The 71,672-nt window shown below is 45.8% G+C and overlaps 3 protein-coding genes and 1 long non-coding RNA gene across 6 annotated transcripts; 1 reads left to right on the top strand and 3 right to left on the bottom strand.

Annotated features, from left to right (window-relative positions):
- Nucleotides 1-14,674: 14,674 nt before the first annotated feature.
- Nucleotides 14,675-20,815, bottom strand: LOC109772563 (receptor like protein kinase S.2). Of its 3 annotated transcripts, none has more exons than XR_012203616.1 (12): nucleotides 20,666-20,815; nucleotides 20,115-20,244; nucleotides 19,733-19,994; nucleotides 19,398-19,629; nucleotides 19,129-19,279; nucleotides 18,832-19,046; nucleotides 16,687-16,861; nucleotides 16,261-16,522; nucleotides 15,951-16,179; nucleotides 15,711-15,766; nucleotides 15,412-15,600; nucleotides 14,675-15,152 (listed from the first exon to the last, which is right to left on the bottom strand). XR_012203616.1 is itself a non-coding variant. In XM_020331239.3 (12 exons), exons 1-12 carry the CDS (start codon nucleotides 20,749-20,751, stop codon nucleotides 15,138-15,140), a joined length of 2,097 nt encoding a protein of 698 aa, XP_020186828.1. In that variant the 5' UTR covers nucleotides 20,752-20,815; the 3' UTR covers nucleotides 14,675-15,137. The 3 variants fall into 3 exon arrangements, 2 of the variants coding, with proteins under 2 accessions (XP_020186828.1, XP_073365467.1); XM_020331239.3 differs by having other exon boundaries at nucleotides 15,711-15,861; XM_073509366.1 differs by lacking the exon at nucleotides 14,675-15,152 and having other exon boundaries at nucleotides 15,412-15,620; nucleotides 15,711-15,861.
- Nucleotides 20,816-31,475: 10,660 nt separating this feature from the next.
- LOC120973873 (uncharacterized) lies at nucleotides 31,476-33,160 on the top strand. The gene is made up of 2 exons (XR_005769457.1): nucleotides 31,476-32,594; nucleotides 32,678-33,160. It is a non-coding gene; the product is annotated as an uncharacterized lncRNA (long non-coding RNA).
- A 5,708-nt stretch (nucleotides 33,161-38,868) lies between these two features.
- On the bottom strand, nucleotides 38,869-40,275 carry LOC109772564 (isocitrate dehydrogenase [NAD] catalytic subunit 5, mitochondrial-like). Its single transcript, XM_020331244.3, has one exon. It carries the CDS (start codon nucleotides 40,273-40,275, stop codon nucleotides 39,187-39,189), a length of 1,089 nt encoding a protein of 362 aa, XP_020186833.1. The 3' UTR covers nucleotides 38,869-39,186.
- Nucleotides 40,276-51,593: 11,318 nt separating this feature from the next.
- LOC109772560 (uncharacterized) lies at nucleotides 51,594-54,033 on the bottom strand. The gene is made up of 3 exons (XM_020331237.4): nucleotides 53,679-54,033; nucleotides 53,358-53,563; nucleotides 51,594-52,070 (listed from the first exon to the last, which is right to left on the bottom strand). Exons 1-3 carry the CDS (start codon nucleotides 53,766-53,768, stop codon nucleotides 51,812-51,814), a joined length of 555 nt encoding a protein of 184 aa, XP_020186826.1. The 5' UTR covers nucleotides 53,769-54,033; the 3' UTR covers nucleotides 51,594-51,811.
- Nucleotides 54,034-71,672: the final 17,639 nt, after the last annotated feature.

Here is a 71,672-nt window from a genome sequence, read left to right as displayed (position 1 = left end):
TTTATGCTTAACCCAAACACCAAATAACAATTATTTAGGTTTCACACCAATCTCGATGGTAGAGGGAGCATGCGATGCTTGATCACATCAACCTTGGAAACACTTCCAACACACATCGTCATCTCATCTTTAGCTAGTCTCCATTTATTCCGTAGCTTTTATTTCGAGTTACTAACACTTAGCAACCGAACCGGTATCTAATACCCTGGTGCTGCTAGGAGTACTAGTAAAGTACACATTCATATAATGTATATCAAATATACTTCCGTCGGCCTTGCCTGCCTTCTCATCTACCAAGTATCTAGGGTAGTCCCGCTTCAGTGACCGTTCCCCTCATTACAGGAGCACTTAGTCTCGGGTTTGGGTTTAACTTTGGGATTCTTCGCTAGAGCAGCAAATGATTTGCTGTTTCATGAAGTATCCCTTCTTGCCCTTGCCCTTCTAGAAACTAGTGGTTTTACTAACCATCAACAATTGATGCTCCTTCTTGATTTCTACTTTCGCGGTGTCAAACATCGCGAGTTGCTCAAGGATCATCATCTATCCCTGATATGTTATAGTTCATCACGAAGCTCTAATAGCTTGGTGGCAGTGACTATGGAGAACCATCACTATCTCATCTGGAAGATTAACTCCCACTCGATTCAAGCGATTGCAGTACTCAGACAATCTGAGCACATGCTCAACGATTGAGCTTTTCTCCCTTAGTTTGTAGGCTTAAGAAACTTGTCAGAGGTCTCATACCTCTTGACGTGGGCACTAGTCTGAAATCCCAATTTCAGTCTTCAGAACATCTCATATGTTCTGCGACGTTTCAAAACCGTCTTTGTTGCCACAATTCTAAACCGTTAGCATTACGCACTGAACTATCACGTAGTCATCAAAACGTGTATGTCAGATGTTTCGCAACATCTACAGACGACGCTGAGGTTCAGCACACCGAGCGGTGCATTAAGGACATAAGCCTTCTGTGCAGCAATGAGGACAATCCTCAGTTCACGGACCCAGTCCGCATAATTGCTACTCTCAACTTTCAACTAAATTTTCTCTAGGAACATATCTTAAACAGTAGAGCTAAAGCGTAAGCTATGACATAATTTGCAAAGACCTTTTGACTACGTTCATGATAATTAAGTTCATCTGATTAATGAACTCCCACTAAGATAGACATCCCTCTAGTCATCTAAGTGATACATGATCCGAGTCAAACTAGGCCGTGTCCGATCATCACGTGAGACAGACTAGTCATCATCGGTGAACATCTCCATGTTGATCGTATTTTCTATACGACTCATGCTCGACCTTTCGGTCCTCCGTGTTCCGAGGCCATGTCTGTACATGCTAGGCTCGTCAAGTCAACCTAAGTGTATTGCGTGTGTTCCGAGGCCATGTCTGTACATGCTAGGCTCGTCAACACCCGTCGTATGCGAACGTGGTGCTTCGAAACAACGAACCTTCGCAACGGTGCACAGTTAGGGGGAACACTTTCTTGAAATTATTATGAGGGATCATCTTACTTACTACCGTCGTTCTAAGCAAATAAGATGCATAACATGATAAACATCACATGCAATCAAATAGTGACATGATATGGCCAATATCATTCTGCTCCTTTGATCTCCATCTTCGGGGCGTCATCATCATCTTGTCACCGGCATGACACCATGATCTCCATCATTGTGTCTTCATGAAGTTGTCACGCCAACGATTACTTCTACTTCTATGGCTAATGCGTTTAGCAATAAAGTAAAGTAATTTACATGGCATTCTTCAATGACACGCAGGTCATACAAAAAATTAAAGACAACTCCTATGGCTCCTGCCGGTTGTCATACTCATGTCATCCCTAGATCTTTTGGGCAAAGCCCCAAAAGGTGGCTTTCCATAACATATCCCAAAAAGCACTTTCACTATTCACGACGACGTTTTTCAGCGTCCGTTCGAACTGAAAATATTTATGTGGGCTTAGAACATTTCCAGCACCCACCATAATAATTTTCAACGTGTTCTGGAACAATTCCAGTTTAGTGATTTTCATCTGCGAAAAGCATCTGAACCGGTTCCTGCAGCTCCGGAACATTTCCGGTTTTTATTTCTGAAAATTTCAAAAAGTTGCCAGAATGATTCTGGCACCCTCCAAGAATTATCAGGCATGTGCCGAAACCATTTTGACTTAATGGCATACCCCGAAACAACTATTTCGGTTTTACCGAAACTCATCCGGTGACTTGTCTCTGCGGAACTTTTCCGCTGTCCGAAACTTTTTCGATGATTTTTTCTTAGACTCCCTGTCTACTATTCAGCAGATAGATGACCCTTAAGCGTGTGACCCTATAGGTTCGGTGAAGTATAGACATGACCCGGAACCCCTTCCGATCAATGATCAACATCGGAGCCGTGCGCACCCATATTGACCCCTATACCCACACAAATTAATATTCGAGTGAACCTCCAGTTGCCGTTGTTGGGTAACGTAGCAATAATTCAAAAAAATTCCTACGCATCACCAAGATCCATCTATGGAGTATACTAGCAACGAGGGGAAAGGAGTGCATCTACATACCCTTGTAGATCGCGAGCGGAAGCGTTCCAATGAACGGGGTTGATGGAGTCGTACTCGCCGTGATCCAAATCACCGATGACCGAGTGCCGAACGGACGGCACCTCCGCGTTCAACACACGTACGGAGCAGCGACGTCTCCTCCTTCTTGATCCAGCAAGGGGGGAGGAGAGGTTGATGAAGATCCAGCAGCACGACGGCGTGGTGGTGGATGTAGCGGGATCTCGGCAGGGCTTCGCCAAGCTTCTGCGAGAGGGAGAGGTGTTGCATGGGAGGAGGGAGGCGCCCAAGGCTGTCATGTTGCTGCCCTCCCTCCCCCCTTTATATAGGCCCCCTGCGAGGGGGGGGCGGCCAAGGGGAAGGGGGGTGGCTTCCCCCCAAGTCAAGTGGGGCGCCCCCCACCCTAGGGTTTCCAACCCTAGGCGCAGGGGGGAGGCCCATGGGGGGCGCCCCAGCCCACTAAGGGCTGGTTCCCTTCCCACTTCAGCCCATGGGGCCCTCCGGGATAGGTGGCCCCACCCGGTGGACCCCCGGGACCCTTCCGGTGGTCCCGGTACAATACCGATAACCCCCGAAACTTCCCGGTGGCCAAAACTGGACTTCCTATATATAATTTTTCACCTCCGGACCATTCCGGAACTCCTCGTGACGTCCGGGATCTCATCCGGGACTCCGAACAACTTTCGGGTTTCCGCATACTCATATCTCTACAACCCTAGCGTCACCGAACCTTAAGTGTGTAGACCCTACGGGTTCGGGAGACATGCAGACATGACCGAGACGCCTCTCCGGTCAATAACCAACAGCGGGATCTGGATACCCATGTTGGCTCCCACATGTTCCACGATGATCTCATCGGATGAATCACAATGTCGAGGATTCAATCAATCCCGTATACAATTCCCTTTGTCAATCGGTATGTTACTTGCCCGAGATTCGATCGTCGGTATCCCAATACCTAGTTCAATCTCGTTACCGGCAAGTCTCTTTAGTCGTACCGTAATGCATGATCCCGTGGCTAACTCCTTAGTCACATTGAGCTCATTATGATGATGCATTACCGAGTGGGCCCAGAGATACCTCTCCGTCATACGGAGTGACAAATCCCAGTCTCGATCCGTGTCAACCCAACAGACACTTTCAGAGATACCCGTAGTGTACCATTATAGTCACCCAGTTACGTTGTGACGTTTGGCACACCCAAAGCACTCCTACAGTATCCGGGAGTTACACGATCTCATGGTCTAAGGAAAAGATACTTGACATTGGAAAAGCTCTAGCAAACGAACTACACGATCTTTTATGCTATGCTTAGGATTGGTTCTTGTCCATCACATCATTCTCCTAATGATGTGATCCCGTTATCAACGACATCCAATGTCCATGGTCAGGAAACCGTAACCATCTATTGATCAACGAGCTAGTCAACTAGAGGCTTACTAGGGACATGGTGTTGTCTATGTATCCACACATGTATCTGAGTTTCCTATCAATACAATTCTAGCATGGATAATAAACGATTATCATGAACAAGGAAATATAATAATAACCAATTTATTATTGCCTGTAGGGCATATTTCCAACAGCCGTGTGCTACTCTTGTTGCTTCGTGATATGTTACAAATACCTGAGGTGAGATTTACTTGCATCCCCGTGGATCAACGACTTGTCCACTATGCTAGTTACCTCGTTACCGGTTTTGTTCTCTTTTCTCGTTTCCGCGTTGCGGCATCCCTGTGATCAAATCACACTGTGTCTGGCCAGACGATGATGGATACCGTAACACCGAGAGGGCCTGAGAATATCTCTCCATCGCCGGAGGAGCAAATCCCAATCTTGAGCTATCAAGTTACTTGACACACTTTTCCATGAACCCGTAAGCCGCCGTAATAGCCACCCATTTATGGATGAAGTTTAACAAACCCCAAAGTTCATGAAGCAAGTATGAAGAAACTCGATACTCTCATGGTCTAAGGAATTATGCAAACGTTAACCATCTCTGTGTTATGTACCATTAACTTGTGACGAACGAATCTCATAGCATAACATCAATCCGGGTCGATTCAACACAAATGTTCTCTTAACATTGTGCCCTCAAAGTTGCTGGCATTGACATGCCCATGATCAGGAAAACAGAACCATCATGCAACACTTGAGCTAGTCTTAGAGGCCAGACTAAGAATACTTCTTACCGTTTATTATTCCACACGTGCATATGAGTCTTCCTCCGAGCCTCATGTTATTGCAGACTCGAGAACCATAGCAGTTATAGCATGGAACATAAACATAATTATGAACTTGGAGATAAATAATATCATTTATTATTGCCTCTAGGGCATATCTCCTACAGAAAGTGTGTCCGGCCGGAGTTAATCGAGCGTGGTGGGTAAGTTGGTGCACCCCTGCAGGGAAGAAAACATCGATCGATAGCCTGTCTTACGGTAACGGACACTTGGAGTTGTATCCCGATCGATACAACTAGAACTGGATACTTGTGATGAGTAATGGATTGTGATGATAACTGGATAGTATGGCTCTGGGATTGCTTTCTCGCAGGGAGTCGAGAAAGGATCTCTGGCCGAGGTTGATAACACTACTACTACTACTACTACTACTACTACTACTACTACTACTACTACTACTACTACTACTTTACTTTATGCTACTCTACTCCCTCCTGTTGCTGCAAGATGGTGGTTTTCAGAAGATGCTAGTCTTCGATAGGACTAGGTTCTCCCCTCTATTCTGGCATTTCTGCAGCCCAGTCCACATATACAGCCTTCCTTTGATAATGTTGCATATGTAGTGTAGATCCTTGCTTGCGAGTACTTTGGATGAGTACTCACGGTTGCTTTGCTACCCCTTTTCCCCCTTTCTTCTTCTTTCCGGTTGATGCAACCAGATGTCAGAGCCCAGGAGCCAGATGCCACCGTCGATGCCTACTACTACGTGGAGACCGCCGACGACCAGGAGTAGTTAGGAGGCTCCCAGGCAGGAGGCCTTGCCTTTTCGATCGTAGATGCTTTTGTGCTAGCCTTCTTACGGCAAACTTGTTTTAACTCATGTTTGTACTCAAATATTGTTGCTTCCGCTGACTCTTGTGTTTTCGAGCTTATGTATTCGAGCCCTCGAGGCCCCTGGCTTGTAATATAAAGCTTGTATTATTTTAATTTGTGTCTAGAGTTGTGTTGTGATATCTTCCCGTGAGTCCTTGATCTTGATCGTACACATTTGCTTGTATGATTAGTGTACGATTGAATTGAGGGCGTCACACGCACCTAAGGAAAGCCACTTTGTGGCAGTCAAGCGAATCTTTCGATATTTGGCTCATACCCCAAACTTTGGCTTATGGTACCCAACAGGAGCAAACTTCAAGCTTGTAGGGTATTCGGACTCCGATTGGGCGGGAGAGAAAGTGGATAGGAAGTCCACTTCCGGAGGGTGCCAATTTCTTGGTTGCTCTTTGGTGAATTGGTCTTCTAAGAAGCAAAGTTGTGCATCTCTCTCGTCCACCGAAGCGGAGTATGTGGCTGCCGGTAGTTGTTGTGCACAACTCTTACGGATGAGGCAAACTTTAAAGGATTACGGTGTCATTTGTGACAAAGTGCCTCTTTGGTGTGACAATGAAAGTGCCATCAAGATTTTTCTCAACCCGGTGCAACACTTCAAGACGAAGCATATCGAGATTCGGTATCACTTCATCCGGGATCACATTAGGCGAGGGGAGATCGAGCTCAACTACGTCAACACTCATGATAACCTTGCAGATATTTTCACGAAGCCATTGGATGAAGCAAGATTTCGCGAGTTAAGGCATGAGCTAAATATCATTGGTTCGAGCAATGTTGCTTGAACCCTTGCACACCTCACCATACTCAACTTGTTATCGTGTTTAGGTGTAGGCATGGACATAGGGGGAGTGTTGTTCTCTCAATGAACTCTCCCTCCCCCCATTATGCATAAATTGATCAACTCTTTCACATTAGCCATTTTTTATGGTACTTGTGCTTCAAAGACAAGTTTTGGTCATGGGCCCAAGGATAATTCTTCGCGGTGCCATACCAATTGACTCAAACATAGGTGGCTCCGGCCACCGCCCTCTCCTTGGAGAGATTGTGTCTCGTGGTTGGTCCTTTTGTCTCTTGCCTTTCTTTCTTCGTGTTGAGCGTGTTCTTGTGGTGTCTCTTTCGCTTGAAGTTTCCTTGCAAAGACCCTTTCTCTTTCGTCTGAAACATGCATCTTCTTGAGCTCACGGTACTACCGCAGCACGCCACGGTACTACCGCAAGTGGAGCGCACGGTACTTCCGCACCCAGCGCGGCAGTAATTTTTTACTGCCGCCTGGGGGAGCGGTACTAACGCTCCGGTGCGGTACTTTCGCCCGAGCGGTACTACCGCGATGAAATGCGATACTACCGCGCTGACGAGTGCGCGTGGGGGTTAAGACCCGGGCAGGGGGAGTTCCAACTCCCGCATACCCATTCGTCTGTCTCTCTCCCCGCCGCCTCTCTCTCTCCTGCTCAAGAACGACACCGGAGACCCTCGCCAGATCTCCGCCTTCGGCCGCTCTCCTCGGATTCCGACCGGTGGGATCGTTCCCCACCACTTCCTCTTGCCATGGAACAAGGTTTCTCCCCAAATCCCTCTCTCTCTTGTACGTTCTTTTGCCTCTAGGTTTTTGGGAGAAGCATGTGTTCTTGAGATTTTAGGCCAAATCTATGCAAGAGTAGGATGTAGGAGAGTAGTGTTGCGTAGAAATTGTACTTGGTATGTTGTCCCGTGGTAGATTTGATCAACCGTAGTACCGCCTCGTTTTCGCGGTTGTTTTCAGATTCAATTGGTTCAGATCTGACGCCGTGCGGTACTACCGCATCTCTGGTGCGGTACTACCGCTGGTACGATACTACCGCCCCTCCAGTGCGGTACTACCGCACGAGCCGTGGTACTAAAGTCTTACTACCGCTCCAAGCCCCGGTACTACCGTGCCGTCACGCGGTACTACCGCTACTAGGAGTGGTACTAAAATTTTAGTACCGCGCAAACTGGCAGTACTACCGTTGTTGTCCAATCTTCTTCTTGGCAATTACCACGTATTCTTTTTACATGTTTCCCTTGCTTTCCTGAGGTCTTTGCATTGATTCTTCTCGCTTTTCATGTGTGTTTTGTGTTTGGTGTCTTAGGTGGTGGCTCCGGTGCTCCTGCTCGCCGTTCCAATCCCAGTCGTGACACTAGCTCCAAGCGTCTGCGCAATCAAGACAAAGCTCCAGAGGGCTCCAATGCCCCCCAACGCAGGACCAAGACCACCGCCACCAAGCAGAAGGAGCCCACCATGGGCTTGGATGAGATTCCACAGGCAGAGTTTCTTGCTCGAAGGAGGATCAACCCTTATGTGAATCCTCGTGCCAACATCAGAGGCAATGATCTGTTCTGGACCAAGCAGCAGAACCTCATCTATCTGGATGTGATCAAGGGCAAGCAGAACATCTATGTGGACGTGCACTGGATTGATCGGAGGCATGTTGATGCTGCTGGCCGGAGCTAGGTAGCTAGTAGCTCCTATAGTCGTGTAGGCCATCGGAGGCATGTGTAAGCCGGACGCCTACCACCACCATTTCCACGCCACGCGATTCGATTCGACAGGCCCTGATCATTCACTGTACGTACGGACGGCGCACCTTGCTTGTCTTATTCTTTGACCTATACGTCTCCCTCCCGAGCCGCCCCCCGTGTGGGCGACCGGGAGGCCCCAGATCCCATCGCCGCCGAACCTCCCCCACTCCTCCTCCTCCTCCCTCGCCGCCGCCCAAGGGCGCGGCCAGGCGAAGCCTAGCCGTCGCCGGCGGCGGCGGGGACTCGGGCCCTCTCGCTCGGGTGGGGCTGGCGCGGGCCGGCGCCGCCGGGCTGGAGCGTGGGGGCGGGCCGGTCGCCACGGCGGGTGGTGGCGGCGCCTCGGCGACGTCGATTCCCTGCGGCAGGAGGCCTTGCGATCTGGTGCGTCGCGGCCGCCAGGGACGGCGGCGGCGTGACCGGATCGGTCCGCGGCGGCGCGGCCGGATTGATCGCTGGTCGGCCGTCGGCACGGTGGTGGGTGCGACTCGTCGGCAGCTGGGCAGATCCGCGGGATTCTACCCTTGTCTGGCCCTTGGCAGCGCGGGCAACTACGGGGGAAACCCTAGATCTCCTTGGGATCGAGCGATGGCGGCGCTTTTGCGTCATAGTCCCTCTTTAGGGCATTGTTTTGGAGTTTGCTCCGGTTGAAGGGACCAACGATGTCGGCAGCGCACGTCTGGTGGAGCAACTGCCGATGGAAATCGCGCTGACTACGGTCATGGCGGACGATGGTGGCGTCTTAGATGTCGTTCCCTTGTCGAGGCATCGTCGTTGCAGTCTGCGTCATCAGGCTCGGGATGCTCCGGGGGAAACCCTAGATCTGGGTCTTCCGGATCGGACGATGATGGCGTTTTATCGCTTTCCCTTCTGGGGGCATCGTTTTGGAGTAAGTGCTGGCTGTGGGGGGGGGGGGGGGTGGTGGAGCGGTGTTTCATCTCACACATCAATGGCGGATATCGGCGGCATGGCGCTGTGGAGGCTCGGCGTCCGATGCACGGAGATGGACTCGCGCAGGAGGAGGTTGCTGTCTGGCGTCATGGTGACGTCGATGGCAGAGTGGCCAGACAAGGTAGAAGCCTCAATATGATCTGAAGACAGACCTGTGGAAGATGGCGGCGACGACACACGAGTGCGTCTGACCGGATTGTGCCCCAGACCCGGTATGTGGCTCGGCTGGGGCTTCCGAATATGTTCCGGCTTCCGGCTTTTGATGTTAGGCTTAGGTGAGTAGTTTGGGTAGTGGCCCAGCTAGCACCCCTTCATCATTTTGGATAGGAGTAGCGGCATGTGTTGCCAAGATGGTGGATTCAGGCACATTGTTGTAATACTTTGTAAGGTCCTCGAGAATAATCAATAAAATGGCCGTATGCATCTCCCAGATGCAGAGGCCGGGGGTCATCCTTCTTTTTAAAAAAAAACGTTGGCGTGCTTACCTACGGCCGTGCTAACATGAGCCTTGCATGTGGATCATGCCGTCCCTGTAGCGGGAACCATTACTCGTCCCGTGCGAGACGGCTGCGAATGCGAGCCGTGAGTCGATCACGACCATGGTCGATCGAGATCCATTCATCCAAGCATCAAGATGCATGGCCTGCTGCCCCATCTCAAAAGAGAAGCAGCTGCATGATTGATGGGCTGCTGCCTGCTGGTAACGCACGCACGCACGCACCGGCAACGCGGCCCCTGACCGATCGGCAGGAGTGAATCGTGGATTAGCTGATCGATCCGAGAGACACACATCCGGCACTTGCGTCGCGCCCGAGCAGAACCGAAGGCCGACCGAGTTAACTGACTCATTTGGCGCTGGCTACCTGGAGCGGGAGAGAAGGGCAGAGCACGTACGCACGCACGCACGCACGCACGCGGGGAACCCGCCCACCACGGCGCCGCCGTTGTAACCGGCCGGCCGGCAGACGCGCATCCCTGTTGTTTCTAGAGCGTGTAGGCCTGCTGCTGTCTCGGCGTGCGCACCACGTACCAGCAGTCATGGTCATGGCGTCATGCCCTTGGTCAAATTAAGCAACGCTGTTGATTCTACAAACGGCCATTGGTGGCGCTGGACGTACGTAGAGTACGTGTCAGGCCGGCCCCTACCACCAACATTTCCACGCCGCCGCGTGATTCGTTCGATACGACAGCACTTGTTTGTTTACTGTACGGACTGCGGACGGCGCGCTCATGCTGCTTGTCTTTTTCTTGGACCTACGTTTACCTACTTTGTTTTTTCTTTTTCTTTTGCATCGAAATACGTGTCTCATTATTAAAAAAATGACGGATCACCTCCTCATCCGAGCTTGATGCGTCTCCATCACTGGTATGCAGTTTCGCGGACCTCCAAGGTGGCTCACCAGAAGTGAAGCCCTTGCCGTTCAACGAATCAGACCGGGACAACACCCCCACACGCCATCGAACTCCAGATCTGGCACCCAACCACGACCAAGACGCCGAAGAGGAAACCATACCTGCCATCCACGAACCACGAACCCAGCACACGTTCCGTCTACCAGATGTCGTCGATGTTGACCACAATCCGCATCCGCTCCTGGCTACCTCCCAAGCTCCGCGCCGACGCTGGAGCAACCGCCGTCGCAACGGCGGAGCCCGAGGATGCCGCCGTCGCCACGCCTTTCTTACTTGAACAGACCAGTTTTCAAATTTATCCTCAACCATAGGAGCGATGGCATCGTCAGGGAAGGATCCGGAAAATCACGTGCCCACGGCGACCGGGCCTATTCATACCAGAGTTTTGTAGAGCGGGAATCACGTGTCGTCCGGTTGCTGGAGCTACTCAACTACGCCGCCGTAGCAGCAGCAGCGAGTCGTACGTGACCATGACCCGTTCACCCAAACAAGACCAAGCTTCCATGCATGATTGCTTGGGCACGCGCAGCAACAAGCCGGCCAATCAAGCAAGCAGGAGCAGGACGGCGGGCGCGCCTACGCCGATCGACCAGCAGCGTACGATTAGCGGAGCCGCGGACTGACGTCGGATCGAAACCGAAAGCCGGCCGAGTTACGGTGCTGCCGCCGCCGCCGCCGCCGCCGCGGCCCTTGTCCCCGGGCCGGCAGGTGCATGCTGACTCTCCAAAGCGCGTAGATCTGCCGGGTTGTCTCCTGCGCGTACCCTGAAGCTCGATCCACACCGGCCGCCCGGCCTGCTGGTCTCTCTCTCTCTCTCTCTCTCTCTCTCTCTCAAACGCGACGAGCGGGACGCGGAATGCATCACAGCGACGGAGGGAGGCAGAGACAGGCCCGGGACAACCGTGGAGCAGACTCCTACCGCTGGGACAACCGTGGAGCCGCCACCGCTGCCCCCTGTTTTTTAAAATAAATAAATCATTTTGGTTTCTTGTGTGCCAGAGATTTTGTGTCAGTGTGGATGGAACATCATCTGAATTTAAGAGTCAAACCGCTCTATCTACGTCCCGGTCTGATGATTTGGGTGTGATTGGTTCAAGGGGTAAATATGAGTGGGTTGAGACCATCCAGATTTCGTGAATGAGATGGTTCAGTCGTGGTGTTTGGTTAAGATGAGTGGATGCCTTTCTCCCCTGACTGGCTCTTGCAAAACTTGAGCTTATGCCCAGGTGAGATGAGGGAAAAGTTTATGCTTGTTCTGTGGAGGGCCCGACACCTACGAGATGACGTCATTCATAACAAAGGCAAGGCTACTGTTTGGGATTCGGTGAGTTTCTTGAGAAGGTATTGGGAGTGTTTATCCACCCCAAATCCCATTGCAAATAATGTCAAAGGGAAGCCCAAAATGCATGAGGTTCAAATGCAGCATACTAGTCATCTTTGCCATGCTATTGAATGGACAAAGCCTTCTGAAAATCACATAAAAATTAACGTCGACGCTTCTTTCATACGAGCATCAAGGTTAGCTGCGCTGGGAGCTATTGGTAGGGACATTCCGGGTGCGGTGCTGCTGCTTTCATGTTTGCACTGAAGCTGAGGAAGCTGAAGCTCAGGCCCTGTTGTTTGGCCTTAGCCAGGCACACAGATTAGCTTTGAACCATGTGAATTTAGAAACTGATTGTTCCGCTGTACTAACCGCTGTGAATGATTGCAACACTAGTAGAGCCAACTGATGGGCTTGCTATGTGAAGGGTGAAGGAAATGTTCAGAGAGTTTGGATCATGCACTGTATCCAAAATTTACATGGAGTGCAATGTGGCCGCGCATCAGCTAGCTGACTTTGCTAGAGTGAATGGTGATTTTTTTTATTCTAGCTGATGTGCCATAGGGTTTGATGCATGTAATTGCCTCCGAATGTAACCCAGGTTAAGTGTTTTAATGAGTTTTCCTTTATCCTAAAAAAAATAGATAACCCATTTTCAAGGTTGGAGGGGCAAAGACAGCTTGGATGCGTTTCTCGTATAAAAATAATCCCAAGACATAGATAGATTATCACATATGATAAAATCATGTGAGGAGCCAAATAGGGATTGGGGGACTTTCGCTCCGGCCAATTTCCTAGGAAGGGATGGTTCATTATCTTCAGAGCATAATTCATTTTGAACCCTGATAAGTGTCACACGTGTGGCACGAACACATGACAACTCCGAACGTTTCTGATAACAAATTTAGTGACGCAAGGATGACAACTTTAGTTGTCAAGTATGACAACTTTCTTTTTGGATGATAAGCTTCAATTTACTTTTTGGGCTTGTTTTTCCTTCTCGGATGTCAACTTTAGTTGTAAAAAATGTCAGGGCCGCAATGCTTCATGTCACATATGTGGTATTTATAATTTAGATTCAACTTTTGGTTAGAACCATTCATGGCTTTCTAACCAAATAACTGCTTTTTTGTACGGTCCCAACCCATTCTGAATGAACCCTTCAACCAAACGCACATAGCTCCCACAACAACAAAGGGTTCCAAAAGTTGGACGGGGGAATTCTCGCTATGTCACATTACATGTATAGGGGTGCTTATGTATGCACGCGATATGTGGAGTTGCAGGCGAACGTGCGCTCTAGAGTGGCGTGAGAGCAACTCTAAAGGCATGTACAATGATGACATATGGATACAGATGTCTGACAAAAAGTAGCTTGAGGTATCTACATTGATTTTTTCTCCTAATGCAAGCTACCACTAGTGGGCCTCATCAAATAATAGAAAATAAAGACTCTCACTACACATGCATCTCTACTCTTCACTTCAACCTTTTCAACTTTATGCACCAGACCATATTTTTTCTCCCCAAGCACCCGCCTCCTGCAGGGGTTCCCGCTGCTTCATCCGAACCTACTTTTCCTGCCATCTGATCCTACGTGACCTACGGGGCATCACCCTGGGGCTATGCATTGGCAACGACCTAATAGGTCTTGTAAAAACCTTCTTGTAAAAGTGGTTTTGCGAATGGCAGTATAATTTAGGGGAAGTTGTCAAACAACAACCTTTCTCGGTTTAGTAAACTTTCTTCCTTATTTTTTTTCTATTTCCCATTAAATAAGCCTAAGGCCCACAAGTCAGTGAACAAACGATTTTGCCTGTCACCATTATTGCCAAGCGAGCTGGGTGACCAACAGTAAGGTCCTAGTGCCGGCACGTGAAGGCGCAACGACGTGGCTGCATTGGGAGATCGATGTTGTGGGTCGCTAGCACACGCCGATGCGCTGACTAGGAGCTCCCCTAAGGGCTCGCAGGAACCCGATTTACTGTGTTACAGATCCGATTCGATGCTTACAATGCTTGTTTTAGGCATTCCCATACGTGGGGCTCACACCACAACTCGAGCATGTAGTGACAGGCCGGTCCATTTAGAACCTACTACCTCCGTCCTGTTTTATTAGTCCTCGTAGATTGGGTCTAACTTTGACCTTTGATTTAACTTTAAAAAAGTTATATACCCTAAAAAATAGTATCATTGGAAACTTCTTCCAAATGCGAATTCAACAATATAAGTTTTGTGACACACAACTTATAATTTGTTAGTCAAATCTAGGGTCAAATTTGGGCACAAATACAAAGAGGACAAATAAACCAGGACGGAGGTAGTAGTACATGGCACACTTTCTGCTTTGTTTTGTGAAGTATTTGGGAAGCTTCACAACCAATTTTGGGAAGCTTCTGGACCGGTTTTTCCTGCTTGTTTTCTTTCTGGTTTTTATGTTTGTTTCTTCTAGTAGTTTTGTGTGTTTTTTATTTTCCCCATTTTCAAATTCGAATTAGATCATGATTTGTTACAAATTTGTGGTAATTTCCTCAAATTCATGAACTTTTTTGAAATTTATGCACATTTTTAAAATGCATGGACAATCCACAAACAATTTTTAAATTTTTTGAGCATTTTCATGTCATGATTTGTTTTCAAATTTTTGTTTTTCAGGTTCATGGGATTTAAAAAAAATCATGAGCTTTTCAAATTCGTGAAGATTTTTTCGAAATTCACAAACTTTTTCAAATTGGGAACCTTTTAAAATTCGTAAATCATTTTAAATCTAGATTAATACCGTGTCAAAAAATCATGCACGTCACGTTTTTTGACTCTAGTATAGTGTCAAAAAATGTCTTACATTATGGGACGGAGGGAGTAGCATATATAAGACCGTGCCGCATACAGCAGTGTAGCGGAATTTAGATTAAGTTTCAACGGTTATGACGATAACCTTTTCAAAAAAATTATAGGCCAAATGTGCGAAAATAATAAAGACAAAGCATAAGGCAAGCTAACCAAGCGTGCATATAAGACATTCATAGGAAGCGCCATGCCGGCGGTGAAGACGGCCGGCGTACGTAGATGATAAGCGGTGATCCGTACGTTGTTGGCAGAGCTGGCCTTTTTGTAGAAGTAGGAGCAGTGATGATCCACAAAGAGCCCGATTAGAAAGACGAAGGCGGCGCCGGCATAACACACCGGGGAGGCCGATATCCGCACATCCACAAAGTAGTAGCCGCTACACTTTCGGTTTGGTCCGCGTTCCCGAGCTCCCCCTCCAGCAGGCGGCACAGCTCCACGATCACGGACGTCTAGCCTGCAACGCCGTGGAAGATTATCAGAGCTCCATTCAGATTAATTATCAGAGCCACGCAGTTGAAGATTAAGGTGAACGTGCAATAGCTAGCCTATTCATTGACCGAAAGTTTGATCATACGCGTATAGTAACATAGTCAAACCTATAGACTGAAGTTCTAAAAAAAAAAAACCTATAGACTGAACAAAAGTTTGCGTGCGCCTTTGTGTTCGATTTAACGCGTCACTAGTTTTTTGTTGATAAAAAAGGTTAATATTACCTCCTCAATCATACTTTCAGTCGCATAGAGTATGTCAATAATGTCGACTATACTGGGCCTTTTGTCCCTGTGCTCCTCCACGCAGCTCAGTGCTATCTGAGTGCATATAATCACTTGCTCGCAGTATGCATCTAGTGTCTGCGAAGAAGTACACGTTGGTTCCAGCCTGTTCCTCCAGTTTTCATGTACCTGTGTGTCAAAGTGTAGAGCTAGAATGTTATTTTTTTCATATGTAAACCATAGCATACTATTTGAATCATTGCTCTCTTTGTTATTAAGTGGAGAGATAACGTTCTTACTTGATCAAGAAACTCTTGATAAGGCATTTCAGCACTTCTAACGCGACCCTCAGGCCCTGCAATTATCTTTGTCATTATAACACCCAAGCTGAATATGTCAAACTTCTTCGAGACGTGGCCATTGAATAAGTATTCGGGCGGCATGTATCCCCTACACATGGAAGCATAAATATAGCAGATATACACTGTTAATGTTGTAAGTATATTTTGATTCACTATAAAAGGGATGCACTCACTTACATTGTTCCCCAACGACTCTGCGTGACCCTGGTTAGTTCTTCATCAAAGATCTTGGCCGAACCAAAATCAATAAGTTTTGGAATCATATTCTCATCTAGCAGTATATTGTCGGGATTTAGGCCCAAATGGTAAAGTGATTCTTTTAATCCTTCGTGTAGGTACTTCAAACCCTCACATGTCCCCTTGATAATTTCGTAACGACTTTGCCAGTCAAGTCCACAAGATTCGTCTGCAAATAAACAAATAGAGATTGTGTGAACTGAAAATAAAGGCAACCATTTTTGTTTACACAGTAAATACAACATCATACCAGAAAGATGTCTTTGAAGGCTCCCCATGCGCATATACTCGAAACAGAGCACTCTATATGTTGTTCCACCAAAAACTGTTCTACCGTGGAACTCCAAATGTTGACGTTGTGTTTCATAACAGTAGCCAACAAACCGTACAATGTTCGGATGGTTGAGCTTCCTGAGGTTATCAAACTCATTTTGGAATAGCTCATCGTTAATTGATAGCGTGTTATCATGCAGCAACTTCACGGCAATTTCTTCTCCATTTTCAAGCTTCCCCTGTGCAAAATCTAGTATCAGGCTATCAGCCCTCCATGTATATCACCAATTGACAAATAAAAAACACGTAACTATGAGACCATCGATGCATGGTTAGTTTGTTGTCTCATATTTTAGTACGAGAAAAAAAGTTGTGCAGCATGCATGCCCTGAATGAATCTTACCAAGTAAACTTTTGCATACGCGCCTTGACCAATTGCTCGCTCCTTGGAGAAATCATTTGTGATCTCTTCTAGTACTCGGAGAGAAAAACTTCTTGGTTCCGTAACCTTCTCAATATTCTTCTCTTTCAAAGGAGTAGCTTCATTCTTTGATGTACTACCAATAGTAATGTGTTGGCTGGTACAAATAAAAATCGTCACCCGCGGAAAAATAGGAACTGTGCACGAACACGATATTATGATTTATGACATATAGGTTCACGAGGATGTTCCCATCTGCTTGTTTTGTTAACAACAGAAAATTTGCTCAACACCTATTTTTCAATATGTATTGTATTTGTAGCTCAACAGGTTTGAGGTATGGTTTCCCAGCATTTTGGTAACCAAATTGGTTCTAATTTCTAACCTGTTGGTTTTCCTTGCTTAAAAATCAAGTTTTGGCTCATGTTCTGAACATTCTTCGTCCTGCAGCCTTGGGGGATATTTGGAAATGTTAACGGGACTCATTTTCAGTAAAAGCACTGGTCAACAGCAAGGAGGTTAGGCATCTCTGCTGCAAGTCCTCGCAATCACAATCGGATAGTTGGTGGACAAGAACGTACGACTACTTGACAAGCTAAGTGCGAATTGCTGCGGATTGATCGGTGAACCTCTCATCCGACATGGCTCAGCGACAGTTTCTAGAGGAGACGCATAGAAATTAGGCCGCATGTTGCCTTCACCCTGATGAAGAAGAATGCAATTGTCTAAGTAGTTTGTGACTGTTGGTCCTTGTTCTTCTTTAAACTGGAAATCTGAAGGAGCTTCCGAGCTTTCCTCCCAGCGTTTATTACGATAGTTTGGCTTCATTTTACGAAATGGGGAAGGGGCAACTCCTATCTTTCTAAAGAAAGGTTTTCAGGGATGGCTTGCAAATTACCATGAAAATTATTACGGCACTAGCAAGCGTTGTGGTGCCCTAGCACAAAATAAGGTTTTTGTTATAAAGGAAGCAGCATTGCCACAAGATGTACTTACCATCTGATACTGTAGCAAATCCAAAAATAATATCTGTGTGAATAGGAGACAGAGGAGGTCTGTGTGGGGGATACTGTAGCAAATCCAAAAAATATATCTTTGTGAATAGGAGACAGAGGATGTGTGTGTGTGTGGGGGGGGGGGGGGGGGGGGTCAAATTACTCTAGCTTTCAACTCGTTGAGCCGGAGGTTTCAACTAGAAGAGTTCAGGATGTTGACCAACAAAAGTGCTAGTTTCAGCTTGCGAGCCACATATTTGAAACAAAAACACATATGCAAAACAGGACCACAGACTTGGCATTAATTAGATCCAAACTATCAACTTCCCACATGCCAATTTTCTAATTCAGGCAACTCAGATTTCTACCCCACAAGAAGAAAACTAGACCCTCCTACGACACCAACTCCCATTAGTTTACAGCGACAGGCAGGCATGGCGACGTGCTATGATCTGCAACCCAGTGGGGAGTACCCTTGGCGCACACAAGGATGGGAACAAGTGGAGGCGGCACATCGTCAGTGGGAGATCTTACCCCGGAACCTCCTAGAGTGGAGGAGTGCCATCATCGATTAGACATGGAAAAGAAGAAGAAAACATCGAGAAAGAAACAGAGGAATGGAGAGGATTTGGGCTGAAATCTGGGCGGATGGGAATAGATCGGGAAACAATAGGGCACACAGGCAAGATGTCGGTGGAAGCGTGTGGCTCCTGTTAGTGAGTGCTCGTGTTTCCAGTTATACGTCATATATTGGCTCTAATGATAAAAAATGATATTAGGAAAACATGATAAAAAAGCGGATTTTATCATCTTTTTTTAATCAAAAATGATAAAATTCGGATTTTGGGGAGAGCCTCCTAGCGCAATGGCGAGTGCGTTCTGTTTCCACTCAAGCCACCTGGGTTCAAATCTCCCCACCTACCTAACAACGAAAGTTAAGGGAGGGAACTTCCCCCCTTAGCCTCGTTTTTTTGATAACTAGACAAATATTGTGAAAACACGCACCTCTAGTTACAAATGAAAGCATGAATGGTCTTCCTCTAGTTTAAAAAAACACATCTAGTACTTTTTTTACAACTAAAAAAACACATCTATGTGTGTGTATTAGCGCCTCTCATTGTGTTCATATTACCTTGTCCATCGGTGATCCGGGTCCAACTCTTTGATTATGGTTTCAGTCTCGTTCAGTTTATCAATGATGTCCAGTATACTGGGTCTTTTGTTCTTATCATCAACCGTGCAGCTCAGCGCTATTGCTATGCATATGTTCACTTGTCGGCAATATGCTTCTACTGGTTCAGAATTAAGCCATGTTTCCTGCAGCCTGTTCCTCCAGTTTTTTTGTACCTATGAAATCAAAGTATAAAGCTAGACTTGTGAAAAATGATCATTAATCTTTAAATGAACTGTAAGAAATAGTGATTTGTACCTGATCAAGAAAGGCTTGGTAACCCATGTCGACACGTAAGGAGATGGCTTTGGGCCCTGCAATTATCTTTGTCATTACAACACCCAAGCTGAATATGTCAAACTTTTTCGAGACGACGCCATCAGATATGTATTCTTGGGGTATGTATCCACTGAAAATGGCAACACAAATACAGAAGATGTACAATGGTTATGTTGTAAGCACATTTTGGTTCACTAGAAAAGGAATTCGCTCCAACTGAAAAAAGGGAAACGAATTCACTAACTTACCGTGTTGCTTCAACAGGATGTGTGATAACCATGGTTAGCTCTTTGTCAAAGAGCTTCGCCGAACCAAAATCAGCAAGTTTCGGTACCATATTCTCATCTAGCAATATGTTGTCAGGTTTTAGGTCCAAATGGTAAAGTGGTTCTTTGAATTCTTCGTGGAGGTATTTCAATCCTTCGCAAGTTCCCTTGATAAGTTTGTAGCGCGCGTGCCATTCAAGTCCCTCACATTCCACTGCATATTTAATTGAAGAGTGTCAATAAAATGGTAATATATATAGACAAACTTTTTGGCTTCACATGCTAGATGCTCCAACTGGACAAGCCTCTCCCCGTACCAGAAATATGCCTTTTAAGGCTCCCATTTTGCATATACTCAAAGCAGAGCGCTCTGTATATATCTTCAGCAAAAATGGTTTCTCCCTCGTGCAGCATAGGCTTATGTTGTGTCTCGTAGCAGTAGCCAACTAACTGGACAATGTTGTGATGCTTGAGCCTCATCAGACTTTCAAACTCATGTTTGAATTCACCATTGTCAGTTCCTGTCGTATTTTTATGGAGCACCTTCACAGCAACATGTTTCCCATCGCCATTCACACCCTGTTCATGATTTGAAAAGCACAAAACATGCAAGTATCAAACTCTGTTTGGTTTGACACATCACACTCGTGTGTATGTAATAAGCCACTAAAAATCAAACATATGCCATAAATGAATTACCTTGTAGACCGTTCCGTATCCACCTCGACCAATTACTCGTTCAGGGGAGAAACTATCCGTGATGACTTCCAAATGTTGTATTGATAGTCTCTTTGCATTTTCTAACTTGGTACCCAGGGTACTGTTTATGCTGAGAGAAATTGAAACCTTAAGTGTTAGAAATTTAATACTATAATGTTGCCTCCATCAGAAACAGCATGTACCATGTAGTATTAGGGGGTGGAACATTTGGAACCGGAGCAAGTACTTCTCTAACTTGCGCAGTTAATATGCTCAATATTTAATGAAACTTCCCTAACATTCATATATACTGTGCGTATTAGGTTTGGAGGGATATATATTGATTACTGAGGAGCACGAGTCGATACACACAGAGCATAGCATGCACATATAATATAGGCAGTGAGGCACAAAAGGTAAAGCAAACAAGATCAAAGTATTCCTCGTAGAAGATGAAATAAGTGAGAAGCAGATGAGATTCAGATGTAAAAATGGTGCACCAGGATCTACAAGGTAGCCAGTCCGGGGATTGAGCAGAGCGTAGAACTAACCTGGACCTGGATCCGGAGCTGGATGTGGAGGGCTGAGGAAGGTCTTTGCCCGTGGGTGCTCCGTCGGAGCCGCCGGGAGACGCCATGTCAACCGCCCTTGTCCCTCACGGGAGGAAGGGGTGAAGTTCTGATGATGTGATCTAGCTTAGACTAGCCACAGTGGGTAATAACATAGAGTAGTAACATCGACATGTTACTAGTCTATGTTACTACCTCTATAGTGGGGAGTAACATATGTGTGGTAACATGGAGCACTTCATTTATTAGGCTATAGACACATCTTGCCTTGATATGTGTGATGTTACTACTACTACTAGTAACTAGCTATGTTACCACTTTCCACTCTTCATTTATTACTTGCCACATCATCTATTTTATCTAGATATGTGTGATGTTACTACCTATGTTACTCCCATTGTGAGTAGTCTTAGAGGCCTGACGTCGCTCACGCAGCCAGAGTCAGTAACGAAGTAAACTCAGCTGACGACCCAGTTGGCCAATTATTGGAGGGCGGAGACAGCGTGTTTCCTATACTACGCTCACTCCCTAGTTTTGTCAACCTTTCGCATAGAGCCGAAGGGGGAGAGCAAGCAGTGAATCCGGCTTTCGGAACCTTCTAGAAGATTCCTGAATCGGCTTTTTGCCGGTATTTGTTTTTTTTTTCAAGTTTATTTAGAAAATCTTCAGAAAATTTAATAAATGTTCTTGTTTTCAAAATTTGTTCACAAGTTTAAAAAATGTTTCTGATTTTTAAAATTTGTTCATGTTTAAAGAGATCGAAATCTAAAAAAAATCCCCTGTTCAAAAATTTGTTTGAAATTTCAAGAAAGGCTTAATTTTTATTTTCACAAATTTAAAAAATGCTCAGGACATTTTAAAATATTCGTGTTTTAAAAAATAAGTTTGAATTTAAAAAAAATCATGTTATTCAAAATTTGTTCACAAATATTTTTTTTTCTTGTTTTTAAAAATTTGTTCAAAGATTCAATTGTTTGTGTTTATAAAATACTGTTCATGTTTGTCAATAAAATGTTCAAAACAATCAAAACATATTCGGATAGGCCGCTGTAGATAGTTCCTAAATGTTCGTGTTACATTAGTCACTAATACTCATCAGCTCCGGTGGCTAGCTACATGCCACCAACCGGGGAAGAGGGAGGGGCGGGGGTGTCACGAGTTCCATTCCTGCTATTTGGGATTTTTCACCGCTCACTATGGTCAATGGTTTTTTTAGGGGTCAATGATGAAAGTATCCAACGGCCGATGGGATGGGGAACGGCCCAAGCATAGGAAGAGCCCACAATGGCATGTGATGATGGATGTTTTCCCTTGGGAGTAACTAACTGGGGTTTACCCTTGGCTGGGTGTTTCAGCGTGCACTTTCCTGGTGCGGGAGCATAGCACATGCATTTGTCGAATGGCTACTATTTGCCGCATAAGAATTTTACCCTGAAGTGAGTTGTGTGCTATAATGGGCCGGCCCATTCTGGGTTATCATTACGTATGTTCCCACCGGCTTATTTGATAAAATATGAAATATTTTCAAATTCATGATTTTTGTTTCTTTCACAACCTTTTGAATCAAAGAACATGTTTAAAATTCGAACATATTTTGAAGTCCAATAACTTTGTTCAAATTTGCCAATATGTTTCTTAAAAAATGAACATTTTTCAAAGTCATGTTCCCTTTTTTTGAAATACTGTTTTAAAATAGAAACCCTTTTTAAAAAAAGAAAAAAAACTAAGTGAAAGAGAACTAAATAAAATTTACAAAAACAGAGAGCGCTCCCCCCGGCCCACACAGGCTGACACAAATGCCCCCGCAAGGGTGCGTGTTACCTATCCTTGCGACACGCTATGAGCTGACTAGGAGGTCATGCTTTGATGAAGTGATATATAGACGCACCCACAAAAAAAGGATTAATGGCACACTTTGGAATTTGTATAATGGGCAAAACATCATGGCCTATAAACATCAGGGCCCAAGGGACACGACGACGAGTACACCGGGTAGTCTAGACGAAGGCGCCATCCGCAGCTCCTATGGACGCTCAATGTGTCAAATAGTAGCGCGACGCACATGGGCAACTCAACTAGGCCGGACCGTTGGCTCGCTCCTATATAGCGCGTAGGTCGTTGGGAATCGACATAGCGCGTACCTCTCCTCATGCACTGCTATTTCAATGCGCCGGCCCATTTCGGGGTTTCAGCCCAACCGGCTTTGGGAATGATCTAGGAACTTCCCTGAACCAGCTATTTCCGGTCTTTCTTTAGGTTTTTTTTTCTTCATTTTTCCCTTTCCTTTTTTTCCTTCTCTGTTTTCTTTTCTTTCTGTTCCTTCTTTCTTTTCTTTTCCTATTGGGAGCAGGGGGGGGGGGGGGGGGGGGGGGGTTCGTGCTCGCTTCGTTCACAACGCGCTATGCGCCCAATAGGAGCTCCCGAACCGTTGCACACATGCGCGCGGCACTGCAGCATGTGATACCGCATCGCTTTATTGCAATGGCACTATAGCCCACATTTCAAATTTACAAACATATGTCAAAAAGGGAGAAAAGTTTTCAAGTTTGTGAAAGTTTTCTGAAAATGCCTCTATGTTTCGAAATTGTAATAATTTTTCAAAAATAAACAGAATCTGCAGTTATATACATTTTTATTTTTTTCAACATTTATTGGAAATTATGAACATTTTTAAAAAACACAAACATTTTTTAATTGTGTTTTATTTTCTAAATTGTGACTTTTTTTCTGAAAAAATGATAACATTTTGAAACTATTAACATTTTTCAAAAATGTAAACAATTTTTTGAAAACATGAATTTTTTTTAATCTGGATATTTATTATAAAAGCTAACAATTTTGGGGAAAAAAGCGAATAATGTTTAGAAGAAATGATTTTTTATGTTCCATTTAAAAAAAACACATTCTTAAGTTTGTTTTTAAAATTTTGGACATTTTTTTGAAAAACATGAACACAACATGATTTCTTTTTTGAAAATTTTAGGAAACACAAATATATTTTTGAAATTTCAAACTAATTTGGAAATTCGGAACAATTTTTGAAGAAAATAAAAGGTGAAGAAAAAGACAGAGAAGGAAAAAGAAAACAAAAAAAGGAAAAATAGGAATGAAAACGAATGAAATAGAGAGAGAAGAATACCGATTCAGGAACCATTTTTTAGAAACACCTGTAATCTTATTCATCACCATAACAATTTTAAGTACACCGATTTGGATCTAAGATGCAAGGAAATACAAAGTAACTCCTATGACTAATAATTACAATGAAATCTCTTCTAGGAGGTCTGGGAATACTAAGCTACGCTAAACACCCATAGTGCTCACCTCCCTCTCCTGTGCGTTTGGGCGATTGGACACAGTGAGCGTACGATAGATTTTGCCAACACCGCCATCATCCTTGTTCCTCTGATAAATCAGCCTTGCCCGCCGCCCCCTCCCTTCGGTCCTCCTCCCGGGATCACAAATGTTGTAATCTACCAACTTGGGGTTATGGCAAGAGTAAGAATTTGAATGGCCAAAGTAGAATGTGGTTGGAAATGTTTAAGGCTTTCAGGTTACCAGAAGTATGTTTGAGAATTGCTAAATGACAAATCCATATGTATTTATATATTTATACATGATGGAATTTGGCATGTGAAGGGCAACAACGAACAAAGTATTATTAGAAAAATTGGTTTCAGCATTCCAACATATGGATATGTGCACAATGTGGTGCATGAGTCTTCTTGTTAGTGCAATGCATGAACGGGGAACATAAAAAAGTCGAAGTAATAGCTAGTAGTAATCGAGCCATTAATTAACTTGATCGGAAGTAAGACCACCTGGACCTTATTGGAGGTAATTATGCAGTGAGGTATATACATATACATATTTGTCTTGGCGTGATGACTAACATGCTTAAATCTCCGAGGTTCATAAGGGTAGATTAAAGGCAAAAGGCTAGTGTTCAACCATATCCTTCACTGGCTTGTTCCTTGAAAGCATTTAAGCGCACAATCATTTTTTTTGAAAAAGGAGGTTAACCCTCGGCCTCTGCATCAGAACGATACATATGGCCATATTATTAATAAGCAAAGGTTCAACAAAGTCTTCAGGTCTCAAAAGGAAAAAAAATGCTCACATAGAGAAAAACACAAAATAACATGATAGCCACAACCGGCAGGCAAAAGAGAAGATAGGAAACTCTACCCCTATCTTATTACATGACCGCCATCCAAACCGGTTGAAGATAGCCCGTGCTACCGCCTCCCACCGGATAGACCCAGTAACCATACGCTCCCCGGCATCCGTCGGAGTGAGTAGCGACCACATATGGATCAGTGAAGTGGTCCGGAAAATAACCTGCAAAAAATGAATATTTGTTGTTCTGTTAAAAACCAAATCATTCATGCGGTTCCATACTGCCCATAAGAAAGCACATGCTCCTACACGGATATGTCTCGCCGTTTCTGAATCTATTCCATCTAACCACGTCCCAAATAACGTGTTGATAGTATTCAGAGGAGTAATATTAAATGCTATGTGGACAGACTGCCATAATTTTTTTGCCATTGGGTAGTCAAGAAAGAGGTGTTTGATGGATTCATCATGAGCACAGAAGCTATATAATTGTCCTTAGTTAGAATGACTTGTTTATGGACAAACCACATAAACACTTTAATTTTTAAAGGCACTTTGACTTTTCAAACATGTTTCGAACGAGAGATAGGGCCAGTGTTTATAATATCCAAATACATGGATTTAACCGAAAACTCTCCATTCTTAGTTAGTTTCCAGTGCAACTGATCTGACTGTTGAGAGAGGTGGACATACATCAATCTCCTTACAAGATGGAGCTAAGCTTCCCAACGGTTTCCCGCTAAAGTCATCCTGAATTGAATATTGAGAGGGTTGGACTGTAATACTGTTGCAACATAAATGTCTCTTCGTTGAACAATATTATAGAGAGAAGGATATTGGAGTGCAAGGGGCGTCTCCCCTAACCATGTACCCTCCCAGAATCTCGTGGTAGTACCATTTCCAACTATGAATTTTGTCCTGTTGAAGAAGACTGATTTCACTCTCATCAGTCCCTTCCAAAATGGTGAGTCCGTCGGTCTAACCATCACCTGGGATAAGGTTTTGGAATGGAAGTACTTATTACGCATAATTTGGGCCCATGTGGCATCGGTCTCTACAGATAGCTTGTACAGCCACTTGCTGAGAAGACATTTGTTCTTCACCTCTAAATTTTCTATGCCGAGGCCCTCTTGATCTTTTGGCCTACAAATAATATCCCATTTAGCGAGTCTGTACTTTCGTTTTAACTCATCGCTCTGCCAGAAGAAGCGCGATCGATAGAAATCTAGTCTTTTCCGAACTCCAACTGGTACCTCGAAAAAGGACAACAGAAACATAGGCGTACTCGTGAGAACCAAACTAATGTGAATTAGTCGGCCTCTATATGACATAAGCTTGCCCTTCCAACAGCTTAGTTTCTTTTCAAATCAATCCTCAATGCACTTCCATTCTTTGTTGGAAAGCTTGCGATGGTGAATTGGTATACCCAAATACGTGAAGGGCAAAGACCCCAATTCGCACCCGAACAATTGTTTGTAAGCTTCTTGTTCGTCTTTAGCTCTTCCAAAGCAGAACAATTCACTTTTATGGAAGTTATTTTTTAACCCCGACAATTGTTCGAATAAGCATAACACAAGCTTCATGTTTCTTGCTTTTGCCAAATCATGCTCCATAAATATGATAGTATCATTAGGTTCAAAAAAAAAGATGATAGTATCATCAGCGTACTGTAGGATGGACAGTCCTCCGTCCACTAAATGCAGGACAAGACCGTCTATCTGGCCATTATCTTTAGCTCTTCCTATTAGGATCGTCAACATGTCTACCACTATGTTGAACAGAATCGGAGACATCGGGTCTCCTTGCCTCAGACCCTTGTGTGTCTGGAAATAATGACCTATGTCATCATTCACTTTGATTCCTACACTTCCTTTTTGTGTGAAAGAACCTACCTGGTTTCTCTACGACTGATCGAATCCTTTCATTCGCAAGGCCTGCTGAAGAAATGGCCATTTTACCTTACCGCACACTTTCTCAAAATCCACTTTAAAAAACCACCTCATCTAGTTTTTTCGTGTGGATTTCATGAAGCGTTTCATGTAGGACCACAACCCCTTCTAGGATGTTTCTGTCCGACATAAAAGCAGTTTGGGATGGTTGCACCACAGAATGCGCAATCTGCGTAAGCCTGTTAGTTCCAACCTTGGTGAAGATTTTAAAGCTGACATTAAGAAGACAGATCGGCCTGAACTGCTCAATCCGCACGACCTCTGTTTTCTTAGGAAGCAACGCAATCGTTCTGAAATTCAAGTGAAGTAGCTGCAAATGTCCATAAAACAAATCATGGAACATCGGGAGCAAGTCACCCTTAATGATGTGCCAACAATTTTTATAAAATTCAGCCGGAAAACCATCCGGCCTCGGCGCTTTATTATTTTTCATTTGTGAAATTGCCTCAAACACCTCTTTCTCCGAAAATGGGGCGGTCAAAATATCGTTCTCATCCGTTGCTAGTTGATTGATATCCTCAATCCTCGACTCATCTAAGGACACACAATTATCCTCAGGTGGCCCAAAAAGCTGCCTATAGTAATTGATGATGTATATTTTTAGGTTCTCCTGTCCTACAACCGTCCCCTCATCTTGCTCAAGCTGAAAGATTCTCTTCTTTTGATGCTTGCCATTCGCAATCATATGGAAGAATTGAGTTTTATCGTCCCCTTGGACAATTTTGTGAACTTTAGCTCTTAGTGCCCACTTCAATTCCTCCTCACGAATCAGTTCTTTCAGTCTCATTTCCGCCTCCATTTTAGTTTCCAACTCCCTAATATCTAGAATGGAGGATTCGGCTTTGAATTCGAGGGAATTAATAAGGAGAAGGAGCCTTTCCTTTTCGACCTTATATATCCCACTCAAATGTTTGGCATCTTTCTACATTCGACCTCCCTCCTGAATCTTTAGCCCATTCCCATGCTATCAAATCCAAGAACCCTTCTCTTTCAAACCAAGTTAATCGAACGAGAAGGTATTTTTGTTACCCACATGGGTTGCCTCTCCAGAGTCGACAAGCAGTGGGGTATGATCGGAGATCGCGCGTGACAACGCTTGGACCGCCACCAGAGGAATTTTCTGCTCCCATTCAATGCTGGCGAGGACAGGATCCAACTTCTCATACGTTGGATTTGGTAACGTGTTGGCCCAAGTCAATTTTCTACCGAAAAGCTCGATCTCTCTAAGATCCATGCTTTCAATGATTGTATTAAACATAAACGACCATCTTCCGTCAAAATTATCATTGTTTTTTTCCTCCCGTCTTCAAATAATATTAAAATCGCCCCCAACCAGGATTGGGAGCTGCTCACTACCACAAATACGCACTAAGTCTGCCAAAAAATATGGTTTAAGCGCACAATCATGGCCTATGATAAAAAAGAACTTCAAACATTAACTAAATCGTGTATAGATCACATGTTCAAGCACATCCATTGGGGACATATGCAGGTTGGGAGGGAAAGAGTGTTTACCCTAGTCATTGTTGTAGCACCCACGCCGAGCCTTTGAAATCAAGAACAAACCAAACACATACGAAGTATGGAGTAACTGATATTGAAACCGATGCCCGGGATTATGCATCATCAATTTCAAATACCTAGCAGGAGTGAAGTTTTACATAAGAAGAATTTGAGCACAGGAAACGCCAACAACATAGGTGGTATTGGTATTTGCCTAGTTGGCACCTCTTTAGGTAGATCATCCTGTAAGTGTAACATTATCTGGTAGCTGTCATCCGATTTCTTTGAACCCATAGGCATCTGCTTCCTTTCTCCCTCATCATCAAGTAGTAGTTGAGTAATAGGTACAATTGCTGCTTGCTAGTTTCCTCTTTCTTTCTTTTGTGTGTGTGTGTGTAAAAGATCGATTCATATGTATCAACTGTTACATCATAGAGGAAATATGCAATTCTCGAAGTTCATGATTTCTCCTCAGGGTGTCTAACCAAAAGAGATCACTCTACAAAAGTTCTCCAAAAACTACTATTAGAAGGAAATATGAAGAAAGAATCATTTCCATGATGGTATATATGTGTGTGTATAAAACTACACCTATACACTTTTTATTCTTGTATTTTACTATCTACTACCATGCAATCTGTTGTCGTTTGTTATCTCTGGTGATATATTATTGTATATACCAGTAAAAATGTGCCTTTGGAATTCAGCGAAGATTTTACAGATAGATAATTCCAAGCCCACACTAAAGGACACTATCAGTGTGATTTAGATGGATAAATATAATTTGTTAGCTCGAATAGTTGATTTATTCTTACATGACATTCTACAAATAATAATATTTTTATTACCTACAAAGGAATATATATTGTGATAGTACATAAGGGAATATCAATCCGCACACTGAGTATACCTCAGCTGATTAGGTTCATGGAAATATGTCCACCAGGGTTCAAGTTATAGCGGTATGGCATGCCCTTCAACTACGAGGTGCTTCTGATCGCTGGCGTAGCTATGGCAAGGCTCAAAGGGCCATGGCAAGGCTCAAAGGGCCATGGCCCGCCCAGGCTGGAGCAAAACAAAGTTTTACAAGAAGTTTTTCCCACAATAATGTATTGATTTTTAATTTGGTAGCACTGTTTTACTATCCGGCCTGCCCAACATATTTTTGGTAGCTCCGCCATTGCTTGTGATAACTTCGATAATGTCAAGATATGCATGCTCAATCTATCGAAGATGCTTATATGAGTAGAACGCGGGTATGCTAATCTAAATTGTCCGACGCCGGTGCCGACAATGCATGTGGGTGTGGTGACCCTCTTGAGGGTGCCGTCATGGTCCCCTCCCCTCACCAGAGCTCCGAGTGAAACTCCTTCACCATATCTTCGGTCTCGGTGGCGGTGTGTAGCGTCGACACCCTCTTGGGGACGCCGCCGTGGAGCTCAGGTACCCTCTGGCCGTGACATATCGTCATTGGCGGGCTAGCTTGGATCTGTCTCAAAGCTCCTTTGGCTCTGACGTGGGACCGTCTCGATTGCTTCTTATCTTTTACACGTGACTTCGGTGTCTCCACTCTCGGTCCTCATTATCCGCAGGCAGGAGAGGAGCTCCATGGGCTGGAGTGAGAGGGCAGCCGACCCTCTCCGGGGACAACTTGATGTGTGTTGATTCAATGTCCGATGGTTTCTCAAGGAGACGTGGTTTCTTTTCTAGTGAGCAGTCTCGATCGAGTGCCTCTTGATTGGGTGTGACTATTCTTGAACATTCATTTTACCTTTGATCTACTTTGTAAGAGCGTTCATTCATCACCTTGTATCGGTTCGGTCGTGTTGCTTTATGCAACGAAAGTATATTTCAAGATTACGTGTATGTACGTGAGCGCCTGCAACTGTACTATTTCCAAATTTTTTAATCAATCAGCTTCACGGCTGTTAAACTAGCAATCGGCGAACATACTCCTTCGATTCGTTTTCTCTTTCCGAGAGATCCTTCTTTTCCATTTTTGCTTTCGAGGGCCGTAAAATCGAGAGGGCCGAGATGCTATGCTATGCGTTGCTTGGCATGTCGAAGCCCGCGGCCCACTGGCTTAATTCACGGCGCTTGGCACGTACCCTCTTCAAAAGTCGAAACAAGCTTGTGAGTATTTTCAGCCGTGTGGTTCGTTAGGGAAGTTGAAACCCTACCCTAGCAATGGCGGCGGCGGCCAACTGGGTTCCCATGGGCGACGGCCTCCGTCTGGAGACGGCGAGGGCGGTGGCCAAGGCGCACGGCGTTCCCCTCGACGTGGTGCTCAAGGGCTGCTACGTGGACGCGGTGGACGGGCCGGACGGCTTCCCGGATCTCCACGGCGTGGAGGACCACGTCACGGTCACCAATCAGGCCGACGGGCGGCACCTCATCAAGTTCGCCAACTACGATGCCTTCGAAGCAGCCTGCGAGGCGCCGACGGCCCCGGGACAGCAGGAGGAGCAGGAGGACGCCAGGCTCACCGTCGTCATCATGCCCTACGCAGACCACGACTCGTGCGACAAGCTCCAGGATCTGGCCGCGTATCCCGAGTTTGGGTACGCCAAGATCGACATAGCCAACTACGACATGCTGCTGTGGAAGAAGAGAGACATGGCCGCCCTCAACGAGGAAGCGGACAGGTGCCGCCAACTCGGCACCGAGATGGAGATCACGGTGAGAAGGCTCCTCCCGGCGGACAAGTGGCGCAGGCTGGGGACGGGGAGCGGCGACGGCAAGATCGCCCGGGAAAGGCTGCTGAAATCGCACCTCGACGCCAAGCGGTATGGGGACGCGCACGAGCTTCTCCTGCTGCTCGACAAGGGGAAGCACGACGCCATCTTCGGACCGGCCGGGTGCTACGACCCGTGCCGCCCCGGTGACAACGCTGCTTCGGGTGATCATGCCGCCGCAGAGAAAGAGGCGACCGCCGGTCTCCTCGAGCGTTACAAAGAGGAGCTAGACGAAAGATATGGTGCTCACCCACTACACCCGTATCCCGAGCGCGCAGATATCCTCAAGATGGAGGCCCGGAACAAGCTCAGAAGGGAATTGGCCAACGCACGCAGGGAGGTTCAAGACATTGTTGAGACTGCAACACGAGAGATTGAGCGTATAGCTGACCAGCTCGAAGCCATGGGGGTCGAGCCTAGACTTCTTGGCTGCGGCATCTGAGCAGCTCACACCCCCATTGCAGTCCCAGATAGTAAGAGGAATAAAAGAAAGCTGATTGTCGGTCAGAAATGCTCTGCGTTTAGTTATATATTAAACGTTTTTCTTTTGAATTGAATGGTCATTATATACATTTGTCATCTCTATGTGGAAATTTTGATATCCTTGTATTACTTAATTGTCTCCGAGTTAGTCTGATATCATTAGTCATGTGTAAGGTGAAGATAATATTAATCACATCTATTCTAGGGCGAAGTATCAAGTGAAAACGCTGATTCAGTGAAAATCTGGAAACTCACCTCGTGAGTCATCAGATCAATAAAGAGCGGCATAGATCTTAGGTCGTATCCCACCAGCCACTTAAACACTAATTAGCAAATAACCCCTTCATTTACGCACCAGGTCCTTACGTTTCGACTACGATCGATTCGTCTTTCAATCTCGTCGGCGAGATGGAGACTTGCCCTACGCCGGCCACGACGGGCCGTCCGTCGACCGTGAACTACTCCCTCCGCCGGCCACGAAGAGCCCCACGCCAGCCACGATGCGTCCTCCGCCGGCCACGAGGGGCCCTCCGCTGGCCGTGAACTATCTCCCTCCGCCGGCCATGTTCCCTGTCGACGCATCGGTGCCGCCTCTTCAGGACCTCGCTCCTCCTCGTACTGTGCCATGCCTCAACCTCGTCTTAGCCCTGCACAGGTAAGCAACAGCTGCTTCGGTTACTGATTGTACTAATATGGCGTCGGTCTTATTGCCACAACATCGTCATATCCCTCCACCTGATGGTAGAACAAGCACTACCTGAATCATGTTAACCTGAATGTCATAGTTGTCTTTCTTCAGTTGTACTTTTGAAGTATCTGGTTTGGTCTTTCTTGTTTGCATCTTCGTCGGTGTACTGTAGCATGTACATCAGTTGCCGGCAGTAGAATATGTAAAACTGGACTTGTAAATCCTACTTGAGAGCAGTAGAGTAAATTACAAAAACAAAAAATATGGGATGAGTTCCCAAATTAAAAAGGGGATGGAGAAGGGAAGAGAAATAAGAATGGAGAGGGGAAGAAAAATGTGGGAGGACCGAAAAAGCCTCGCACCTGCAGGACATGTAACCAAGTTGGCTTCCATGACAGTCGTAGTTGCCCCCAAAAGAATCAACAATAATAAAGGTAGTTATCATACACACAAAATAGCTATATTATTTCATAATTTGTATGTTCATTCTGACTGTTTTTTTTATGTTTATCTGCAGGTTCCTTTATTTCGATTCGAGGCAACCGCATGTTTTTATTTTGGGCAGTACAAGATTGAAGTTGAAGCCTCAATATTTTCTTCTCTGAATTTTGTACTTCTGAGAATCATCTAGTTATGTAGCCTCAACCTTGTACTCCCTCCATTCCAAATTACTCGTCGTGGTTTTAGTTCAAATTTGGAACTAAAACCACGACGAGTAATTTGGAACGGAGGGAGTAGTTAATTAAGTCAATGCCGTACCTATCATATCGATTCTGGCCATACTTAGCATATCGATTCTGGATGTTACTATTGGTGATGAAACTTAAAATATTTAGTACTGATTGTACTACTATTATGTTGCCTCCAATTAATTGCTTCGGATACTCGACTAAGTTTGTTGTCTGCTGCATGATAGTAACTTGTTGTAGTCAGGTGGCATGATATCTTGCCGTCTCATTTGTTTTTGTCCTTTTGTTTAATTTCTGCCAATTGCATGAAAATTCATGCTTCTTGTCAAAAGTATTGGCAAGATGAACTTCTGTCCATAAGAGCTCTTGTCAAAAATTATTGGCAAAATGAACTGATTCACTCCATTAGTTAAGTATAAACAGTACCCAAAGTTCATATGGATAGTCAGTGATAACATTTGACAGCAACATCCATGGACAGATTACATAGACCGACTATATCAGTTCACATTCAATCAGATTACATCACAAAATTCTGTACATCAATATGGCATTCAGACAAATTCTGTATATCAGTTCACATTTTATCAGATTAGCTGCCGTGCTGTCCGCAACTAAGCTGCACACTGCTGTGACTCCTGCTCGCCCAACATACACCCTTGGACTGAATTATGTGTAAACTTTCATCCGACATACACTTGCTTGTATTCAGAAAATTTTGTCTTTACAAATTCTCAGATTACATCGTTGGAGCACCGTTCAGTCTAAATAAAGAGAATCAACAATGCTTTCACGTTGAGTGATAACACCTCACAAGATCAAAATTGCATTCAGAAATTTCATCTCTACATGACAAGCACGCACAACAAATCTGCTGTAAGGAGGCACTGTAGAATCAAGCTTCAAACGAGCAACATCACATTCCACCGCCTGCCCCGTCGGCAGCATGCCTTGCGGGAGCCTTCCTCGCACAGGAGAGCTTCGGCGAGGTGGACGCCTACATCAGCGCCGTTGGTAGCCCCGCCGGCTATCGCCGGATACCTCCGTAGCATCCGCCCGGCGGCGCCGCCATGGGGGACGGCTACGCAGTAGGTCGTCGCAGCGAGGGATGGATCCGTCGTCTGTCGTCGCGGTGGGGAACGGCTTGGTTCCGCTCTAGGTCGTCGCGGTAGGGGAGGCCCCGTCGTCGGCCGTCGCGGTGGTGGACGGCAGCAGCGCCATGGTCCTCGCGGTGGGGCGTGGGGAGGCGACAATGGATGAGGTGAGATCTAAGACTTCGTGTGTAGGACAGGGGGTTATATGAAAGATAGCCATAAGTGGCTGGTTACCAAACCCACCTCTCATCTGTGCCATCAATTAAAGATCCAACGGCTCGGGTCGCAAGTTTCCAGATTTTCACTGAATCAGCGTTTTCACTTGATACTTCGCCCTATTCTAGTCATCTGCAAGTGTCGTTATATATCTCATCATATATACTCTCACGTGCAACTAATGCATACATACATACATACATACATACATACACTCATGTATAAGTCTGTACACTCCCTCTTGTCACCGGTGCTCCTGCTTATTTGGTTTCCAAGCTACGCACACAACACAGACCCTAGATCCCACATTATCTCCAAATTTTATAGACTTAATCCTCTTGTGCCTGCGAAGCATCTTCTACGAGCACAGCTCCAGATTAACACCACACCACCTGACTGGCTCAGTTGCGACCACAAATGCCATAAACAAAGACGATGTCATGCTTCCGGGAAAACCCTTCCAATAGCATTTATAATGGCAGCACATTGATCGGTGAATATTGTCTCAGGCTGCTTAGAGCATCTCCAGCCGTTGAGCCTCCCAGGAGGCTTTTTTTCGCCGCTTGGGGGGCTGCCGGCGGAAATTTTGACCTGGGGGTGAAAATCTTTCCAGCCGTGTTCACCCCCAAGCCGTGCCCAGACCGTGCCCACCCCAGGCCACGGCCGGCCCGGCCTCGCCGCCGAGCTCGCTCCTCCGCACGAGGGTTCGCTGGCCACCTCCATCCCTGTGCGTACAAGTACTCGTGCCCAGCTAGCTAGCTAGCAAAGCAGAGCCAATCGATTCGGCTGTGTGCGCGCTTGCTAGCTAGCTAGCTTGGCTCGTTTGAGCACAGGCGGCCAGCCACACCTGCGGCGTCCACGCGAACGGCCGGTCACCTCGAGCATGCTCCGACCGCGCCTCTTCATTCCTCCATCGCTCCAGGAAAAAGGCATCGCCGGCACGCCCAGCTGCTCCCCAGGGGGCTGGGTTTGGGGTGGTACTGCCGGCGTCAAATTTCTCTAAATCCGGCGAAAAGTGGGGCTTTGGGGGCGCGAGTGGGGGGATATTTTACTGCCGGCGCCCAAAAAGTGGCCGTGGGGGCGTCTTGGGGGGCCGGCTGGAGATGTTCTTACCGGACATAGCTTGTACGAAAGTTCTAAGAATCTTCAGAAAGAAGGAATTTCCTAGGAAGAGGGCACTAGTATACTGAACTCACCATGATTGGAGATGTGGGCAGAGGATGTTTAGATGGAAGGGTTGCCGTATATGTTCCATGATCCGGTGCCTCGCTGCTGTCATCAGGCGGCGCCATCTTGCCACGCCGTCGCCGGCGAGATGAAAGAGATGGAGATGGGTTTTCCGTTTTGGAAGATGAATCAGTTTAGAAGCTTAAAGGACGGGCGTGGGACATGGGGAACGAGGTGGGCTGGAGGTCGGGCGAGGAACGGTGCACTGAGATTCGGATGGCCAGCTGGCGCACGAGGGGGTGGGTCTCACGATCGGGTCGGTACGACCCGGTCGTATAGGATCTTTTTCCCCTGCCTTGCTAGGTTGCAATCATAATATCGTAAATACATGACGATATTTTTCAAGGTCCAGAAACCCATGAGCAAACTCTCGGCCAACTCGGACATCATATAACCACTTTGGGTTTTTCTCCGATCGACCTTGCTTAAGACCAAATGGGTCGATCGTCATGGATTCGAGTGACCGTGTGTTCTCGAGAATATAGAGTGCAAGCTCAATTTGGCCATTAAAACCAACAAAACCCGTCATGCGCACGTTCAGACGGCGCTCCATCCTGCCACGTGCTCTGGCGATGCTCCGGCCAGCCGTTGCCGAGCTCCTCTGTCTGCACGCTGCTCGCACCTGGCGTCGCCAGGTCCCCGCTCCGGCGTTGACCGGTTTCAGAAAACAGATTGAATCCTCCATATAAGATGGATGGGTGCTCTAATATACGGGAACATGTAAAAAAATATGGGATATGCTATTTTACAGGATTTATTCGATGCGTTTTTTTCAACCTGTATCGTAAATACTCTAACTCGATCTGCTAAAGATGCTCTAACTCGATTGCTAGCATCTCACACACACTGGAACACGTACATGTTGTTGGCGGCGAAATGTTCCATGTAGCTTTAGTTTACCAAACTAGCAATGAATGATGTCCAAAAACCTAAGAGCAAGACAATTTGAGATCAAGTTCCCCATATCCTCCATGATACACACAGCACTAATTGTGAACTTCGTGACCTTCATGAATCCGTAAAAGTTTCGAGGTGGCTTTAAAGAAACAGACTTCATCCAGATAGACTGGATATTGTTTTCACGTTGAAAAATATGAAACGGGAATTCATAAGCATCTTCAGCTATGCGTACTGATTTAGGGTCAAGATTGAGCACAATCTCACTATGTAAGCCAAGGAATCACAATTATCCATCCAAATCAACTATGTAAGCCAATGAATCACAATTATCCATCCAAATCACACTGAAATTTTCCTTCAATGTGACCCCGCAGTTATCAATATGTGAGATCTTAATGGAATTTCAGAGGCAACAAACGACAACAGATTGCATAGTAGGTAGTAAAATATAAGAGTAAAAAGTTGTATTTTTGTAGTTTTGTACACACATAGGCAGACCATGGAGATGATTCTTTCTTGATATTTCCCTTCTAATGGCAGCTTTGAGAGAACTTTTGTAGAGTGGTCTCTTTTGGTTAGACACCTTACAGAGAAATCATGAACTTTTAGATCGCATATTTCCTCTATGATATAACAATGGATACATATGAATGGATCTTTTACACCTTACTGTTTTACTAAATACAACGGGACCTGTTGGATCCGGTGGATCTCGGGTAGGGGGTCCCAAGCTGGTGATATTAGCTAGATGGTAACAGGACAAAGAGGGACACGATGTTTTACCCAGGTTCTGGCCCTCTCGGAGAGGTAAAACCCTATGTCCTGCTTCTATTGTATTGATTGTGATGGAGTACAAAGTACATGATGATTTACCTTGAGATCATATGTGAATGTCTCTAACTTAACCCTACGGACTAAACTCCCCTGCTTATATAGGCACCGGCGGTACCTATGGTTACATGTGGGTTGGTTACGTCCAGGGATAAATATGTCGATGATTCGAACGTGTCTTGAAATGTGCGCCAAATCTTTGGAGAATTCCATCTTGAGTATGCCGAGGGGGATGGTACACATGGCCCACTCGTCGGTTGTCTAGGGGTCCTCGGCCCGGCCATGAACGGGGGGGGGGGGGGGGGGGGGGGGGGGGGGATGGTTAGTACCCCTAGCCTAGGACACTGTTAATCTGGTCACCGGCACTGGACCTCATAAGTCATAACAACAATTCCTCGCGCCGACCCTGCAGATCGCCAGTCCAAAAGTCTAATCATAGAAACATAAGAGGAAACAAGGGCAATGACACTGCAACTAATAAAAACCAAGTTAACCTTCTCATTCTCGTCGTTGTAACGGACATACATTACAGTGCAGACCCCACACACGTGGTGGAGGAAACCATGCTGCCCCGGCCAGCTCGTGGAGCTGCACGAAGTTTCTCTTCTTGTTGACACAAGCTATTTATTTGTCACAGCTTAATTTAGTGTCACCGATCCTGTTGCTGTGGTTTCACATCTATACGTGCTTGGAAGTTGGATCAAGTAAAAAGTTCAGACGGAATTATTGACAGAGAATCCTTCATTCACGACGACTTTGTTGTATTTGTTTGTTTCATGGCGAATCTAATTTCTAAAAAATGTATTTCTGTTTGTATGTCAGTTCTAAACTTCTATAATCGATAACTCACGCGATTTTGCTTCCAAATTGCGAAGTACAGAAAAACAAAAACTACTCTAAAGATGGACCTGAAAGACAGATGGAACGATCTGGCTCAGATGTGCGTGAGGCAAGCATGGTGTCTAGGTGTGTGTCGTCTCCATCCAGACGCGAGGCGGCTCCATCCACGCACGGGCGACAGATTCGTATGTACTGGGCATTAGTAGAATGTCTCGAGATACCGCCAAGATCTAAATCCATGAACATATATAATCAGTTTTCGATTTTCCACCGCACTCATCCATGAAATTCAGTGTACAATGTCTCGCTAATTGCTCGCTATAGCACCCTAATAGCATATTTTAAGGGCCACGCTATTTTTTCATTGTCAATTAGTCCTTGAGTGATGGCCAACAAGCTTCACATCCCAAACTGGAGCAATAAATTGTACTCCTGGTGCATCACATAAATTCAAGACCAAGCAGTAGAGTCCAGGCTACAAACTACAACCCACACGAATGATTAGTCCCTTCCTGAATCCTGATCTAGCTTTAGCTGTTCACTAACAATGATCTCACAGAATCACAGACGGAATCCACACACACGCGCATGCTGCAGGTTTATCAGAGGTGTTGTCGATGATACGGTCAGATGCGAGTCATGCCGATGCCGCCGCCGTTGATGATGGGCGTCGTGTAGCACAGAACGAATTTTCACTTCCCGGTTCGTTGAGTACAGACTAGAGAGTAGATTATTATTAACAATTAACTTCAAAATTCAGTACTCGACACATACGCCCGGCTAACGAGCTATTCTTTGCTTTGGAAATCTATATAAGTGGATGCAAGACGAGACGAAGGATATGGTACGGTTTGGTGATTCACTGGGAAAACGTAGGAGGGCATTAGAGAGCAGGCTTGATCTGACCGCAATGTCTGCGAGATACGACAACAATCACATGGCACCAAAACAGCAACAGAGGTAACAGAGACGGCGAGCTAGGTTTATTTTTACAGACCGAAATCCAGTTCTTCAACAACTTGACCGAACAAACTATATGCGCTGATGCTGCCAATCAATGATTATTATGGACGACCTTGACTACAAAGTTGGTAAAACTTTTCCAAGAACAAGAATGTGACGATTATTCTTCGACGGTCTTAACTAAACCGTGCCAAATATAATAGCAAACAAAATTTGGGGAATAAAAAAGAGAAAGAAAGAGCAAGGGGTGGTGCTCAATCAGATATTCAGATATGACCGCAAACTGCTTTTGTGTAGTCTGACGTCGATGACTTGCCACCAAGATCAGCGGTTCTGTACTTGCCGTCGGCGATGGTGCGGAGGATGGCATTGTGGATGCGGTCTGCCTGGTCGTTGAAACGGAGGTGGCGCAACATCATGACAGCACTCAGCATAAGAGCAGTCGGGTTTGCAAGGTTCTTGCCGGAGATATCAGGCGCAGAGCCATGAACGGCCTCCGCGAGACAAATGCCGCCTTCACCAATGTTGCAGCTGGGAGTCAAGCCCAAGCCTCCAATCAAACCAGCGGACAGATCGCTGATAATGTCGCCGTACAGGTTCGGCATGACCAGCACATCATACGTGCCAGGGTCCTTGACGAGCTCCATGCAGCAGTTGTCGATGACGACCTCCTCGTACTTGATCTCAGGGTACTTGGCGGCCACCTCGCGGCAGCACTGTAGGAAAAGCCCGTCTGTCTTCCTCATGATGTTGGCCTTGTGTATCGCCGAGACCCTCTCCCTGCCATTGGCCTTGGCGTAGTGGAAGGCGTACTCCGCGACCCTCAGGCTCGCCTGGCGGGTGATGATCTTCAGGCTTTCAACGACGCCCTTCACGACCTGATGCTCGAGGCCGCTGTACTCCCCTTCAGTGTTTTCGCGGATTGTCACCAGGTTCACATCATCGTATCTGGTCTTGTACCCCGGGAGGCTGTTGCAAGGCCTGACATTGGCGTAGAGCCCGAGCTCCTTCCTCAGCGTGAGATTCAGAGAGCGGTGGCCTTTTCCGATGGGTGTGGCCATGGGGCCTTTCAAGCCAACTTTGTTCCTCCGCACGGACTCCAGGCTTTCCCATGTCAAGAAGCTCTGTGTCCTGGGATCAACCTCCGTGCCGACGTAATGCTCTTCCCACTCTATTGGCACGCCTGCAACATTGATCACCTGCTTCACCGACTCGGCGATCTCCGGCCCGATGCCATCGCCGGGGAAGAGGGTTGCGCGGATGGCCTCCGTGGACGTGGAGAAGGAGGACGCCCCAACACACCGGCCCGTCGTCCGCGGCAGAACGACCCCCTGAAGCAGCCTCCGCATTGCCATGCCTCCTCCTCTCCACGGAACGGCTCTGAAACAAGCACGCAGGCAAAAACAACAATCAAACCTAGCTACACTCCAGATTTCTAGGCAGGCACAGACGAATTTCCACATACTCGATCGAACTGGATAGAATAAACGCGCATCATGCATGCATCGATCGATCTATCGATCGGCTAATAGGGCACGGAAGACCACGCCCGATGGTCCCCGATCGGAACCGCGAATTTTTTTCCTTCTTTTTTTGCCAAGGAAACAACGAAATTGAGAGGAGGGAGGCCGCATCGAGGGAAAGCGACGGTGAGGAACGTACCGGAAGGAGATTCGCGGCGAGTGTCAACGGCGGCAGAGGCGGATGGGATCCTGCTCCTGCGGCCGACGATGAGAGGGAGGGAGGGAAGGGATGAGAGAGACGGCTAGGGTTATTTATGGATGGCCACAGCAGATAAATCTTCTCGACTCATGTTTTTGTCCAAGTGCGTTTCATCGTGATCATGTTTTTTTTAGGCAATCCAACGTGAAAGCCTATCAAACTGGGCTTTTAGGTCTAAGACATACAGCCCAAAAAAAAACGGCCCCAAACAAATTAGGTAAATCACTAATTAAGGGAAATTGCCTAAAAAACCTAATTAAGGGAAATCACTAAAAAATTGAGAACGGGAAAATCACTAATTTTTTTTTAAGAATGAAAATCGCTAATTAAGGTATACATTTTGCAAAGATCACTCTTTCCCACTAGGTTGCGACAAGTGTCACACTGCATGTGCGCTACTTGTCGCATCCTGAAAGTTTCTTTTTTTAGATCCGTTTATTTCAAACGTTTTATCTCTCAAACCGTGCATTCAAATGTCGAATCGTTTTCACTATTGGATTCCTCGCGTAGAGATCTTCAAAACTAGATCTCATGTTAATAGATTTCGACGAACTTTTTTTCTACGAAAACCCGAACTGGAAGCATATTTTTTCCCTTTCCGAGAGGCACGACTGCAGAAGCAAATCTGTGCCTCCTGCGAAGTAAATCCATGCCTCTCACAGAAGCAAAAAAAATCTTTTTTTCTTTTAAAGAAGCACATCCATGCTTCTCGCGAAAGCAAATCCGTGCCTCCGCGAGAAGTAAATTTGTTTCTCTCGCAGAAGGAAAAAAAGTGTTTTCCCCCTTTTTGAGAGGCACGATCGTGCCTCTCATGGAAGTAAATCCGAGCCTCCACGAGAAATAAATATGTGCCTCTCGCTGAAGAAAAGAAAAAGAAAACACAATTTTCCCTTTTCGAGAGTCACGACCGTGCCTGTCACAGAACCAAGTTCGTGCCTCCACGAGAAGTGAATCTGTGCCTCTCGCGGAAGAAGAAGGAAAAGAAAAGACGTTTTGCCCTTTTCGAGAGGCGACCATGCCTCCCGCGGAAGCAAATCCGTGCCTCCATGAGATGTAAATGGGTGCTTCTCATGGAACAAAAAAAAATACATGTTTTTTTTCCTTTTCCGAGAGGCACAACGGTGCCTCTTTGCGGAAGTAAACCCATGCCTGCATAAGAAGTAAATATGTGCCTCCCACGGAAGAAAAAAAAACGTGATTTTTTTCCTTTCCGAGATGCATGGTTGTGCCCCTCGCGGAATCAAATCCGTTCCTCCACGAGAAGTAAACCGCAGAAGCAGATCCGTGCCTCCACGAGAAATAAATATGTCCCTCTCACGGAAGGAAAAAACGAAAACGCGTTTTTTTCATTTTCGAGAGACATGACCGTGCCTCTCACTGAAGCAAATATGTCCCTCCACGAGAAGTAAATTTGTGCTTCCCGCGGAAGGAAAAAGAAAAAGGAAAACATATTTTTTCCCTTCCGAGAAGCACGACCGTGCCTCTCATGGAAGCAAATCCGTGCCTCCACTAGAAGTAAATTTGTGCCTCTTGCGGATGAAAAAATAAATAAATCACATTTCTTTTCCTTTTCAAGAGGCATGACCATGCCTCTCGCGGAAGCAAATGTGTGCCTCGACGAGAACTAAATATGTGCCTCTCACGGAAGGAAAAAACACGTTTTTCACACACAAAAAATGATTTTTTTTCCAAATCCCAAGAAAAAACCGAGGGAAAACCGAAAAGCTGAAAAACCAAAAAATCATTTAAAAGAAGAAAATGCGTACAGAAAAAGAAAAAAAATTCAGAGGATGCATCCAAAGCGCGACACGTAGCGGCGGCTGAGAGCGTGCTCCCAGCCCACCCCAAGTGACTCTTGCGGGGCTCCCAAAGCAGTACTTCGTAATTAGTTGCTCCCACAAACTAGACCAAGAGATACAACCCACAAACACAAAAACGTCCCTAAGCAAAAAGGGCAATGTTTCGCCTTCACTGCGCATTGGGAGCCCCTATGTCGCGCATTAAGTGAGATGGTGTAAACACACTATCACTAGATTTACCAAAATTTATTAGGCATATCTGAGAGAGGCATGTTGGACCGCATCCCAACAATTTCTCTCAGTCGTTAGCCAAAATCAATTGCAACAATGCTCAAAATTGATTAAACAAAATTAAGACCAGATCCAACTACTATTGGACATACTATATGTCATAATGGGATTGACCGTCATCATCAGTTGACTGTGTTTTCAATATTGTCAATAATTATGTCCAAGTTGGTTTGGTGAATGCATAGGTGCATCGCCAAGTGACTGCTGTAGTTGGATCGTCAAAGTCTTCTCCAATATAGTTCATTATCATCTCATCAAAATATTGGGACACCCTTGGCCCTTGTACCTATCATCTTGGTGACTCTAGCATGCTTTATGTTTGCACTGGTGTGCTATTGTATAAAGATCAAGTTTATTGTGTGGCCATCCATGTGCACGAACATGCACGAAACCACACATGTTTGTCCAGTTAGATAATATAGGCATTTGAGATACTGCAATGACACACCATAGAATTTAGAGGTTAAGACTTAAGATAAACAATTTCATTTGAGGATTCTCTATTTTGGTATCTGGCAGCCCGTGTATTGTACAACCCACCATCAAGATATTTATAGATAGTTAAATAGACACAATTATATAGATACACAATATAAAATACATCTGAGTTTCAAAATATATGTTATAGATAAATGTGAATTTGTCACTTTTTTATACTTTGGGTAAAGCATAATTGAGTTCACATAATCTCAGAAAATAAAATTTTGAAAAAAATAATACAATGTCCTTTGACAAACATAGATCTTGTGCATTAGCATTGGATACGACATATTAAGAAAAACTAGCAGTATTATAATTTTCTAAATTTACACACATGAATTGTAATTTTTTTTAGTTTTAATAATAACGTTGTCACATACAATAGAGAATAATATGAAACAAAATAGATAAAAATGGTATCAATGAAACCTAGTTAAGACCTAATAAAAATATGATATGAAATGTAAAAATGTTTTGTATAAAACATATGAAGGTCAATCTATATTGTTACTACATTATATATAACAGTAGTCTCTTGTTTTCGGTATTCAAATACGTCACAAATTTCCATGCTTATAGTTTGTATCCAAGAGTTGATGTAAAACCTTAGGACTATGTTCAGAATTTCGCCAACTTATTAGTAAATCAGCTATAAGCTACCGATGAAATTAGTGGCTGAAATTTATTTAATAAGTTTTGTAAATACTTTTGAATATTATTTTAGCTTATTTTTAATTATGAATGTTGTGAAGCCTAAAATGTCATTTCAATAAGATCGTAGTGGTTTATCAGATCAAATGTAAGATTAAACATCATGAGCAAAAAAATATGGTGAGCAACCGACTTTAAGAACTAAATAGACACAACAAAAACATTGTTTCAAGATAAAAAAAGTGTAACCCAATTTGGGTAGTGAAATGAAAATTCTATCATCAAGAACATATATCAAATCTCTCACTAGGATTAAATGTTGAACCCAACTATATGAAGAATCAAAACTCTCTCTCTCTCTCTATCTATCTTTCTCTCTCTCCAAAGAATGAAAACTCTCTCTCTCTCTCTCACACACACACAATGTGCGAAAGAGGTGCATGGCAAGGAAAATAAAAGTTCCATGATGATGAAAAGAGGGGCACAATGGAACTAGGTTGTTAGATCTAAGCTCCACATCGATGGATTATGACATGCGAACTTATCGGAGATCCGCAAGGTCAGACTGCGCCCAGGGGGCAGGAAAATTGGAAAGGAGGAAGCAGAACTGGGTGGTACTGAACGTCAGCCTTTACCGATGTTGTGGCAAACTTGTCCGTTGGTGAGGTAGCAGGAGAGGGTGGCACTTGCAGTAGGGGAATATGGCGGTATAGTAGATGGTACGAAAGGGATATCAACGGCGTGGTGTGGGTCATAGGGTCGGTAGAGGTATGGAGGTGGGATGGTGGCCGGAGTTAGGGATGAAAATGGAGTGGAAAGGTTCTGCTTTTCCGGAGAAAAATGGAAACGGGGAGGAAATATGAAAATGGAAACAAAAATTTGCAAAACAAAAATGGAAATTGAATTTTTATGCGGAACAAAAACGAAAATGGAACAGTGTTTTCCGGTGGAACAGACGTGAAAATGGAACTTTCCGTTTACATGAATATGGAATTTCGTTTCTACTATACACCCATGGCTACTTTGTAGCCCAACTACCAAACAACATACAATGACACAATGAGCAGAATGGATCATTTGAGTACCAACTTTTACTACCACACGTACTCAACTAGACCCTATGCGGATTTGCATGTACTACTACAATACTACCCTATGTGTAACACAACCATATTATTTTATAGCCATGTTAACAATTCCTTAAATTTGTTTTGTATTTTGTGTGTATTTCTCTATGATTCGAGGGGGTTTAAAGTTCTGGTCAACACATAGTTTTGTTTCCGTGTCTGCTCTATGTTTACTCCGTGTCTGTTTCCGGTAGTATTTGTTTCGTATTCATTTCTGGGGTTCCTGTATTCGTTTCCGCTTCTGCAAAAAACATATGAAAACAAATGTGGTAGCACCTAGTTCCGTCCGTTTCCACTCCGTTTTCATCCCTAGCCGGAGTATGGTGTTGATACCATAATCCTAGCCATGCTCTCTCCCCCGATCGCTCTAGCTCGCCAATGTTTCAGTAAAATGATGAAAGCGGTTTGCGAAGAGAAAATTTTGAAGGATTGCAATGGTAAATTGACTGTAATTTTTGTCAAGTAGAGGGTTAATGTGATGATTCAGATAAAATAAGCCACGAGAAAGCTTGGGAAGCCTCCGACACGTCCCCATATGTACAGAAAAATAGAGTAGCGCCCAGTTAAGCCCGTTTTAAGCTTTGAGTCAGGTTTATCTTAGGGTTGGGGTAAGGTTTCCCGGTGACAACGCTGCACGGAGCGACATATATAGTTGTGTCTTCTTCTCTTAAGGTGGCCTTCGCGAGTAGTTGGTGAGTTTACCTCTTGTCGGATCATTGGTTGTCCAGCCCTCTCAAATACTATTTCTCCAAGATGACAATCTGTTTCTTAGATCACTGTCGTTGGCATCTTTTGATTTTGACTAGCAATTTTCTGTCACAGGCCCGCCTTTTCTCCGGTTGCCTTAGGGCCATAGGGGCGCGGTGGATCCCGACCCTTGCCGGTGGGAGGGCTTCGTTTTTAGACGTTTCTTTGAGTTTTGTTGGGTTTGTGTCCTGCTTAGGAAGACGAGATGACGGTGGCTCCATGAAGATGGAATAAGGTTCTCCCAACCTAGCCTCCGTCTTAGTGGTGCGTCTAGTATCGTCGGTGGGCATGTGGAGGTATGTCTTCGGTGAATTTATCTTTGATGTATCTGCTCGAATATGGTCGTCGGTCGTCTGTGTTCGTGTATCTTTAGGTTGGATTCTTTGGAGATACACTACTTTTCCTCGGCGGCGATTGCTATTCTGATTCATGACTTCCCGACTATCTACTACAATAAGGTTTGCCTGGCTCCGGCGAGGGAGGGACGATGATGACGGCGCGCCTTCGGCCCGCTTCAGTGCTTCTAGTCGTCGCTTGGTGGTCTACGAATCTGGATTTAATTTTTATTATTGATGTCTACTACACAACCTTCTTGTAGACGTTGTTGGGCCTCCAAGTGCAGTGGTTTGTAGGACAGTAGCAAATTTCCCTCAAGTGGATGACCTAAGGTTTATCAATCCGTGGGAGGCGTAGGATGAAGATGGTCTCTCTCAAGTAACCCTGCAACCAAATAACAAAGAGTCACTTGTGTCCCCAACACACCCAATACAATGGTAAATTGTATAGGTGCACTAGTTCGGCGAAGAGGTGGTGATACAAGTGCAATATGGATGATAGATATAGGTTTTTGTAATCTGAAAATATAAAAACAGCAAGGTAGCAAGCGATAAAAGTGAGCGAAAACGGTATTGCAATGCTAGGAAATAAGGCCTAGGGTTCATACTTTCACTAGTGCAAGTTCTCTCAACAATAATAACATAATTGGATCATATAACAATCCCTCGACGTGCAACAAAGAGTCACTCCAAAGTCACTAATAGCGGAGAACAAACAAAGAGATTATTATAGGGTACGAAACCACCTCAAAGTTATCCTTTCTGATCGATCTATTCAAGAGTTCGTAGTAAAATAACACGAAGCTATTCTTTCCGTTCGATCTATCCTAGAGTTCGTACTAGAATAACACCATAAGACACAAATCAACCAAAACCCTAATGCCACCTAGATACTCCAATGTCACCACAAGTATCCGCGGGTATGATTATACGATGTGCATCACACAATCTCAGATTCATCTATTCAACCAACACAAAGAACTTCAAAGAGCGCCCCAAAGTTTCTACCGAAGAGTCAAGACGAAAACGAGTGCCAACCCCTATGCATAGATTCCCAAGGTCACGGAACCCGCAAGTTGATCACCAAAACATACATCAAGTGAATCAATAGAATACCCCATTGTCACCATGGGTATCCCACGCAAGACATACATCAAGTGTTCTCAAATCCTTAAAGACTCAATCCGATAAGATAACTTCAAAGGGAAAAATTAATCCATTACAAGAGAGTAGAGGGGGAGAAACATCATAAGATCCAACTATAATAGCAAAGCTCGCGATACATCAAGATCGTAGCGAATCAAGAACACGAGAGAGAGAGAGATCCAACACATAGCTACTGGTACATACCCTCAGCCCCAAGGCTGAACTACTCCCTCCTCGTCATGGAGAGCGCCGGGATGATGAAGATGGCCACCGGTGAGGGATCCCCCCTCCAGCAGGGTGCCGGAACAGGGTCCCGATTGTTTTTTGGTGGCTACAGAGGCTTGCGGCGGCGGAACTCCTGATCTAGGTTATTTTCTGGAGGTTTCTGTATATATAAGAGGTGTTGGCGCCGGGGACAAATCAGGGGGGTCTTCGAGGTGGCCACGAGGTAAGGGGGGGCGCCCCCACCCTCGTGGGTGCCTCGGGACTCTTCTGGCCCATCTCCGATACTCCGTGGGCTTCTTCTGGTCCAAAAATAATCTCCGTGAAATTTCAGGTCAATTGGACTCCGTTTGGTTTTCCTTTTCTGCGATACTCAAAAACAAGAAAACAAACAGAAACTGGCACTGGGCTCTAGGTTAATAGGTTAGTCCCAAAAATCATATAAAATAGCATATAAATGCATATAAAACATCCTAGATGGATAATATAATAGCATGGAACAATCAAAAAATTATAGATATGTTGGAGACGTATCAAGCATCCCCAAGCTTAATTCCTGCTCGTCCTCGAGTAGGTAAATGATAAAAACAGAATTTTTGATGTGGAATGCTACCTAACATATTTATCAATGTAATCTTCTTTATTGTGGCAAAAATGTTCAGATCCAAAAGATTCTAGACAAAGTTTTAATATTGACATAAAAATAGTAATACTTCAAGCATGCTAACCAAGCAATTATGTCTTATTAAAATAACATAGCCAAAGAAAGCTTATCCCTACAAAATCATATAGTTTGTCCATGCTTCATTTTCGTCACACAAAATGCTCCCATCATGCACAACCCCGATGACAAGTCGAGCAATTGGTTCATACTTTTTAACGCGCTTCAGCTTTTTCAACCCTCACGGAATACATGAGCGCAAGCCATGGACATAGCACTATGGGTGGAATAGCATATGATGATGGGGGTTATGTGAGAAGACAAAAAAGGAGAAAGTCTCACATTGACGCGGCTAATCAACGGGCTATGGAGATGCCCATCAATTGATGTCAATGCGAGGAGTAGGGATTGCCATGCAACAGATGCACTAAAGCTATAAATATATGAAAGCTCATCAAAAGAAACTAAGTGGGTGTGCATCCAACTTGCTTGCTCACGGAGACCTAGGGCATTTTGAGGTCAGCTCAGTGCGGGGGATAATACCAAAATATGGGGACAGGGACTACCATGTGCAAGCAAACATGGATGAAGAGACATACTCGTGTACTTGCTGCAAGTTTGATCGTGACGGACTACTGTGCGCACACGTACTACGAGTTATGGATCAGATTGGGGTTTACGAGATACCTGAAAAGTACATCCTAAAGAGGTGGACTTGGGATCCAGAGGAGGATCTTATTCAACCTGATTTCGAACAACCAACAGTTAAGAAGTCGATGCCAGAGGAGGGAAAAAGCGTCATGCGATATACGTCAATTATTAAAGAATTTAAGGCATCAGCCAAAGACGCTTGCCTAACAGATGATGGAACCAGATTGGCAAGAAACACCTGTATAATTTTAAGGAGGAGCTTGAAACCCTGAAGAATAATCAACTTAGAAAAGCAAGAAAGGAAAAGGAAGAAGCAAAAGGATCGTTTCAAGGACAGCCGAATCCCTGCTCGATACATGTGGGGCGGGTGAATGAAGACAACTCTGCCACACAGCACCAAAACGCCCCCGATGCAAAACAACAGGAGAACCCAGCCACACAGCAAATAAGTGCCGCTAATGTGCAGCGACAGGAGAACCCAGCCACACAACAAGAAGTGCTACTAATGTGCAGCGACAGGGTAACCCCGCCACACAGCAAGAAAGTGTGCGTGTGACGATACATGCTAGCGAAAACAATCATGCTTTTGTCATCCAGCCCCCACATCCTGATGCAGCTCCATCCTCAAATACAAAGTTGGTACTAGACCCTCCCAAGACTACAACGAAGGGGCGGCCAAAGTCAAAAAGGAAGTAGTCAGGTTTTGAGATTGCAAAGCCCAAGCCAAAAACGAAATGTGGTGTGTGTGTGTGTGTGGGAGCTTCGACCACGACAAACGCAAATGCAAATCTCCCCTAGCAAATAAATGAAGAAGGTGCTATGGAGAGGGAAGATGGTGTCTACATTCTTTTCATGGACCATAATGTGCAATGTGCAAGCTACAAGCCCCATTACATTCCAGTTATCAGCATTGTATCAGCGAATGAAACCAATTAAATGACTTATGAAAAACTGATATCACAATTAATAGCAACACTTATAAACTGGTGTTTGACAAAGCAATAATACAGCTGATAAACATATCGTTGTTGTTCATGGTCACAAAAAAGAAGATTATCATGACCATGATAAATAAATCAAGCAAACTGCACTTGGTTTACAGAAAAAATAATCCGGTTAAAAAACAAAGACGGTACCACACCCGCTAAACTATAGCAAAACAGAAGGCACAGGGATATTAAAGTATGTGTAACTGATAAATGAGGAACAATAGTATTGGTAAGTTAGAAAGGCGGCATCAATTTGATGATGTACAACCAAATTACCCCTGATAAAATTAGCATTGACACATGGTCATTAATAATCACAAAAATGATGCCGGTAAGCACACAAAAAACAACCAGACCATTGAATAAGAAATGAGCATTGTGCTGCATGTAGTTAGACTAGAAAATACTGGTAAGTACAGTAACATGATAATGGTAAGTGCTTGCACATCATCATTGGAGATATCCAAAAAAAGAAACGCAAAGCATTAAAATCACGAGGCTGCAGTCCAAAAAACACAACCTAATGTGGATGTAGCTATTTGAAGAACAATTGGTAATTAGAGCGCGATTGCACCACTCAAAATTACCGACAACTAGAAATTTAGGCACATAAACAACACCACTCATAAAAAACAGTGTTTCAGCAACTGGTAATTTCAGTGCCATGTCATTGGTAAGTGTAATACCATCATCATGATAATTTAACCATAACAAACAACACCGACAATAGCAGTGCTTCAGCATCTGGTAATTTGAGTGCAATGTCATTGGCAAGTTCAATACCAACATCATGATAATTAAACAGAACAAACATCACAAGTAATTCAAGCATTGTAAACATGGTAATTAGAGCACCACAAGCCTAATCGATAGACAGAACGCATCAAACAAAACCAACATAACAACATTTTGGGAATGAACTTAGGGTTACAGTTCAAATCCTCATCCACTAATGCACATCTTAAAATCCTTAAACACCAAACACTATTGCATGTCCTAAAAATCCACATCCACAACACTAACAGGAGAACAAAAAACGTGTGGGGAAATCCTTAGTAGAACCGACCACGCTTATCCACCACGAAAACCTATCCACACCCACCAGCCGACTAATTTCACACAACGACTTCACACAAATTGAACCAAATTTCCGAGCCATATTCAACTGGAACTAGAAGGCGACCTAATCTAACCTAATGGGAACAACAACCGGCCGGATTCGGAGGGTCCGAACACCAAAAATCAACGGCGGAGCATGCCGGCGGAGCAACAGGAAGACAGAGCGGGGGCACTGGGGGGGGATGCGCTCCTCAACGCCGATTCAGAAACTAGAAGCCGGCCTAAACTAACCTAATCTAACCTAATGGGAACAACAACCGACCGGATTCGAAGGCTCCGAGCACCAAAAATCAACGGTGGACTGGCGGGAAGATACCGGCGGAGCAAAACAGGAAGGCAAAGGGGTGGGGAATGCGTTCCTCGCCGCAGAATCAGACGCCGTCCGCCGCGAACCGGACCGCGCCACCACCAGCAACCGTCGCAGACGAGGAGGAGGGTAGCGAGAGGGGATTCGAATGCACACCGCAGCGGCAGACGGGGAAGAAGTAATGCGGGCGAAGGGGGAGAGGGGGGGAGTGGGGATCGTGAGCATTGGGCGAGACGGGCGGTTTCGGCGGGGCCCGCTTGTCATCAAGAGGAAAACGATGTAACGGCTATCGCCACGCGCGCTGCGCGCACAACGGACGACGCGCGACGTTGGATTCGGATTGAGCGGCTCGCGAGTCGTACGCGCCTGTTGCAAACCACCGGTCGGCAGGATTTTAGCTTTGTCGTTTAATATACGGTCTTTGCCTTTTCACAAATGAAATACAATAAATATAAGGCGCATGAATGTAAAATACTCAAGGCAAACAGACTGATCTCTTGGACGCACACTCCACAATCCCACATGATCTATTCAGCTGTTCACTAACACTAGCAACCTCTGTTCTCGGCAGACAGAGCCACACATTCACCCCACACTTATCCTACAACACACGACACGAACAGACACGACCATAGCCGCAGGGATCAGATGCGGGTCATGCCGATGCCACCGCCGTTGATGATGGGCGGTGGCGCGGCGCGGGCCTTGGAGTAGAAGACGTAGTGGAGCATGACGAAGAGCGTGGTGAGGAAGGCGAAGGCGGCGCCGGCGGCGAAGACGCCCCTGCGCAGCATGGCGCAGGGCAGCGCCCCCTCGTTGTAGTAGCCGCTCACGTACTTGGTGTGGTACGCGTTCCGCACCGACCCCGCCAGCAGGCACACCTCCGCGATCACGAACGTCAGCCTGCAGCATGCACCGCCCACAAGTTCAGATAAATTTTCAGAGAAAGAAACTGCCGACAGACAAAGTCGTTGCTGGTGTAAACTGTACTCTCTGTGTTTTAGAGTGTGCTGAACAGAGTTAGGAAACTGCAGTGCAGACTATTCAAAACTGTACTCTGTTTTACCGACCCTGTCGACAGTCATTGCTATTCAAAACTGTACTTACACTAACAGTGTGCTGAACATACGAGTTAGGAAACCAAACAAAAAATGTTGTGTGCTTATACTCTGTACTGCAGTGCAGAGAGTCATTTGGTTTTGTTTAGGGTGGTATGATCAAAGGACACAATGACATTTACGAATCATAAACCAATGTGAGATGAGCCCACCAAAATTTGGTTGAGTAATCCTAGCGTGTCAGGAGGTACTCCCTCTGTAAAGAAATATAAGAGGGTTTGCTCTTATATTTGCTTTACGGAGGGAGTAATATTTAAGAGCAAATAACATGGTCAAAGTACCAAGTAAATTAAAATTGAGGGTGTAAAATTAATATTGAGCGTGTACATTACAGTCAATAATACCCACAAGTTCAGAGTTTCAGAGCAAGGAGCAGCCGACAGGGTCGGTACCGGTCTAGACTGTACAACCTCCGTTCAGAATTAACTGTAGATGAAATGAGTGTATCTAGACGTGTATCACTATGTGTAGGTTCACTCATTTGAGCGATAGTTTATTCCGAACAGAGGGTGTACTCCGTAGTTTTTGCTGAACAGAGTTATAGACTACTCTGTAGTTTGTGCCGAACAGAGCTCTAGGCTGCATTCTATAGCGTGTGATGAACAGAGTGTAGAAGCAAAAGATTCGTTCGGTTGGTAGCTTCAGGTCGTACGAGACATGCCATGTGCTAATATGTGACTTGTTTGTAGGGTCTGTTGACCAAAATGTCACTCATAGTAACTGACAGTGTGCCTTGACATGTTTATAAGTTAGTATCATGTTTAGGAATCAACTACTCCATATATATTTTCTTCATCTCTGCCACATCCAAATGTGATTAAACATACGCTCAAATGCCTATAGCACACCGACACGTTAGATTAAACATATCGATCCAGATGGTGCTCGCAATAATTTACTAACACCAGCGCACCGCTCCTCAATCAGCACCATCAGGTGTGCGACCGCGAAAGTCCTGAAGTACAGGGGCGCAATCGCACGAACAAATAAGCAGCTGTAGATGCTAATCGGCAGGCTGGAAGCTAGCGATCGACCATGGATCGACGAGATGAGATCAGGTCATCTGACGTACCAGCAGAGGACGAAGAAGAGGCCGGAGAAGAAGCGCCAGCGGCCGGGCGAGAGCGCGCGGCCGCAGCAGAAGCAGCGGCTGGCGGCCATGGCCACGGCCTGCCCGACCAGCAGCAGGGCGAGCGCGCTGACGCCGTACCAGGTGGACGCGTCCGTGTCGTACACGCAGTACCGCCTGCCGCCAGGCTCGGCCTCGCCGAGTTGCGCCTGCACCCAGTTTCCCCAATCAAGATTCAAGAACCCGATGCCTCCGGCCTGAGCACATATTATGCGTACATAGAGAGATGCTTGAACGAATTGGCCAGGAGATGGTGCGGCTCACCGTGCTCCGGCGGCGCTCGGCGCCGATGGCGAGGACGAAGGCGAGGATGTCGAGGAGGAGCACCAGGCCGATCACCACGATGGACGCCATGGGGTCGCCGGCCGATCAAAACCAGATCACGCCGCTGGCTGGGCAGCTAGCCTTGCACCGGCGATCGATCGACGGGTTGCTGGATCGAACCTGCTAAGCAGAGCACGGAGAGCTCCTCGCCGGCTTTCCTCTGCTTTGGGGGATAAGAGGAGGAGGGTGGGAAAGAGGGAAAGGCGATGCGCATCGGAGATGTGGCTCGCCACTACTGCTGGGTGGGTCTTGCTGAGGTTGACGTCCCCTCCCGCTTTGTACTCTTCCTCTTGCCACTCTGCTGATTGCCGTGCTGGTCTGTAGACTGTGTAGTAGTCTGTCGATGCCACCGCCTACTCTGCTGGCTGCGTGATTACCAAATAAATTACTCGTAGAATACATACACCTATACGATTCCAGCCAGTTGATGTGCCGGGGCGAGCTGGCTTGGAGATGAAACAATTTCCCTTTCACTTTCTCATTTTCTTATCTTGTTTAGATCACGGCTTCCCTTTCCTTGCGGGCGAAGGATCCGATCGGTTGAGGGGTGCTTTTTGCCGTTTTCTGTACGTAGCGACGACGAACCGATCGATGCGCCAGATGTCCGTCGGCGAAGGGTGTTCTTCCGGGCGACGGCGACACTGGTGCGCCAGTGCGCTTTGCGGTGGCGAGTAGCTGGCTAGCAAAGCGGAGAGTGGGCACCTAGGAATCGAAGGAGGAGGTGGAGCCGGAGCCGGAGGTGGGCGGTCCTTTTTCCTGCGGGTATACCGCACCGGAGGAAAACGACGGCCGGATCGGTCAGCAGCCAGTGGCAGTGGCAGTGCCTCCGGCGTGCGCGACACGGGGTCGATGCTAGTAGATGCCTAGAGGGTTGGGCAGCTTGCTGGTCGGCCGGGTCGGACGGGCCAACCGTCCGCGTCTCTTTCGGCCGCCGGCGATCCGCCGTTTCGTGCGGGGCGATGGCTCTGTTTCCGTCTGCTACCTCCACGCTCAACGCTCATGCCATTCGCGTGCGAATCTTTCGGCAGAGGCTACACATCACTTGACTGAATTTTTCAATTAGGGTCAGTCGATTTATGGACGGTTGGATGAAGATCGTGTGGCGCCCGGACCTTCTTCATCCTCACCTCTTCTTCTTTCCGAACCGCCAAATGTGTCGCCGGCCGAACCTCCCCACCACGCCATCCACCACCCCCCACCCTAAACTCTAAGATAGATAATGGGGTAGCCCTCCGGCGAGCCCCTTCCTTCTCCTTCCTTCCCTCTGGCTCACTTCGGCGAACTCTAAAAAATCGACTAACCCCGATTCAAAAATCAGTCAACTGTCATTTAGCCAAACTGGAATTTTTTTCTGCGCCGTTTCATTCTGGTCCGTGGGGGTGGGTAATTCCTGCATACTCTGGCCCGCGTTAATTCACAGCAGCAACTTCACGATCCTTCCAATTCGATAGCGACCTGCTAGCGTTAAAATGGAATACAGGTAACAATTTTGGGTTTACCTAAATGCAAATATTTAATTCGCAGCTACTTTTTTCTTGAAAATGAAGGGCCAACCTCCCTGCCTCTGCACTCGTTTTTTTTCTTTTGCGAGAAAACTTTCAATCCCTCTGCATTCTCGGGTGCACATAGCCATCATGCCTCTGCATTCTTTTTTTTTTGCGAGAAAACTTCTAATCCCTCTGCATTCTCGGGTGCACATAGCCATCATGCCTCTCCATTCTTTTTTTATGCGAGAAAACTTCTAATCCCTCTGCATTTTCGGGTGCACATAGCCATAGCTTTCATTAAAGTGATGCTAAGCATCAAGACCCAACAATTGGCTTTCAAAAACAAATCAATGAATAAACAAGACCAACTGTTGCTATTCCATGTATACATTTTTTGTGCACCTAGTGTTTTAGTAATGATTTTGAGGACTATCCAACAAAAACACCGTAAGGCATCATTCATTTGTGATGTTGTTGGGTTTTAGGCATTTTACCCTTTTCGATTAGGCATTTTACCAAGATGTGTGCTTCGGTACAGGGCCGGCCCTGAGAACGGGGGGGGGGGGGGGGGGGGGGGGGGGGAGGGGGAGTAGGAGTTGCCGCCTCGGGACCTCGAAACTTAGGCCCCCTGCACAGGTATGCACGAGGATCGTTCCTGCCACAAATCCCTGATAAATTAACGTCATTACAGCTCCTTGTTCTTCTTTTTTTTTTGACAGCATAGAGCTCCTTGTTCTCGGCGAAGAAGATAGTACAGTTTTTCCTTTTACCACCTGGGCCTTGGGCCTTTGTTTAGCATCAATGTTGAAGGAGTAAGTGGTTGTGGGCTAGCTGGGTCAGGATCGCACGTTGTTAAGCGGTCTTTTTGGAAGATGGGAATAACCATTGGTTGAGGTGGTGGCAAAAGCGGCGGCACAAATTAAGGGCAAAAAATATTTATTTCACAAACGTTGCACGACACGTTTCATGTTTTGCTTGCCAATAGACATCTAAACTTTTTGCCCCTTTGCCCATCTTGTTCTTGTTGTCTATAAGATACGAAACATTTGTTGTTTCAATGCCAGAAAGCTAAGGAGGTATTGGCAAAATTATTGAAAGAGCTTGTGAAGTTGATCATGCCAGCGAAGCTATCCTAGAATTTTTACTTCACTTGCCAGATCAAGATTTATTTATCATGAGCCTCCAGAATACGTGTGAGATGATTGCCATCACCACTTGGTATTTGTAGTGGGAAAGGCGTAAGCCGTGCATAAGGAGAAGATTCAAGATGCTATCTAGATTCCTATAGGGATTCTTGCTCCCATGGCGGCTAATTATGTTTCTGCTTCTTCTCCAAATGCTTCTATTAGGAGAGAGGGGCGAGCACTGGATTCCCCCACCTGTGGGTTTTATGAAGCTTAATGTTGAAGCATCCTTTGATCATGACTTACTTAAGGCTATGGCTGGGGCGGTCTTGAGGGATGATAAAGGCTTCATTGCATGGGGATTGGAGAGTAGATTCGTGTGCCAATATTCTGACGGTGGAAGCTCTGGCGCTTAGATTCGGTCTATCCCTTGCGCTAAGGGCGAGGTGTAATCATTTCTATATTAACTGTTATACTTTGGAGGTAATTGATACAATAAAAAATGGATGACGGCTGGCGGGAGCAGCGGCGGAAGTTTTTGACTATTGTTATTATTTGGCTTTTGATTGTCCTATTTCTTGTTTTGATTTTTGTAATAGATAGGCTAATAAAGTAGCTCATGAGCTTGCTAGGTTGGCTAGATTTTCTCTGACATTTGATTGGATCGAGGAGTCTTTGGATGAAATTATACGCCTCCTCATAAGAGCATTTGCAGCCGGGCACCCAACATCCGCCTCAAAATCCCAGGCGGACTGCCCGGTCACAAAAAACTGACCCAGGCGAGCGCCTCAAACCGGCCTCAGATGTCCGGGCTGACCGACACCCCTCATATCAAGCCTAAATCTAGGGCAGATGTGGGGCGCCCGGGTGCGACCGGGCACCCCGCTCCAGGTCATAGTGGTCGCACCTGCAGCCACCCAAAGTTCCTTCCTCTCTCACCTCTGCACCCAAATTTTAGTCCCACCTCGCCGCGCGAGGCGGATGCCAACCGAGTTAAATAGCCGGCGGATGGCTGCAAGCTTCTCCTTCGTAGCATGGGTCGATCAATTCTCGTTGTGTGAACGAGGTAGCTTGACACTAGATTGCATTTCATCAGTTGATGATTGTCCATCGAGTGTCAAGTTCATCTCGTTCATATACCTTGATAGGCCTACTAAAATGAAAGAGTTTTTATTTTGTTCATCGAATTTTATTATTAAATACAAACAAAAGGAGTTGTGCAAACATCAATGTTCCCTTGTGAAGGAGATAGACCATGACTATGAATCTTCTCTATTAAGCAGAGAAGATTCATAGTGACAGTATATCTCCTTAACAAAGGATACAATGATGATTGGACCTTATCGCTTCTAGACGACCCGACTATTTAAACCGGTCAACTAGCTCCTCACGCCGCGAGGTGGGACTCAACATCTGAAACCTGGCTATTTGGTGTTATCACCCGATCAATTCTCGCTAAACAACCCAACATGATCAACGTGCATGTGTTTGCATGTATTAGGTGTTTTGGATATAGGGTTTGTGGTTGTAAATGGCCAAATCTGAGGCCTGCCGGTCACTATCCACAGACATTTGAGGGTCCAAAATTGTAAGTTGCGGCTCTAGATGCTCCAAGCGATGTAACTGTTATTTCGAGTGGATAAAGCCATGGGTTTTTTCAAAAAAAAGTGACAAACAGGAAATGGTAGAGAGCGGCTGGGAGCAACACGCACTGCCAACAGCAGGCTTCCGGTGTGGGTGCACACCGTGGCTATAGAGAAGCGGACGAGCGGCTTGGTCGGTACTATGATTTTGCTAGTTTTTTTTGAAAGACCCGGCAAATCACCGGCTTCATTGATTTAGCAGAAAGCAGCGGAAACATGTAGATCAAGTGATCAAATGGATGAAATTAGAAAAGTACAACTATCTCCTCTCTGATTAGGCTAATTTTCACTAATTGTGTCCCCGAAGGGAGACTCTATGAATTTGGCTCCAGCCAATCTCCATTGCTCGATATTGGTCCTAATCGCCGCGATGACATCTTCCACCCGAGGTGTTTTTGCCCGGAAAACGCAGTGGTTTCTTTCCCTCCATATTTCCCAGGCGATCATGATGATCAGAGTTCTAATTCCGCGCCTGTTTGCGGTAGCAGTCTTGTTGATGAGGAGTTGGCAAGTCTGAGCCGAGCTGAGCGGAGACCTTGTGTCTGGTGCGAGCGAAGAGCAGCCCGGCCATCTGGCACATTTCCCCCAAACTTGTTGCGAGAAGCTGCAGCCCCAAATCAGATGGGTAGATGTTTCCAAATTTCTGGTGCACAGAGAGCAGAAATAGCCATTGGGCCAGCCTCTTCTTTGCAATCTGTCATTGCACCACAGGCGGTCTCTGACTAGCAGCCACATGAACATTTTGAGCTTGTTGGGTGCCCAGACCTTCCAGATGAAGCTGTTGTAAACTGGGTTGGGGGCCTGCTGACATTGCATCTGGTAAGCCGATTTGGCAGTGTATGTACCTTCGCGAGTGAGCTTCCAAGTCATTTCATCTTCTTGGTCAGGAGCCATGGTAATGTGTGCTGCGTCGATGAGCCGCCACATCTGAAGAAACTGAGGTGCTATTGCGGCAGTATCTCCATGTTGCAAATCTGAAATCCACTACTCATTGGCTAGAGCCATCCGAACCGACCTGTTTTTGCGCCTCGCGTGACTGAACAGAGCAGGGAAGGCTGTGGACAGTGGCTCGTCACCGATCTAGCAATCTTTCCAGAAGTTGGTCTTGTTTTCATTGCCAACTTGGATTGATGTCGCATTGCCGAACAGAGCCCTTTCATGATCGTCAGGAGTAGGGGTCACGGCAACCCAAGGCTTATCCGGCCGCGCCCATGCGAGCCACTGCCATCGCAATCTCAGCGCACGGTTGAATTTTTGCAGGTCCAGTAAACCAAGGCCTCCACAGTCTAGAGGGGAGCAAACTTTTTCCCAGGAGACCTTGCACTTTCCACCAGAGAGCTCATCGTCTTGTGCCCATAGGAAGCGTCTTCGTGATTTGTCCATTTCCTTCAGGATTTTCTTTGGTATCTTCAGTGCAGTCATTGCAAAAGTTGGTAGGGCAGAGAGGACACATCTGACGAGGACTCTTCTCCCAGCTATATTAAGGAGCTTGCCCTTCCAGCCGGCCAGCCGTGTTTTCAATCTGTCGATCAGGAATTGGAAATGCACCATTCTGAGACGAGTTGGCGAGATTGGGAGCCCCAGGTAAGTTATCGGGAAACTGACGATCTGCCCACCAAAACCCTGTAGCAAATCCGGCACATTCAGACCTTCACAGCAGATTGCAACAACTGATGATTTTCTTTGATTCAGTTTCAGTCCGGTGGCTTGTCCAAAACTGTCCAACAGATCAAGCAACTTGCCCACCTCCTGAGCAGATGGATTTGCGAAGATAACAGCGTCATCGGCGTATAAGCTAACCCGCAAGCTTGGACCGCGGGCCGGCAGAGGCGCCAGGACCCCAAGATCGGATGCAGCAGCAAGCAGATGGTGGAGCGGGTCAATAGCGATGATGAAGAGCAGAGGGGAGAGGGGGTCGCCCTGTCTTAATCCTTGCATGTGCCAGAAGTGATCGCCCGGCTCCCCATTTAGCAGCACCGAAGAAGAAGCCGATGATAGCATTAGCGCAATCCAATCACGCCATCTCGGGGGAAAACCCAGCTTTTGCATAAGCTCCAGGAGATAGGCCCAGGAGATAGAATCGAAAGCTTTTGCAATATCCAGCTTGAACAGAAGGGCCCTTTTCTTCTGCCGATGGAGCGCCCTGACATAGCCCTGCACGTATTGGTAGCTTTCATGCAAGCATTTTCCTTTCTGGAACGCCGTTTGTGCAGGGGAAATCAGTTCTTGTAGTCGAGACGCCAGCCTCATGGACAGCACTTTTGCAATCAGCTTAGCAATGGAATGAATGAGGCTGATCGGTCGGAAGTGGCCCATCTCTGTTGCTCCATCCTTCTTTGGCAGCAAGGCAATGAAGGCAGTGTTCAGATCAGCAAAGTTGTCACCCGCTAGGTTGTAGAACTTTTGGAAAACCGCCATGATATCTTGTTTGATAATGTGCCAACATGATCTGAAGAACTTGCCGGTGTAACCATCCGGCCCGGGAGCTTTTTCAGTCGGAGATGCCTTGATGGCAGCCCAGATTTCTTGCTCACAGAAAGGTAGATCAATGCCTTGCAGGTCGACGGCTGGCAGCTGAAGCAGGTCCCAGTTTAGCGTGCAGCTCCGTTGCAGGGATTCGCCAAGGCCGCAGGCGAAGTGATCGAAGGCCAGCTGAGCTTTCTCTCGCGGCTCCGTGACAATGGCGTCACCCTTTTTGATGGAGTGGATGTAATTTTTTCTACGACGCGAGAGTAGGCGGGCATGGAAGAACTTTGAGTTGGCATCTCCCGCGCGGAGCCAAGAAATCCTGGAGGCCTGCTTCTTGCGAGCCCTCTCAATTGCTGCCAGCCCGAGAACCTTGAATTTAAGCTGCTTCCTCAGGTGAAGCTCATCAGTTGACAGCGGTCTGGCCTCCTGCGCCACGTCGAGCCTCATGATAACCTCGTTTGCAATGTGGAATTGGAGTTTTGCACCCCCAAACAAGCTTTTGCTCCAAACCTTTAGATCCACCGCTACTCTTTCCATCTTCTTCTTCATCCTGACGAACAGGCAGTCGTGGCGGACAGGCCTCTCCCATGCGTGCTGCACTGTCTCCTGGAAGTGAGGGAAAACTGTCCAAAAATTCTCAAATCTGAACCTTGCCTTGGTGATAGGCCAAACTCCATTAGCCAGCATCAGAGGGCAATGATCAGAGAACGAAGTGGAAGCCGCCATGAGGACGAAGCTTGGGTGCATATCCTCCCATGCCAGGTTACAGAAAACTTTGTCGATACTGCAGAGAGTTGGGTCCTCCCTCTCACTGCTCCACGTAAATCTCCTGTTTTTGCATTTGACCTCTTTCACCCCGGCGAGGTCAATTGCTCTGCGGAAACGGCCCATCATCCTTCTGTTGATGTTGCAGTTGTTCTTGTCTCTAGCTTGGTATATCATGTTGAAATCGCCATTCAACATCCATGGCTCTGTTGTAGGCGGCGCAACCGCAGCCAGTTGGGCCGTAGACCGTAGTCATCCAAAACGAGCAGCCTGTACTAATGATCTTCACCCTTGCAGTGATGGAGAAACTAGCGATGATCTGATCCGTGATCTCGACGGTCTGCTTGTCCCAGAAAATTGCCGCGCCCCCTCTCGTGCCCATTGCCGGTAGCACGACGCAGCCCTCTCTAACTGCAGATCGTCTAGCCGGCGCGTTCAGGCCCCTAATGTTCCACGACATGATTCTGTAATTTGTGTCAAACATGGAAACAGTGGTGTTCGCTTCGTCGACTAACATATAAAGCAGAGGGGTTACAGCACACATTACATCTATCCAGGGGGCACCGCCGGCCTCCAATAGTCCCAAAATCCCGGCGATGACTACAAACTGATCCTGCTAATCGAAGACTACACATGAAGACTAATCCTAACTCAAACTGGTTTAAGACCAGTCGTCGACGAAGACTAGAAGCTAAAACTAACATGATCAAACTACATCCTCAGCATCCGCGCCGGCCATCCCGGCCGCGATTTCCAGGGCCTTACTGTCCAGGCCGGTGAGCTTTGCGATCGCCTTGATGTCGCTATGGGACAGAGGCTCGTCGAAGCGCTTGAGCAGAGCCGCCGCCGCCGCCGGAGTCATCCGATCCTTTGGGCCGAGGCCACCGAGCTCCTGGACGAGGCGCAGCGCCGCGCGCTGAGCCACCGGCACAGTGCAGCCGGACGCGGCCTGACGCGCGCTCCGGCGAGATGGAGCAGAAGTGGCCCGCACTTTCGGAGGGGCTGAAGAGCGTGGCCGGACGGGCAGAGCGGGCGGGGCGTCGATGATGGCCGTCGGAGAGGGGCTGAACAGATGCGGCGAACCGCCCGCCTGACTGGTGCTCCCTTGCCCAGCGTCGATGTGGAGGCAGTTAACCTTCTGGGTTATGGCGGCGACTTGAAAACCCACAGCAGCAGGAGCCGGAGTGGAGATGCAAGGGCTGCTGAGAGAGGCGTCGAGGTTGGCGATGCAAGGCAGAATGTCGTCCTCCGGGAAGCCATCCACGGCCCCACGGCGCGTCGAAGCGTGGGGCGGCGAGCGGCCGCCATCTTGAAAGGCCAGCGGGGAAGAAAGCGCGTAGTTTTTTTTGAGACAAATGATTTTGCTAGTTTGTATTGGTTATACGTGGCCATGGGATACCGGACCCGACCTAGCCTGATCTTGCCCGCGGGCCGGGCCTGGACCCGGGTTTTGAGCCTAAAGGTCGAGACGGGCCGGGCCTGGGCCTGCCATATTTGTGATTTAGGGAAGAGACCCGGCCCGAGGCCCAGCGAGCTTTTGACGGATGGCTAGTATTGGGCCTGAATGCTAGGCCCAACAGTCGGGCCTGACTGGGCCCGGGCCTTGATTTTCTGCGTCGGGCTTTGGTACGCCCGGCCCGATGGATGGCCAGGTATAGTATTGGTACATGTACTTTGAAAACCCTAATTCCATCCAGTTCCATCGGATTGTTCTATCGTCTTCATTTTGTGACATCATACTTTAGTCGTAATATCGTATATGTATTGTACTTGTTATCTCTCTGAATATACATTTTATGTGACATAATTTTTATTCTACATGTTTTCGCCATACAAAAATTTGGTTCGGCACAACCTGTGAGCACAATTTGACTCGCTGGATTGTAATTGTAATTTGGCTTGATCTCTCGTGCGCTCATCCATGCATGGCTGCTCGCGTCAACATTTGATTTCTTGTGCGCCCCATCATTGTCCCATGTAGCCACACCGAAAGCCGAGTCGATGAGAGCAGACCGCTCCTGCCTACCGGCTATCGTGATGACGTGATTTGAGAAAATGTATGTCACCATTTCTCTAATTAATATTATCAATGACCACTTTGTATCTAGTTTTTTTTGTTTTGCATCCGAAATTTTAGGGTCTCGTGTTCTATTTTCGCCCAGCGCCCTTGAAATCTCAGGACCAAACCTGCTACGACACACCCTCCCCCACCCCCCTTCAATTAAAACTTCAATGTAGCCTAAAAAAGTTAAAACTTCAATGCAGTTCAATGATTGGGATTACAACTTACCTCGCCAGTTAAAAGGGCAATATTGTATTTTACATGATGGTTAACTCTTTTAAGAGAATCATTTGGGGATTAAAAGTCTGGTTGGTGCATATGTCTGGTGTCCATATTTGTGCATATTCCTCAAACTAGGCCGTAACACCACGTCGAAAAAAGATCGAGAAATTGAAAAAAGTTCACAAAGAATTTATTAAATCTTTAAGAATTTGAAAAGAGTTAATGTATTTGAAAAAGTTCACCAATTTGAATAACATTCATGCATTCAAAACATGTTCAAAAAATTGAAAAAGTTCACAAATCATAAACTTTGTTGAACTTTTTGAAAAAGTAATTTAAAAAATACTACAATAAAATAAAAAACAAGGAAAATATAAAAAGGCAAAGAAAAACCGACAAAAACAAGAAAACTAGTATGTTCAGAAGCGTCTAGAAGCTTCACAAAAACTGGTTGCAAGCTTAGAAAAAACCAAAAGCGTGCCTTCCTTAAAAAAAGTGTGCCACAGATTATGGTTTGCGATACTAGCAATACCCCGATGGCCCGACCCATTATTAACAGGGACAACGCTAACGCCCACACGTGTGGTGGGAGTCAAATCCGCCCACACGCCATATAACACATAGACTACGCCATGTCACCGCATGCATGCATGTGGAAATCTTTTTGGATTTTCAGTTTTTAAAATGTTTTATCTCTTAAATGAAAAATCCGATTGAAGATCCGTTTTCACCATTAAATCCCTCGCGACGACATCTTCGAAACTAGATCTCATATCGATATATTTCGGCAATTTTTTTTTGTTAAAAGTTGCCATGTCTATTGCACATGAATTACCATGATATTTACACTGAAGTTGCCATAATATGTTTCAGCTATTTTCTTTTACATTTAAAAGTAAATTTTAACATATTATAAAACGGGTAATTAAGAAACTAGACTTGCCATGCACCATAAACTAAAATTGCCATGATACATGCACTTAAAATTGTCATGGTTCATACAAAAAAATGTTTTCATGATTAAAGTACTGGAATTGCCATCATAAAAAAACTAAAATTGCCATGATCTACAAACTAAAATTGCCACATGGCAACTTTAGTTTAAGCACTATGGCAACTATAGTGTAAACATCATGGCAACTTCTGGGCCAAAAAAAAAATTTCGTCGAAACATATCAACATGGGGTCTAGTTTTGAAGATCTCGTCAAGACGGATTTAATGATGAAAATGGATTTTTAATTCACTTTTTTAATTAGGAGATAAAACATTTTTAAGCCAAAAACAAAAAAGATTTTTTTTGGAGGGGGCGCCTATGTCTCGCTTACTGCAAGACATTTTTAAGCCCGACCCATTATTAACAGTTGTGTGCCAGTGACGAAGGGGGCGCCTATGTCTCGCTTACTGCAAGACATTTTTTTTGGAGGGATGCTTACTGCAAGACATGCGAGATATAGTGCAGCCTTGCTCGGGCGAGTTCGAAACTGGACCGGCTCAGCGCGTGGGGGGTCACAGCCTCCTTTTTTTATTTTCACATTTTTCTTCTGTTTTTACTTTTCAATGGAATATATTACAAAAAACATTTTACACAATTTTTTTAAATGTTAACTTTGTATAGACTTTTTTTCCGATGTATACGAAAAATATACAATGTGTCTAGAAAAAAAGTTACATAATAATATATCTTTTCAAATGTTAATCATGTATTTTAATTTTTTAAAATATGTATAAAAACTATTTCTTATGTATACAAAAATTTACAATGTATATGAAAAAATAGATAAAAAATATGAGTTTTCAAAAATGTTAATCATGCATTTGGAAAATGTTAAATGTATATATGATAAAAATAGACATAAGAATATGTTTAAAAAATGATAATCATATATTTGCAAACTGTTAAACTTGTATATAAAAAATGTTCCTCGTGTAGTACAAACAAAGTCCAATGTTTATGAAAAAAGTAGACGTATAAAATGTACACTGAAAAAATGTAAACATGAATTATAAAGTGTTAAATATGTATATATAAAATTTTCTTGACATATAAAAACAGTACATTGTGTAGGGAAAAGTAACATCAAAACAATATGATTGGTGGAAATAATGGTAATCATGCATTTGAAAAATGTTGAAGGTCTATATAAAAATGTTCCTAGTGCATGCATACCAAAAATGTGCAATGGAAAACGAAGAAAATCAATAAAAACCGAAAAAGAAAAACAAAGGAAAATGAAGAAACAAAATTAAAAAACAGTGAAAACCGAAAAAAAAGAAAAAATCAAAGAAGACCTTGAAAAAGGGTGAGAAAGAAAGAAAACAGAAAAATAAACCTAACAAAACCATGAAGATACAATGAAAACCGAAAACAAAAACAAAAGAAAACTAGAAAAACGAACAAAAACCAGTAGAGCAAGCGAGGAGAGGAGGCATGCCTGGCTAAAACGCGACGCGGATTTTCTTCAGGCGAGCGTACGATACAACTGGCTATTAGCGAGATATCGCCGCAGTTGACGAAAACCCCGAGAGCCAGCTTGGATTGTCGTTTCATGAATGTATTTCTTTCTACACGCGTAACTGCTTCACTCGTATTAAAGGGGGCACTCGTAAAGTCGAGGTGGAAAGGAAACGGAGAAAGGAAGGATTGGAGAGCTAGTTAGTGACTTTACTCTATAGGTGTGCTGGAATACTCGCCATAATTCACGTTCGATTGTGGCTCCACTGTTACTTGAAATTGGAGAGCTAGTTAGTGACTTTACTCTATTTGATGTTCAACATGTAAATCGGTCAGCAAATATTCCAGCACACCTATGTGCAAAGCGTGCTTGTGGACTAAGTGTGACTGATAGCTGGCTTGATGACACTCCTAGCTTCCTAGTGACCAGCTTACTTGCTGATTGTCCTAGAAAAGCTTTTGTTTGAATAAAGCCCTTTGAATTGCCTGCAAAAAAAAAAAAGGGAACGGAGAAAGGAAGGACTGCTTGTTCTTTTCCGGGTGGAAGGAACTGGACTGCCCAATTTTTTTTATCTGAACGACCAACCAAGGAGTTGTTTCCCGGCCGCACGTAACTATTCTAGGGGTGTATATCCTTCACATGTAAGTCGTTGCAAAACCTCAATCCAAGTGGTGCCTAACGTATTTCTATCGTTGCTACCCTAAAGAAATATTTTCGCTAAATCTTAGTCGATTAAGACTTGAGTATGTCTCAGTCGATTTTATATTCGTAAAATCTTATATTGAGATATGTGAAAAAGAAAATACTCTCTGTCATAATATAAGAGTGTTTGTGACAGTAGTGGTAGTGTCAAAAACGCTTTTATATTATAAAACGAAGAAAGTATTTTTTTTACATGTTATGTCACTCGACTGAGACTTGACAGTCAACTAAGACCTGGCCACAAAAGGAAAAAAAAAAAACTCCGTCCTTGCACTGCGGCGGTGCGGCTAGTATCAGGCCGTGACGAGGCCATCAAACTTCGATTGTAGCGAATGCTAATAAGTGAATAATAGAAGAACAACGAAGCGGTGAATGAACTGGTTTGTTAATTACCAGGAGAGGATGAAGAAGAGGCCGGAGAAGGAGCGCCAGCGGCCGGGCGAGAGCGGGCGGCCGCAGCAGAAGCACCGGGTGGCGGCCATGGCCACGGCCTGCCCCGCCATCAGCAGGACGATCGCGCCGGGGCCATACCACGTCGACGCCTCCGTGCCCTGCCCGTACAGGCAGAACGGCCTCTCGGGGTCGTCGTCGAACACCAACACGTTCACGTAATCCTGCATTTTCCCCGATCAGAAAATCCTGACGCCTGTGAGCATACGTACATATCTACTAGTACTGGCTTACCGCTCTCCGGGGCAGCTCTCCGCCGATGGCGAGGACGAAGGCGAGGAGGTCCAGGCCGAGCACCAGGCCGATCACGATGAAGGGCGCCATGGCTCCGCTCGCACAGCCGGCCGATGGAGACACGCCGGTGCTGGCTGGATTAAACAACTTCCATTTGCTCGTGGGCGAAGGGTTCGAGCCATGGATGGACGGCTTTTGCCGTTTTCTTCTCAGCAAAACGACGAGCCGATGCGCCGGCCAGGGGCGGAGCTACTAACTTGTGCGTACGTACCCGGCCTGACTGATGCTGTGATGCGGCCGGTTCCGTGTTGTAGCCGAGTTGGAGTCAAAAGATTGGCAAGTGTTGCCTTGCCGTACATAGTACTCCCTCCGTTCGGAATTACTCGTCCGAGAAATGAATGTATCTAGATGTATTTTAGTTACAGATACATCCATTTTTGTGACAAGTAATTCCGAAGGGAGGGAGTACATGAGCCCCCGCCCGAGTCCGACTAGAGTTTTTGTGAGTGAATAAGACGACTACTACGTACGTCATGAATCAAGACAGACTCGTAAATAGGTAGAGATGGCACCCGTAGGGTTTGGGTACGGGTGGAGCCACCCCATACCCATCACCCGTACCCATACCCGGATGGGTATAATTTTTTCCCATACCCGTCATCCATCAGGGTAAATGGGTACCCGCGGATAAAATTATCCAGATTTGCAACACACCAATTTGAGCATTACATATTCATAAACAACTACTTATAATAATAATTTATAAACAACAACACATCATGACAGCAACACATACTCGTTCGTGGGCTATCTATTGTGGTGTGCCGGCCTAACATGAATGCACGATGAGGTCTTTTTAGGATTGTGGGATTTATGTATATATAATATGTTTAATATGTGAATAAATAATATATAAGACCTATTTGTCAGAATATATGTGGGTACATGGGTACATAGACATGGGTTATACTAAACCATACGCGTACTCACTATACCCGATGGGTACGAAATTTTCCCATTTATGTACCCATGGGTATTTTTTTTTGACACATACCCTTGCCCTAATAGGGTTTTTAACCACGGGGTACGCGGGTAATGGGTACCCATTGCCATCTAGGCGTACGTGGTGAGCTAGTTTACGATTTTTCAGTTTTTGAGATCAAGCATATAAACAGGTCAGCAAACTTACTGGTGCATCTCTGTGCAAAACGCGCTTGCACGTTGAATGTGACTGAAAGCTGGCTCGATGAGACTCCCAGTTTCCTGGTAACTGGCCTTCTGGCTGATTGTCCGAGGAACACTTTCTTTAAATAAAGCTCCTTGATTTGCCTGCAAAAAAAGGTGTGCGCACGCGCGCGTGGAGTCATATAAGCAGGGAAAGCACATACATAAACCATGCAAGAAAGAAGAAGAAAAGGGAGAAAAAACACATGCATAGGCCAAAACCGTTCCGAGCGAGATCAGCCACGTTTTGGTAGGGTGCGTGACCTATCACATCAACCGTAGAAGGGATCCTCTTCAAGGAAATAAAACTATTTGCACGGCAGAACTTTAATTCCTGTTGTTTTATTTTCGCCCCACGGGGTTGTAATAAGTTGGCCCATACACTGGCTGCTCTAGGAGCCAGAGGACAAGCTGTTAGGCAGCACTGGGCAAATGCAATGCCTGATGATGTAAACGTTTCAAGGGTAGGCGTTGGTGCTGAACCCGTGTGAGGTATGGAATCGTAGTGTTCCGTTTCGAAAAAAAAGAAGAGAAAAAAACAGTAGAAGGAATCGAGTCACTATTCCGCAAAGTTACAGTTTTTAGTTTATTCACTACTTTTATACAATTAAAAAAAAGAGGAAATGCTGCAGCTGCACTGCGTTGAACCCACGCCTTCTGATGAAGACGAGAAGCGGTGACCCGTAATACTTGAAGCACTTCCAACATGCAACGGGCTAAGTACAATGTATCTTGACACAGGAATTTTATGAATTCAAATTTGCCCGGATATTTCGGTGGAAAAACCCTGGAAACGTCCAGAGATTTTCTGAAAACTGGATTGGACGAAAAACCAGACTCGAGAAAAAAATCTTGCGTTCCGTTGGAGTTGCCCACTGAGGCCATCAAGTGAGCACAGACAAAAACGGCCACGGATTTAAGAACATGTTGCCATCGATAAAGAAAAATAAATGTATTTCTATCCTTTTTCAGTTATACTGGCATTTATACACCACACATATTGTCTATTTTACCATTTGGTTGATTAGTCATTTTCTAATGTTCACTCTCAATTCTTGTACAAAAATAAATTTAACGTAACAAATTTTGGTAACCGGAAACGTGCAAAGTGAGCCTTGGACTCTACAATTTTGAGATCTTAGCATGAAATTTGAGGACAAAATTGTCAGTGATGCACATGGGCTGGCACCGCATCACAGATGATGGAGCATATTATTAGGACATTTTACATGTTTTCTCGCTGGGACTATAATATTTATAAATTTAACACATTAGCTAAGCTTGATCTATCAATTACACTGGTAAATGTCTCTCATGATTCAAGAATGAGTGTGTAGCTGATTCACCAATGTGCATGCTTAGCATGAAAAAACAATGAATACCAATTAATCATGGTAGTAGGATGAATCCATGAACAGATGTGTGTGAAGAAGCTCGAGCACTTCATGCATTTTATGCTTGGATGCTTCCTCTATATGATATCACCAGACATTTTACTCTCATTTTTCCCAGGGAAAGCCCCATGAATCTTCAAGATAAAAATCATGCGGTTGTATTTGAGATATTGGAGCAAACCAAGCAAATACTACATTGTTGTAAAAGCATGTGCCGATACACACAAAATGATGTAGCTATTCACAAAGTGTCTCAGTTCTTCCTCAGGTCGCCCATGACCAAGGGCTCAACCTCAATGCGAGTGAAGCTTGTGAAGGCATCAACGAGGATCCATTTGAGCGGCCCGTGGAGCTCATGATTGTCGACAAACCCTTACATGCATTTCGCCCGCTTCGAAAGTGTTACCAAAACCATGAGGTGCAACTCCACCTCCTCGCCCGATCCGCCCGGGTACACCTTGGCCTCCAAGCCCTCTACGTAGTAGTCCGTTCCTGCGACGAATGAGCCAAGCAACGGTCCCTTGGTGGGGATCATGTACGCGATGACTCGCAGCATCCCGACAAAGTTTAGCAGTTTCTCCCAACACTTGACTTGAAGCTTACAGCGGGGCTCCCAGCCGGGTCGGTAGGACGTAGCTTCCGCCCCTACGGTCATTGGCAGCACCTCAAGGACATGGTTTTCATCAACGCCTTCTTCCTCTTTCCACACACTGCAGTTTTTGCATAGCTCCAACAAGTCCTCGGCGGTTCCAACCGGGATGTGGTACGCAAATGTGTCCACCCCAGGTGGCGCTCGAACGTGAGCTGGTGTTGGGCATCTAAGCACATCAAGCATGTCGATATTGTGCAACTCCCTACAAAATGGTATGCATACAAGCTTTAGTTTTTTTATGTCCAGCTACACGTACCGGGGCCTCCCCGCGGGGCCTACCTCTCCTCCCACCGCCGCCGCCGAGGGTAGCCTGCGGGTCGCAGCGGCGGCGGCGGCAATCTTCCTCGGCCGGCGATCGGATCTGGGCGGCGGCGACCTACTCCGGCCGATTCAAGGGCGGTGGCGCAGGCCGGTGGCGACCAGGGTTGTCGTGCTGGCGGCAGCGACGAAGAGATCACGTCGGCGGCTATGGTGTCCGATCTGGATCCCTTTCGGATCTGGATGGTGGTTCCTTGAGCCGTCGTGCGCATCCTTTGTTCCGGCGTGGCAAGTGGCCTTTGGACTAGGCACGCGACACGAGGACGTCGGGGGCTCCGGCCCTGGGCGTGGAGGTGGTGGCCATCTTCTTCGCCGGAGGTGGTCGGCTAGATGGTGGTGGATTCTCGCATCCAGTCCCGGCGTAGAGTGGGGAGACGAGGCTGCCGGTGAAAACCGTGGTATGGCTCGGGTCATGGCGGGCGATGGCGGCGTTTTCGCGTCGTTATCTTGTTGAAGACATTGCCTCTGCAGCTTCTGTCGACTTGCTTGCGCTGCTCTGGGTGAAAACCTAGATCCGGAGTTTTTCGATCGGACGATGGCGGTGCTTTTGGCGTCGTTTTCCCTCATGGGGGCATCGTTTTTTGAGCAGCGGCTGGATGCAGGACCAGAGGACGAATTCTTTGGTAGAGCGGTGCGGCATCTCACTCATTGATGGCGGCGGGTCTCGGTGGCATGGCGCTGTGGTGACTCTGCGTCCGATGCGCGGAGATGGACTCGCGCAGGAGGGTGACGCG

Source organism: Aegilops tauschii, chromosome 2 (genome assembly GCF_002575655.3).
Source record: "Aegilops tauschii subsp. strangulata cultivar AL8/78 chromosome 2, Aet v6.0, whole genome shotgun sequence".
Lineage (NCBI taxonomy): Eukaryota > Viridiplantae > Streptophyta > Magnoliopsida > Poales > Poaceae > Aegilops > Aegilops tauschii.
Note: the sequence above shows the minus strand (reverse complement) of the source record. Positions and strands in the feature narration are given on the sequence as shown.

Excerpts from the sequence above, each read along its gene's own strand:
- LOC109772564 (XM_020331244.3), bottom strand. The coding sequence starts at position 40,275 with ATGGCAATGCGGAGGCTGCTTCAGGGGGTCGTTCTGCCGCGGACGACG.
- LOC109772560 (XM_020331237.4), bottom strand. The coding sequence starts at position 53,768 with ATGGCGTCCATCGTGGTGATCGGCCTGGTGCTCCTCCTCGACATCCTC. Across the intron at positions 53,564-53,678 it reads CCGAGCGCCGCCGGAGCACG|GCGCAACTCGGCGAGGCCGA; the intron begins GTGAGCCGCACC and ends AACTGGGTGCAG. Across the intron at positions 52,071-53,357 it reads CTCTTCTTCGTCCTCTGCTG|GCTGACGTTCGTGATCGCGG; the intron begins GTACGTCAGATG and ends TGCATGCTGCAG.
- LOC109772563 (XM_020331239.3), bottom strand. The coding sequence starts at position 20,751 with ATGGCGTCTCCCGGCGGCTCCGACGGAGCACCCACGGGCAAAGACCTT. Across the intron at positions 19,630-19,732 it reads CCTTAAAAGGCATATTTCTG|TGGAATGTGAGGGACTTGAA; the intron begins GTACGGGGAGAG and ends TTAAATATGCAG. Across the intron at positions 16,523-16,686 it reads CGTATGCAAAAGTTTACTTG|GGGAAGCTTGAAAATGGAGA; the intron begins GTAAGATTCATT and ends GATTTTGCACAG.